Source organism: Myotis nattereri, assembly GCF_964212035.1.
Source record: "Myotis nattereri genome assembly, chromosome: 7".
NCBI classification, from domain to species: Eukaryota; Metazoa; Chordata; class Mammalia; order Chiroptera; family Vespertilionidae; genus Myotis; species Myotis nattereri.
In genome coordinates this window covers 11,493,102-11,565,190 of record NC_138082.1, presented here as the reverse complement: position 1 = coordinate 11,565,190, position 72,089 = coordinate 11,493,102, and the positions used below count along the sequence as shown (strand labels likewise).

Below are 72,089 nucleotides of genomic sequence, written 5' to 3'. Positions count from 1 at the left end.
GGAATGTCTCCTAAGATGTAAAAAGGCAGTAGGCAAAGGATTCCCGGGATGAGGCCTCCTCAGGACTGACCGGGCGGCAACAACTGAAATTGTGCCTCCTCAAGTGTGGGAAGAACTGTTAACCACTTAGTTCACGCTCTTATCGTGTCTAACTGGTCTCTGTTCCTGCACCCCCTTTCCAACTTCTCTTTTTACTGCAACTGGAGCGATCTAAGCTGCAATTCTGTCACTTGAAATACTCCCATGGTTCCCCATTGTTAGTAAGACGATGCCCAACCTCCTTCAAATAGTGATCTGGATCTGGCTCCCACTCTCACCTTTTCTCTCAATGTTCACACACCTCCCCACCCCTGGCGTGCGTACACACACACACACACACACACACACACACTCTCTTCTTCACCCAGACACACCAAACTCCCTGTAGTTCCCAGTCTAATGCACCGTTTCCCATGCCACCAGCCTTTGCACATGAGGTTCTGCCAGCCGAGAACCTCCTCTCTTCCTTGTCCCCCACCCCCGCCCAATGGTATTCACTTACAACAATATCGTTTCAAAGCTGATCTTTCATCCTGGAGGAGCGCACATAGCGCCCTGTCTCATACCTTCTGCTGTCTCTGATCTTTGTAGCCGAGTTTATTTATAACTGTGAATTGGAATGCTCTACGGTTGTGGTTTCCTGATGTCAGATGCCAGCAGGAGACCGAACACTGAAATCAGTGATCCACATGTTTGGAAATATGTGGATGCGTATCACTGCATCGCTCTAGCTCAAGAAGAAATTAGTAATTAGTGGGTGTTTGGTTCACCACTTTGAAATCTCCAAGGGCTTTCCTTGGCCCTCTCTCAGTGGCCACAGTAGCACTGCTCACATTCTGATGCTCTACACAGAATGCTTTTGATGTGCAATAGCAGCGCACATTCTGATTGCCCAAGCTGTGGGCAGGTGTGCGGTGGCTTTAATGTTCTTTGATATGTGGACCACGGCCTCCCCGAGCAGTGACTGCAGGGCTGCTCTAACCCCAAATATGAGAAAAACTATGATATAGTGGAAAGAGCACAAGACTGCAGGTGACAAGTCCTGAATTTAGATTCTTGCTCTACACCTCTGCCTCTATCGTGTGACCTTCAATAAGTCATGGGTCTTGCTGGGGTCCAACCCCAGCAGGTCCGGGGGTTCCCCAAAGGTGTGGACGGAGTCAGCGAAGAAGGAATGACACAGAGACAGTGTTCAGTTGATCAGCAGCCTAGCCAGGATCTCTAGCCAAGTTCTGGTCAGGATCTCCAGCGAAGTTCTGGTTAGGATCTCCAGCCAGGTTCTGTGTCCATGTTCTCTTGCTAGGTTCTCCAGCCAAGTTCTCCAGGTTCTCCAGCCAGGTTCTGTAGCCATGTTCCCTCACTAGGTTCTCCAGCCAGGTTCTGTCCAGGTTCTCCAGCCAGGTTCAGTCACCAGGTTCTAGTCAGGTTTTCTTGCCATGTTCTATCCAGGTTCTTCAGCCAGGTTCTGTCTCTAGGTTCTGTCTCTAGGTTCTGTGGCCAGTTTCTGTCCAGGATCTTTGCCGGGGTCCAACCCCAGTGGGTCCAGGGGTCCCCAAAGGCGTAGACGGAGTCGGCGAAGAAGGAAGGACACGGAGACAGTGTTCAGTTGATCAGCAGCCTAGCCAGGATCTCCAGCCAGGATCTCCAGCCAAGTTCTGGTCTCGATCTCCAGAGAGGTTCTGCTGTTTATTGTCTTGTTACATCCGTATTTATCCCAGTTGATTTTAATCCTGTCAATTTCTATTACAAAGGTTAGGGCGTTTCTTATCTCCATTCCAGGGAGTAAAGATTATGTAGCTTAAGCATGATTGTTTGTAGTGATTAACTACCCGCCTGGCACTTAGTTAAGGAGTTTCATCCCCTCCCTGACTTCAGGGAAAAATTCCTACCTGGGGAAACAACCTTTCTCGGAGAGGTGACCTTGGTTAAAACACACAGAGTTAAGGGGAGCAAACATTTTAAGAACAGTATGCTATATACGCCAGGTCCCTTGAAACATATGCTGTGCAGATGTTTCTTTCCTGCAGCGACTGTGTCAAGCAGCAAGGATGGACCGGCTTCCGGCAGATCTTTTGCCATGTTCTCTCACTAGGTTCTGTGTCTAGGTTCTGTGTCTAGGTTCTGTCGTCTTGTTACATCTGTATTTATACCAGTTGATTCCAATCCTATCAATCTCTATTCCAAAGGTTAGGGCGTTTCTTATCTCCATTCCAGGGAGTAAAGATTATGTAGCTTAAGCATGGTTGTTCGTAGTTAAAGTGATTCATTACCCGCCTGGCACTTAGTTAAGGGGTTTTATTCCCTCCCTAACTTCAGGGGAAAATCCCTACCTGGGGAAACAACCTTTCTCAGAAAGGTTACCTTGGTTAAAACACATAGTGCCAAGAAGGTGAGCAAATATATTAAGAACAGTATGCCATATATGCCAGGTCCCTTGAAACAGCAAGGACGGACCGGCTTCCGGCAGGGTCTCAATTATTTCATCTGTAAAAACTAGTGAGTTGGACAAGATCAGTGTATCTCCAACTGGAATCCACAGACTGCCTATATCAGAATCACCAGGGATGTTTTTGGCAATGCGGACACCTGGGCCCCTCTCCAACTGAATCATATTCTTTATCTTGGGTGGAAAGAGTCGACGTGGGAGGTGGCATTTAGAAAGGAGGAGAGACCCCAAATCAGCATTTTTTAATATTGAGTAACTCCTGTGCTTACTAAGTAACTCTTGTGCTTACTAAGATTTGGGATCCACTGAAATAGATGATTTCATAAGCAGTGGCTCTCTATCATGTTCTCACCACATAAGTTCTAGATTACTGTCTGCTGTGAGATGTGTAGGGATGTGTTTAATTATTAAACTTTAGAATTATGTTTAGAAAATAAAATTTAGGATTGTATTTATGAATCAATTATAGGGAATTCCAAGTAATCACTATAAATTGCATCATTTCCATTTCTTTGTTGCCCCTTTTATTTGCTTGAGTAGGATAGCAAAGAACAAATTCACCCCTCGAACTCTAGGAATAGCACATACGTGCCATGTATTTTATCTATTAACAGTCTATTGTAGTGGATTTCTTTGATGCTGGACATCATATCCCCGCACCCACCTCTGATTTCCACATGGCGGCCAGTTGTAGGTAGTGCACGTGAGCTCAAACTCATCTTCAGCCGGCAATGTCCGACTTCAACATTCACTAACTGGTTTGCTTGGTTTTTAAGAACAGATTTATTGAGATAAAACTCACATTCCCTATAGAGTTGCCTATTCTGGATATTTCACATTAATCATACAACAGGTGACCTTTTGTGACTGGCTTCTTTCACTTAGCACAATGTTTCTAAGGCTCATCCATGTTGTAATATGTATCAAAACTTCATTCTTCTTTAAGGCCAAATAATATTCTTTTCTATGGACAGGCTACATTTAGTTTATTCATTCATTGATGGACATTTGTTTCCACTTTTTTACTACTATGAATAATGCTCTTAGGAACATACCTGGTGCATAAGGAGTTGCTTTTATGTTGCTGCTTTCAATATCTCTCTTTGTCTTTCAAAAGTTTGACAATGATGTGTGTGTCTAGATGTGGGTATTTTTTAATTTATCCTGCTTGAAATTTGTTGAGTTTCTGGATGTACAGATTAATGTTTTTCATCAGATTGGGGAAATGTTAAGCCATTATTTTATAGATATTATTTCTATCTCTTTCTTTCTCTCTAGGACTTCCATTATGTGTATGTCAGTATGTTTGATTGTGTTCCATGCTTCGCTAAGGCTCTATTAATTTTCTTTAATCTTTTTTCTTTTTGTCCTACAAAATGGATAATCTCAGTTGACTTGCTTTCGAGCTCACTGATTCTTTCTTCTGCCAGTTCTAAGCTACTGTTGATCCCATCTAGTGAATTTTTCATTTCAATTATTGTACTTCTTAACTCCAGAACTTCTATTTGATTCTTTTTTATCATTCCTAACTCTTTATTGATATTCTTTATATGGTGAAACATTATCTGTATACTTTCCTTTAACTCTTTAGACATGGCTCCCATTATATCTTTAAATATATTTATGATTGCTAAGTTAAAGTCTTTGTATAATACATACAATATCTGGGCTTCCTCAGAGACAATTTCTATTGGCTGCTTTATTCCTATGTATGGGCCATACTTTCCTATATCTTTGCACGTCTCACAATTTTTTGTTGAAAACTGGACATTTACAATAACATAATGTGTCAACTCTGGAAACAAGATTCCCCTCTTTTCTCAGGATTTGTCATTGTTGTTTTTGTTCCTGTTGTTTGTTTGGTGGCTTGCCTGGACTGATCCTGTGAAGTCTACATTCTTTGTCCTCTGTAGTCACTGAAGTCTCTGCTCTGTTAGCTTAGTGATCAGTTAATAATTGGACAGAGATGTACTTAAATGCCTTAAACCAATGAGCCTCTCAGCCCTAGCCCACAGGTCCTGTGTGTGTGTGTTGGGGCACACTTTCAACCTTCCAGTAGGCCATTTCCAACTCTGCCTTTGCTTTCACTTCCAGCATGCACCGAGCTTTAAGGTCAGCCAAAGGTGAGAGCTTAGGGCCTTCCAGGCCTTTCCTGAGTAAGTGTGTAGCACTAAGCATCCTTCTAGATTGGCAGGAATACGTCAGAGCTTTTAAAACCCCCTTGAGACATCTAATTCACCAGTTTTTCCTCTTAAAATTTGTTGTCACCCTTGGAATGCTAGCCTTCCTGTTCTTAATGAGATTCAGCTATTTTTCTTCAATAAACACTCCTCAGATTATTGCAAGCCTTTAATTAATTTCCAGAGTTCTGAACAGTTGCTTTTGACAGCTCTTGCTGCTTGTATAGAAGAGCAGCTTTTTGGAGGTCTTTAATCCCTGGTTTGTTTGTATTTGTTTCTCTTACACCTCATGGCCTTCTCTGAATTCCACCCCAGCTATGTGTAAACATAATTCCAGAATTTCAGGACAGTTAAGCTCCCAGGAAATCCTCAAATACGGGTGACAGAAGCCAGTCCTTCAGATGGGTGCTGCTGAGAGGTATTCTGTATAGCTTCTCCAAGGTTCTGGGAGAATCTAGCCCCCATGGCTTAATCTGACAACCTCAGTGATGTACCCTTATGTCAGCTTCTCCTCCTTCCCTGCTTCACACTCTCTATTTCTTCACCCTGGTTCAGAGGATCGCCTCCCAAATAAACTACCCACACTCTAGTCCTGTCTCAGGCTCTGCCTCATGGAAGGCCAAACTAAAACAGCCATCAGCTCTGGCGAACTGTACATGGTGTGGCACGCATGAATTAGTGTGCTTTGCTTCACCTCAATTTTCTGAGTTTTAATCAAATCTGAATACATTTAAAGAGGTACATCACAACCAGCATAAGAGCTGTTCTAAAGCATTATGATTTCTAGGACAGATAAAAAGCTGCCCACTTAACGATCTGGGAGTAAAAAGAAGGCTGTCTCCATATGTTCACCATCCCTTTGCTACCTAAACCAGATTTTATAACCAGAACACAGTCCCCGTGATCCACTTTTATCCTGCAATTAACTAGAATGAGGTCTGAGCGAATTCTTTCTTGGTTGAGCTTTCATATCACCACAGGGCCGTGATAATGATGATTATGATACTGACAACACAGAAATAACAGTTACCATTGTTGACAGCTGACAATGCTAGGCACTCACTACAACCACTTAAAGCTTAAGCTATTCCAGCTCATGAGAGTTACCCCCTGATGGGAACAAGCATCTGAGTTGCCTTCCCTTATTGGGTGCCAGAAGGCCAGGTTGTTTGCCTAAATTGCATTGAGATGTACATAGAGTACTTGTGTATCCCCAAACTTCCAAATGTTCTTTTGTTTTTTATTTTTTTAAAAATCTTTATTGTTGAAAGTATTACATATGTCCCCTTTTTCCCCCATTGACCTCTCCCACCCCACCCCTGCTCCCCACCCCAGGCCTTCACCACCCTATTGTCTGTGTCCATGGGTTATGCATATATGCATAGGAGCTCATTGGTTGATCTCTTCCCCCTTCCCACCCTCCCCTGCCTTCCAACTGAGGTTTGACATCACATGTGGGTAAGGGGTGATTCACCTACCAGCAAGAAGCCTTTCAGCTACCACTGGTCAAGGGGTCTGGGTTGTCTTAGTGGAGAATTTGTGAAAAGATGGGTCAGGCTGCCCTGTGTTAGAGGCCAGAGGCATCTTTCAAATAAGGATGACACAGACAACAAAAATTAGTCTAAAAATTTTATAGAGAGATTCTGAATCTATGTGGAGGGATAGAACACACAAAGTTTGGTACACTGTTGATTATGAGGAGCATCTAACACACAGTGTTGCCATTTCCTCTTCAGTAGAAGAGTTGTGAATGCCTTTGCCAAGAGTGGTTGGCACTGAACTAATAAGAATAGTAACAACAATGGGTTCTATTTTGGGGTTACCTGTTCTGTACCAGGAACGTCACATTCATTATCCTTCAGAAATACCCTGGAAGGAAGGTTAAGTAGTACTCCATATGATTCCCATTTGAGACATGAAGAAACAGCCATCCAGAGAGTTTAACTTGCCTAACTTAGTATGAACGAATGAGGATTTGTCCCAATAAATAAATGAGAATGAATGAATGAAATTACTTAACTAATTAAATAAAAGGAAAGTGAATTGTTCTAGAGCTTCTCTAGTGATGCTTGTACTTTTGTCATATTGGTTCATTTCTATCGTATGTAAATGAAGTCTGGAGATAAGATGTCTGAGGCAGGTATAACCACCGCTGGTAAGAAGCCCAGGTCCCTCTATGTTTGCTCTGTGTCACTAGAGTCTGATCCTTGTCTGCATTTTCCAAGATGATTTGCCTCCATCCCCATTCCAGGTATCACAAAGGAGGAAGGGGAGAAGGAAGGTATATCCTTTCCCTTTGAGAATATTTTCACAAGTTTATAAATTACTTCTGCTCACATCCTATTGGCCATAATTTTATCCCATGCCTATATCTCATTGCCTCTATTCTAGATATCCTTAGATCCAGCTAAAAATTCTGTTGCTATAAAAGAAGGGGTAAGTACCAGACTGTTATACTGGTACAACAGTCTTGCACAGTTAGATAAGTAAAACTTCCTATGTAAACATAGTTTTCTACTTTAACAACTTTCTTTATCAAAGATTCTCTACATATAATCTTATTTCAATCACTCAAACCCTTAAAACTATAAATCAACAATCTTTGAAACTGCTAAAACTATTAAAATTTCAATATTTTAGGAAAATTCTTTTTTTCTTAAATAGCAATAGGTAGGCACTCAACATGATGCTAAAAGAGAATAGGGATTAAACTAACCCAAATATTTGGTGCCTTGTGTGCAAGTATTTTCTGACATATTTTCTTATCTTTCAAAACAAGATGTAAGAAGCCAGCTCAGTGTTTGGCATTCTGAAAGCACATGTGTTAACAGTTCTTCATTATTTCAAAGGTCCTGTTATTAAATATTTCCAGTTTCTGATGTCAGCTTAATTTTAATGAAGGCTGAATTAATGAATTTGGGGTTTGCGTCTTTCTTTTAGTTCTACAGTTATCCATTCTTCTGTGTGCTGGAGTTGCACACAAATTGTTTTATAAAAGAAATCACTTAAACTAAAAAAAAAAAAAAAATCTAGAGGCTCTCTCTGCAGACCAGAATTCTCCCCTCTCACCTGATTGAAGAAGGGGGATGGCTTTATTTAGATCCTCAGAGAGTTTCTCAGGTTCCTAATTGCCTTATTGGCAACCTATATATATAAAAGCCTAAGTGACCGTCTGACCATTCGACTGTCCAACCACTAGCTATGATGCACACTGACTACCAGGGGGCAGAGGCTCAAAGCAGGAGCTGCTGAGCTCCGGTGACTTGGCAGCTGTAGTTCTTGGGTGATGCACCCGGAACCAGAGAGGAGGGAACCCAATTCCAGGGTGTGTCACCCGAGAACCACCCTCTCGCAATCGGGGACCCCTCAGGGGATGTCAGAGAGCCAGTTTCAGCCTGATCCCCATAGGCCAGGCCAAGGGAGCCCACTGGTGCATGAATCTGTGCACCAGGACTCTAGTAATCAATATAAAATATCTTCACTTCTCTGAGGGTGTAACCTAGAATTCATCACAGCTAAAGAAGTAATATTTGTGAAGGACTTCTTCACTACACTAGATACACTAAAAATTTATCCTAAAATTAAACCAAAGTATCAGAAACTTGCACATTATGTTTGTCCCCTCACAGAATTAATTTTACTGATGCAATCTGTGGCATTATGCCATAGTCAGATATTGAAATATATTGTCAAAAACCGCCCTATGAGCACACTGTGCAATATACAGATCTTGTATCATAGAAATCCACACATGAAACCTATATGTTCATGTTGACCAATGTCACCCCAATCAATTTAATAAATACAATTAAATAAATAAATATTTGTTGAATGAAAAAAAAAAGAATTGCCCTATGAAACTTGTTATTATATTTACAGTAAAGACGTTAAGGATGCTATCAAAACGTTATTCACTAACTTACCCTCTGATTCATAAAATATCATTATGGCCCCCTCCTGGGGCTCCCTAAACAAACTTTTGAAATTACCTCTATGGACAGAGCTCCTGTGTGTTTTGGAGACAGGAGAGAGAAGCAGGTCAGGACCCAGAGTGAACGACAGGGCAAGTGAAGCAGTAGGAGAGCAGCTCAGCCAGAAGGAAATGTACCAAAGACCTCCATTCCAACCAGAGCCCTTGCTCCGGCGATCATGGGAGACCCCACCTGCCTTCCTGCTTCTGCCAGGCAACCCAGGGGAAAAGCTGCTTTTGACAGCAATTGTCAGCCTGAAAATGTTTTCGCCAGCCCTTGTTGGCAGCTTGGGACAGAAATAGGAGCTGGATTGATTTTTGCTTTCAACAACTGCTAAATCTGCAGGCTGAAGGTCAACCTGTATAATGAAGGGAAGAGAACCTGGATTCAGACTGACATATAAAAGGAGAAAAAGCATCATCATCATCATCATCATCGTCATCATCATCATCATCATCATAGTAATTGCTGCCTCATACAATTATGAGGCCTAAATGAGGGAACACACTGCCTAACACATTGTAAACCTTGTGTAAATGATATTACTATTAATTTAAAGTTCAAGCCTGCCTTTGGTATTAGCCAAAATGAACCAGACTTAATACATTGTTTAAAGGGTCGAGAGATCCAGTTTTGCAAATAAGAGAAAGAATGAAAGAGGGGGGAGGAGGGGAAAGAGGGATGGAGAAATAAAAGAAACAAAATCCAGAGCCTAGATTTAAAGTTCAAAGACTATCTTAGAAAGTCTGCATTTATCTTGTTATGAATTTGTCTAAATTCAGTCAAACAGTTGATATTTTAAACCAGTGTTTCCCCATCAGGAGCCAAAAAACTGTAGAGCTTAAGGAATTATGTCAATAGGTGCACAAATCCATAGATCCAGGGATGGTCACTTTTATCTTTATTCTGCGATCAATAAAAGATGTTGATAGTTATATTCATATTCATATATACATACACATCAACAAGAAACAAGTTTGCTTAAAAGTATTCCTAAGCTCTTAGAGGCTTCTTGTCATTATTTCCTCCAGCTAAAGATACTATTATGCAGGAAAGTTGATAAGAAGATCAAGGTACACGATATTCTAAAAGAGATTTGTCCTTCTATTTCCAATAATGACAGGCTCAGATTTCAGATCAATCCATTCACTGAAAATAAATAAAGGTATACAGTTATCATTTTTATGGAGTTTTTCATGGGCTTTCTTTTGGCACCAAGGGCACAAAACTGAATAGATTTTGGTCCACCTCTTGAAAGAAAGTGCTGGATAAAATATGTGTTATACAGGAGTCAGGTAGAATCAATCATTTAACAAGAACTTATTCATTACCTGCTCGGAAAATGTGCTGCTAAGCCCTAGGTCGGGATCACATGGAAGTGCAATGATTCTTTCCAATAAGGAACCCAGATTTTTACATTCTGCATTTGTGTTCTGCTCGCCAAGTCAATTCACTTGCTGTCCACAATACAGGACTTCAATTCCTCCCTCTGCAAAGTTGTCTGTGTTTTCCACCTGAAATGCCTTCTCCACATCATTCTCATAGTTCACATCCTTCAAGATCTGCTCAAAATTTAGTTAATTCAAAAAGCCTTTGCAGGTGAAACTCACCCCACTTTGATTTTTCTGTGTCACCCCTGCAACTATGTACGATAGCTTTCACATTGTATGTTCTTTAATGGATGGATTTGTGCACCTGTTGACATAATTCCCTAAGCTCTATCATTTCCTGCCCTGTGACTGGGAAGCACTGGTTTAAAATATCAACTGTTTGACTGAATTTGGTGGAGCCTTATGGCACAATTTTAGACTAATCCATCACAAGACAAAAGCAGACCTTTTAAGGTCATAAGAAATGCAGCTAAAGAGACCTGAGGGGGTTGGAGGGGTAAATTGTCATGTGAGGGAAATATTGTTGGCCATCAATTCTGAACACTGGGAAACCAAAGCTAAACTAAAATATCTGAGCAAATTCGTTGGGGGTATTCCTGTTTATTTTGGTCTGTCAAGTAAAGGCCAGGAGATACACAGAGAAATTCCCCCAAGATTCTGAATCAGAAAGATACAAGAGATTTTGATTGAGATAACTTTCTCCTTTTCCACTTTTTTCGTCCCTGGACCTGCTTAAACATTTGTATGTCTCTCCTTTCCACAAGCTACTCTCCTACAGGATTGGGAAGGGTGACCAGTGGCATATTATAATTTGAACTACCTGATGTAGAACCTCCTCTTTTCCTTTATTAAATCTGAGGATTATGTCTTGAGCAATTGATTTATGGCCATAAAACAACCAACGTTTACCACTAATCTTTAGATCAAATATGAAAATATTTACATTTTTGTCATCTGTCTCTGGATTTTTGAAGGAAGTGTCAACCTAATAAACTAATATCCTAATGAAGGATGACATTGCCTTATGCTTAGAAGCCCATTCTTGCTTTCTAAACAAATTCACCATTCCTGAGGATATGAGCTTGAATACTCGCACTGAAGAACTGAAACCACACAGCCTGACCAGTGCCCTGGCTTTAGCAAGCCTTTTCCTAGGTCTTCCCTGTCCACACAAAGGCAGAACTTCTGTGCTGTAATATAACATGGAAACATCCCAGAAAAACCAGCCTCTGAAGCAATCCTAATTGCCAGTATAGCTTTAAGATTCAACTGTTTCCCCTCAGCTACACTCTAGGGTACAATGAATTGTTATGGGGTTTTCCGTGCTAAGGAAGATTTCCAAGTTGCAGATTGGAAACCTCCATTGAAACAAATGCGTTGTGTCACTTGAAATAAGAGCATCTGTAAATACTTTACAAAATAATTGTCTTTGTTCAGCAGAGGAAGGCCAGATGATGCAATCTCTAGCCTCCAGCTGCTCCTTCCTCCTCGGGTAATTCAGCTTCTTTTAGTGCCATTTGAAAGACTCCTGGCCACTTACTGTGCAATTTTGATGATGTGCTTAAACTCAGTTCTTCATCTCATCACTCAGGAGGGAGACGGAATAGAAATTGTATGAGAACGCATATGTTTCCACAAAGCAGCAGCGAGATAGTTATCTTTCTCCTGGGCATCATTTCTTAATTTAAACACAAACAGCCCCAGAGGAAGAGGGAAATCAGCCAGAGACCTTGGGGATTCAGAGCGAAGGAAATCCTTCCACAGGATGAACTATGCCGCCCATAGGAAGTACATAAACAGCATTATAAGCTGGATAGTCTTGTGAGTTCTCTACAGTTTTACATTTTCCAAGCTTTTAAAACCATTCATCATTTCCTTGTGCCAAAATAGATGAACTAATACGTTGGCTGCCTGCTTTTAGGAGGTTAAAAGACAAGCAGAGAGAAAAAATCCCCTATATAAAAAATAGCAAAAATATTTTAGTTGACTTAAAAATATTCTTAGCACTTAGGATTGATAATATTATCGGGGCCAAATGTTAAACACTAAACGATGAAGATCAGAGTATCGAGCTGAAACAACTGTTTAATCAGCCATTTAGTAGAAGGGGGAAGCTGGTCCAATTAATTGTTTTATCTTGTGAAGACAAAATAAGTGTCTGATAAGATTTTTAACTTTCATTTTGGTATAAGGGTAGTACTGTGTATACATTGCCGTTGTCTAGTGTTTGGTCTGAATCCAAAAGACTGGACTTTTCCTTATTTTCCACTGCCCCTAGATCCATGTCCTGTGTTCTGATGTGATGATTTTAAAAAATAATAATAATAGCCGAAACCGGTTTGGCTCAGTGGATAGAACGTCGGCCTGCGGACTGAAGGGTCCCAGGTTCGATTCCGGTCAAGGGCATGTACCTGGGTTGCGGGCATATCCCCAGTAGGAGATGTGCAGGAGGCAGCTGATTGATGTTTCTCTCTCATCGATGTTTCTAACTCTCTATCTCTCTCCCTTCCTCTCTGTAAAAAATCAATAAAATATATTTAAAAAAAAAATAATAATAATAATAATAAGATTTCATGACTTAGAAATCTCTTATGCAGACCTTCAAAGGTTTCATGTTATACCACCACTGCTGGGGCGTGGATTTGACTCCCAGAAGCCATCATGGATGGCTCCCTTTCCCACACATGCTCTCTGACCATCATGAATAGGAATGTGCGTCAACACCAGGCCCAGAAAGCTGTGGTGGCAGCATTGGGAAAAGTTGAAGGAACCCTCTGACCTTGCCCCCAGCTTCCCTGCCCATCACCCATGTGCCCCTCCACTCCCACAGGGTTAGTTCATGATGACCACGGGCATGTTTAGGTTTTTCAGATGTAGAAAGAAACTTCAAAGCATGAATTCTTTTCATGGGGACACAGCCTATAAATGACTGTGTTTCGTAACTGTGAGCAATAAAAAAAATGGAACCACTTAAGGATACACTTAACATTCTTGGTTCTCTGGACATAGCACCAAGCTCACGTAATTCTGTAGCTAGAATGATAGAGTAGGCTTTTTGCTCTAAGCATTTCATGACAGCTACTTTAAAGAGACATGTAAGCTAATGAGTTGTGAAGAGAAATGATGCCTGCAGCTCCTTGGTTCGTTAAGAGAGTCAGATGAACTTCAACTCCATGGAGGCTGCGAAATGACTCCAGTTCATTTCCCACCCATGGTAAACAGATATTGTTCCAGCACCTGCCCCAAATCCACGAAAGTCTTCCCATCTTTGTTTCTTCAAACTGGATCCGTAGACAATCATGATCTCAATACAGATTTCTGGGTCCTGTCACAGCCCTAGTGAGCTTAATCTCTGGGAAAAGGGCCTAAGAATCCACCTTTTTATCAAACTCCCAAGGTGATTCACTAACGCTGGAAAAAGTCCCTGATAGAGAGCTTCACCTTTCTATCCCTCTGTTAACATCGACCCTGGAAAAAGAATGTTTGCTCCGTATCAACAGTCTGTTGCAAAAATGACTTCATTGTTACTTCCTAAAGTCATGCCCTCTGTCTTTATGGATGGCTGATTCAAGAGCCAGCTGAGGTTTCTTCCAGTATCTTTTATACTACTGAAGCCAAGAGTCTGTTCACTCCATACATCTCTGTGCTTCATTGAAGGACCCCATGCCATTCACTTGTGATTTTATTTAGCTGCAGGGTGATGGCATGGGGAGTTGCGAGGGGGGGGGGGGGTAGTATATAGCTGTTATAGATTTATTTGCTTCCTGTTGTCAGAAAACAAAAAATATATAACTCCCTGTTTTTCTTGTAGCTTTAGCCACTAGAAATCTTGCAGCAAATTTCTTGCTCAAATGTGGCAATCTGTTCTGCTCTGTGGTCTAAATATATTTACCCTTTCACCTCCTTGTAGGTGAACTGTGTTTTGTTTTACATTTAAATGACATATTGTACTGTTGCGGTCTGTGGTGACCTCTGAACCAGGTTAGGCAGGCTATAATTTTTTACAAAGCAGGGAGTGTGCATGTATTGGCCGTGTTTAATACTTGACATGCAGCAATTCCTGAAAGGCCACTTGAATCAAGATGTAAAACTTGTTTGTTATAAAGTGCAGGACTAGTAGTACTACACTCGGTCCAGTTGAGTCTCTTAGTTGGATTGGACACTTGGGTCCAGCTGTATTTGTTTTACACATCTATTTTTATGAATACAAGCCAGAGACGAGGCATTATGATGCATTTCCAATGCTTTCAGAATCCATCTCCCTTTGTAGGCTATGAATTTCTGAAACAACACAGCGTCTCCATGGCTACCTGACAAAAGTACTAAGACTGCCAGAGCCTGCTTCTATGTGGCTGAGTGTGAACTAAACAAATGGCTACAGCCAACACAAGACAGAGCATCTGCGCCGCCAAGCCCTGTAGAGGGAGATATTGAGCATCCAAAGGAAGCCCAGCGACATTTCTGTAAGTGGCTATCTATCAAGGTTTGCTTGGGTGCCGGCTAAACCCTCATGCATAGGAAACAACACCATGGGTCACTTTCAACCCCCAAATCTCCTCGTGCTATTATTCATCACTTACGGCAACCACACACTTATGGCAAAGTTTGGGCTGGTCCAGCAATGGATTTTGTTTTACTGGATTTTGTTTAACTCTTCTTCCATGTGGGGTTCCTAGGCCTTCTCTGCACCCCGTAACACAAAGGCACAAATTACTTACTAGGGGCTCTCAGTGTCCCCAGAATTGGTCTTACACATTCTTAACATGAACCTTCCATGTCTGTCCAGTTCAGACACAACAAAAAATCCTGTTGGAAGTATCCCTTCTGAACTGCTATCACACTACCTGATAACAAACTTCCGTAGGGCAGATGGCGTGGGGTTTAAATGAATGGGCTTTAGGTTCAAGAAGACCAAGATTCACATCCTGGCACTGCCCTGTATATACCATCTGTGTTCAGAGGTCACCACAGACCGCAAGTTACTTAATCTCTTTGAGATTTGGTTTCCTCATCGGCAAAGTAAAGATATTTCTAACAGTACTATCTCAAGAGTGGTTGTTACGATTAAATTACTTAAGAATTTGGCACATTGGGGAGATGTTGGTCGAAGAATACAAACATCTGGTTAGACAAAATAAGTTCTGGGGAGCTAATATACAGCGTGGTGATTATAGTTAATAATTCTGTATTACACACTTGTAAGTTGCTATGAGAGTAGATCTTAAATTTCCTCACCACAATAAAGAAATGGTAATTATATGACATGATGGTGGTGTTAGCTAATGCTATGGCAGTAATCGTTTTTGCAAGATGTAAGTGTATCAAATCCACATTTTGTATAGTGTAAACTTACACAATATTGTATATCAATTAGATCTCAATAACTTAGCACATAGTGGGCACTTAACAAATTATTATTATTAACACTCACAAAGTATCTGTTCTGGGATGATCAGGTCTATTGATGGCAGTGTTTCGCCTGGACCTAATAAGAGCAGGGGGGGCAAATATCCCCTAAGCCTGAACGAGTAGGTGGAGGGAGCTGTTGCTAGGGTCCATAGAGGTGATAGTGTATAGGATAGCCCCAACAGAAGCTGTGTGACCTTTGATAGAGGCCTGCTGCCCACAGCCCACAGCCAACCCAGCTTACTATTCTTACTATTATTATTTTAATTCTCAGCTTCAAACTGGTTAAGACAGGTATTAGCAACCTTCTTTAGAGGCCAAGGGTAGAACCAAGAAGCGTCCTAGACCAGCATCACAAAATGTGGTACAGAACACTCGTTCCATGCGTTATTAATAGATACTGTATGCTTTAAAAAAAAATGAAAGATAAAAATTACTTGAGAAACATATGTTTTAAAAGGTAAATTATTTTTTATCACAGGACTTCTCAGAACCATTAATAAGCTAATATACACTGTGACTCTATGAAAGGGATATCATCTGTGGTGCCCCCCAATTGTTTGACCCCCATCTGTCTTCTTTTTACAAAGTACAACTTTATCTTTTGCCCACTCCTTTTTATTTCTGCACTCCTATATTTGTTACCTAATTTTTATCGCACCCTCTCTAATTTTTGTTATATTGGATCTCTGTTAACAGAGAATAACAGATTTTCCAAAACAATGCTTTATTAGAGAAAAAAAACCACATGGCTAAGTCCACTCTATATAACAAAATATAGTATATAGGAACTCAAGGGAACAAAATATTAACAGGAATCCAAAACAACAAATTCTACTGCAGCAAAACTTACCCCTTCCTGGCCTACAAGGTAGATTTTCATAAAGGTAGTTAGTTATTCATCAGCATTTATATTTAACTATTCTTTCTTATGAAATAATACTATAATATGAAGTCTTAACCACAGATCCCTTAACTATAGATTTCCAAGACCCAACACTTCAGTTTTCTGACTTACATGGAAGTTTCAAGTTACATGGTAGTTTTGGGTGCCTGTACTCTCACATGGGTTCAACAGGCATAGGTATGCATGCTAAGATAGAACAGAATGCAAAGGAAGCTTTCCACTTAGCACATTTTAGGCCTTAGCGTCACCGGGTGGCACTCACTTCCTCATTGGGGCTATGAAAAAGTTCCAGCACCCTCTCAAAATCACAAGTTTGATGTCTTGTTTATGTGCACTCATATCTGCCTAAAGTACACACCTTTTCCCCTTTCTCTCAAATGTTTTTATGATTCTATGAGTCAGATCATAAGATCTAGGACCAAACCTAACTCCCCTGCCCTTCTTTTTTTCCCTTTTGTATTATATTTAGTACTTATAATTCTTCCCAAACACTCAGGCCACACAGGTATAAGATATGGCTGATTGTGGTACTTGTCTCTCTAAACCTCCCCTACACCTCCCCCGGTAGGGCCCCCACACTCCCACAGACATCCACAGCTCATTCTCTCCACTCTAGTTGGCACAGCCAGGCAGGCACAAGCTTCACCTAATTTATAAATGACTAGATTCTGCAAAGGCCCATCTGGAGTCAGAAAACAACCTCAGGTTTGATTTGAGTGTGAAAACCACTGTACTCACTTGTTTTCTTGAAGTGTTACAAAGATGTGTTAATCATTTCAATTTCTTCCTGCTCCCCCCTTTAAAAAAATGAGGAAGAAAAAACAAGTGAGAAGGAAACTTCATACAGTATTATTTCATCTCCTTTTGCTACTATACCTTGAAACAAATGTTCATAAGCTTGTAGAATCTCTCACTTAGAAGGGATCTTAAGGTCAAGATGGTTTAAGCGCCTAGACCAGAATGAAATTGGCATGCAAACGAGTGAAAAGAGAGTGGGCTTTGAAGTTAGAAAAAATGTTTGGCTTTACTACTTCCAGGTCACATGGCCTTAAACAAGTTACTTAACCTGTGTCTCCATTCCCTGAACTGAAAAATGAAGAAAAATGGACAATGTGCAGGGTTATTATGAAAATATGAGGTTATGTATTTGAGATGCTTAAGATTGTGCCTAGTGCCAAACAGATGGCATCTGTGATCTTAATGATTTACTTACTTAATTCCTATATACCTAACAAGTGATCATCCAGCTAACTCCTCTTCAGAAATGAGAAACTCATTGTTTCTCTTGTCAGGCCATTTTGTCTTTGAAACGTCCTCTGAGAGTTACCAAGTGTGCCCTTATTTTTGGAATTGCCAACTGCCCAAGGAGGAAGAAGCCAGAAGTAGATGGTGGCACGGGCTATTTTAATGATTAACAGAGGAGGCTGTGGAATCAGATAGATAGGAAGAGAAAAATAAAAGTTCAAGCTCGATCGAGTCAACATGTGCTCACTAGCCCTCACACACACACACCCTACCCTCAAGCCCCCTAAGCTTACTCAAAGAAGGTTGAAAGAATTTGACCATCTAGTTGCTAGCAAAAGTGTGACAGGGTAGGGGGTGGTGAGCACTTTGGAACTTCAGATCCCCTGTAGTTCATTCCTTTCCATTGTGCACAGTGCAGTAAAAAGCTCAGGAGTAGAAAATCAAAATAGCCTTTCCCCACACTCTACAAATAAGAGGTACTCAGTGCACTCTGCACACATGTGTATGTGTGAGAAGGAAACCAGCATCCCTCTCCAAACCAAGATTTCCTGCTCCCCCCAACCCTGGATCCCCCTCCTCAACCCTCCACCCTCTCACCTTCCCCAACCCTACCACTCCATCTCATTGCTCAAGGATCTTTCACCGTCAGTTATTTCCTCTTATTCCTTCAGCTTTCATTTCTCCCTTCCTGCTATATGTCCTCTTTCCTTAAACAGCTTAAATCTTTGTCTTCTAACAACAACAAAACTTTCCTCTACCTGGCTGTCTTCCTCTTGCTCTCTAGTCAACAGACATTTGAGAGGCTACCATGGCTCAGTTGCTTCATAGTTTGCTAGACTTTGGAGATGCTATCAAGGAACTCCGGTCCAAAAGAGGAACATATGCCAAGAAGCTCCTCTTCACAAGGAAACTTCTTGCCCCAAAGTTCTGCGTTCTTGACCTCCTGTTCTTCACTCTGATCACAATTTTCCCTGCTATGACCTCACTTCCAGCCCCACCATTCCACTGCAACTAGTCTTGCCAAGGCCCTAGTTGCTAAATCCAACAGCTGATCTCATCCCTCATCTTACTTATCTAATGAAACACTGTTGACCACACTCGCACTCAAACTTTTCTTCTCCTTTAGAGTAAATGTAATCCTTTCTCTTCTTTGCATTGAACCATATGAATGAAGTAGCAGTTTTTATAAATCAAATAATAAACTAGCCAGGAATTTGGGTGGGGAGGGATGAGTAGGTGGAACATAAGGAATTCTTAGGGCACTAAAACTTCTGTATGGTATTTTAATGATGCATACATGTCACTATGCATTTGTCAAAACCCATGGAATGTACACCAAGAGTGAACCACAGTGTGACCTATGGATTTGGCTTACAATGATGTGTCAGTGGAGGATCATTGATTGTATAAATATACCACTCTGGTAGGATGTCTTGATAAAGGGGGAGGCTATTTGAGGCAGGGGGAAGTGGGAGAGTGTATGGGAATCCTCTGTACTTCCCACTCAATTTTGCAATGAACCTAAAGCTGCCATCTAAAAATTGTCCATTAATCTTTGTTTTTTTAAAGGTCAAATCCCAGCAATTGCACATAGTTCAACATAACAGTTCTACTCTCTTCCTCCCTGGCAGCTCCTTCTAGGCCTCCCCACGTTGACCTCCCTCAGTCCCTTTCTTAACTGTGGTGTTCTCCAGGGTCCTATGCTTTCTTATTACCCTTAAACCCCAGAGGGAAAAGGCTGCTGTCCTGAGGATCCTGCATATCAGGCTTCAGGAAATTCTCTTCCACATCTCTTGTCCTATGACCCTGAAACCCTGGGCGACTGTCTCCACATGTCATAGAGGTTGTAGGTTGCACCTCCTCCAACCTCAGCTGCAGAGCTGCTTCCAAGTTTGGGGAGGACTGAGTGCCAGGAACTTTTCATCAAAGGAAAGAAAAAATTAACCTTTTAAATTCTTCCTTTCAGATAGTATGAATGCTTTAGATTCTTAGGCAACAAGATATCATTTCCCACAACTGCTAAACATCCTGTTCCTTGCTTCTATTTGAGTTCCAATTTGTGTTTCCAGAAGTGCTCACAAATTAGCACAGTATTTATAAGAGTTCCACATATTTTGGAACATTTTACAATATTAAACAATTTAAATGACTCCAAAATGTATCTGTAAGCCTAGACAGCAAGCATGAGGATTGATGTTGGTTCTTTACTATCATAGGTTTGGTTTCATAAGACCAAATTCTGAGACTCTAAATTTATTTGAGTCTTTACAAGAAAAAAAGTCATTCAGTGGGGAGGGGCAGTGAGAGAAGCAGAACTGGTCACAGGAAGAAATTGAACAGAGATGTAGCTACTGTTGAAATAGAAACTTCAGACAATACCACTAGAAGCTCTGGAGCAGAGATTTGACCCTTCAGAATTGTCCCAATGGTGGTACCTCTAGATTGACCCACTGTTGAACAAAGGCTCTTGCCAGAGAGAGGGCTTAACTGTGGGTCAGTAGACAGCAGTTCCTGGGGAGGGGCCCTCAGAAGCAAGCACTCCAGCAGCTGTGGAAATGAAGACTTGGACCTGCTGGGGATTCGGATGGCACACCTTAGTGTTTATCACATTTGCGTGGGCAAATAAGTGGACCAAGCATGGTGGATTGACAAATTCTGTAATATTTATAGATATTAATATCATTAATATTAATCCTATGTAATAAAAGGCTAATAAGCAAATCGACCAAATAGCAGAACGACCGGTTGCTATGATGCGCACTGACTGCCAAGGGGCAGACACTCAACACAGGAGCTGCCCCCTGGAGGTCAGTGTGCTCCCACAGGGGGAGCACCGCTCAGCCAGAAGCCAGGCTCACGGCTAGTGAGCACAGCAGCGGTAGCGGGAGCCTCTCCCCCCCTCCACGACAGCACTAAAGATGTCCGACTGTGAGGGCTCCAAGACTGTGAGAGGGTACAGGCCGGGCTCAGGGACCCCACCCCACCCCACCCCTGAGTGCACGAATTTCGTGCACTGGGCCTCTAGTCATTAATAAATATCTAAGTCTTCAAAAGTAAAGGAAACAATTTTAGTTTTATTTTAATGTGGCTTTTTTTTTTTTTTTTTTTGCAATTGTCAAAGGGCAGTCTATGAGAATGGCACTGGAAAGACAAATGCAGACAAGCCAGAACACCAGTCAAAAATACAGAAGTCACATATGACTCATTATTTGTATTTGGCACCAGGAGACTATGACTTCACGTAGTGCTGAGAGTAATGACATTCTTTGGAAAAATTCAAAGATTATACACAATATTTTATGGATCTGCCAAGAGATAAAAATCTTAATGAAACACATACATAGCAAATTTGACCTTACAACAGCTTGGAATACATTATAGGGAAGCCAACTAAATATTATTGAAGCAATTAGACTTGACATAGACAAGATAGAGAACACATTAGAAGAATTAAGTGAAACAACAGAAGATTCTGAAAAAAAAAAAAAGAGCAAATTGTGGTCTTTGTTAGAAAATTAAATTTCTTCTGTATTTGTTCTGGCTACAATTATTTGGTGTGAACTATTACTTGTCATCTATTATAAAAAGAAATAGATCTAAATGTAGGTGTTTTTTTAAAAAAGAAATTTAAAGTATTTTATGTATTTATTTATTTTTTTTTAATCCTTACCCGAGTATATTTTTCCATTGAGTTTTAGAGAGAGTGGAAGAGAGAGGGGGAAAGACAGAGAAATATCAATGTGAGAGAAACACATCAATGGGTTGCCTCCTGCACGCACCCTGACCAGAACCTGGGTGGGCAGGGAGGAGCCTGCAACTGAGGCATCAGTCTTGGACTGGAATCGAACCCAGGAACCTTACCCACTGAGCAGAACCAGCTAGGGCAAAGCACTTTCTATTTTAGAGTAAATTATTTTTCCAAATGATACTACATGCAAAAATGCAACAAAAATAGAATTTTAATAAAGCAATTAGAACAAAAATATTTGTTTGCATGGATGTGAATAACATTTTCCTATAAGTAATACTAAAACCAATTTCTCTCGAGACTATTTTCTGGCCATTTGAGATGCAGGCACAATCTCAATCTCTAATATTACAGTCAACAATACACAAATTATGTAAAAAATCTTGATAATAGCAGGATTTGTGCTGAAATAAAAGGAAGAAAAACATTTTATGGCATAAGTATACGGTAAATTGTTAAAACTCTTTGCTAAAGTATAACAATACACGAAAGAGCACAAATCATACTTGTCCAGCTCAGTGAATTCTCAGAGTGAATAGTAGCCAGTGCCCAGTTCAAGAAACAGAACATTAGATCCATCTTAATTTTATTGTTCATCCAATCATCTCAACTCATTAACAGAGGACCTTTGAGCTCCAACAAGTCCCTAGGCATAGCTCTATAATAGACCCCCCCAAAAAAACCATGGGAAAAGTACCATATCTCCCATAGCCTGGGAGCGTCCTGAGGACAGAGGTTATATCTAACACCAAGGCCAAGTTCAGTGTCTGGTACAGAGTGGGTACTTAGTAAATGCTGATTGCATAAACAATGAAGCAATAAGCTTACATCTACTTGTCTCTAAAATAAAATTGTTGAGAGCAAAGGGCTAGTTTCCTTAAAGAGGTCCTGTGATAAAAAGCCAATAGTACAACTGAATAAAGAAATGGTTGAAAAATATGAATAGACAGTTCACAGAAAAAGAGATACAAATGGCTAGTCACCATATTAAAAGGTAGTATCATTCATTAAAAATTAAATGCAAATTAACTCAATGTTGAGGTACCATTTTAAATGATCAAATTGTCAAAGACCAAGTGCTGATAATACTGTGTTATCGAGACTAAATAGGGTAACAGGCTCTCTTGTACATGACTGATGGGAGTATACATCAGCATAACCTCTCTGAAAAGCAAATTTATAATATTGGTTAAAATTTAAAATGCAAATACTGCTCCTCAGGGCAGTTCTAGTTTATACACTTTTTAAGAAGTGTATATGCAATATCTTTCATATCTGGAATTCCAGTCCACAATAATCTTTCACCACTGAACTTAAATTGGAATTCAGTATGTACTGCCTTGCTACCAGTTTTTTTCCCCAACCAGATTGTAAATTTTTAAGTCAGGACTATATTTAAATCTCTTTCTGTCTTTCTAAGCATCCATAGCTATACTGAATTAACCCCAAATCCAATATTCTCCAGGTCACAAAAACTTACTTGTTTTTCCTCTAAGATCCAAACCAGAATGTTTCTTCTCACATTACTCCTAAAAGACAAACCCACCAGATGTATGCCAGGAAAATCTGACAAACTGAATTAAAGTTTAAAGAATTGGGGTGGGGGTGGGGGGGGGAGAAAAAGAATTAAGGGGGAAAAAATGGCTAAAGAAAGGACCCAGGAAAGACATTTTATGATAGTAAGAACCATTCCTTTTTTTTTTTTTTTTTTTTTTTTACTTTTGTTCTTCCTAGATAATTCCTGTGTTGAGAATTGTGATCTAATCCTATATAATAAAAGGCTAATATGCAAATTGTTTCCTTGGGAGTTCAACTGCTTGCTATGACAGGCGCTGACCACCAGGGGGCAGTGTGGAAAGAAAGGAAGGCCCCGGCTGGCGGCTGGCAGCTGGGGAAGGAAGGCCCCGATCGGCCCTGATCTCCGGCCAGGCCTAGGGACCCTACCTATTCATGAATTTTGTGTTACTGGGCCTCTAGTTTATTCTATAAAGAGTCCAGTAACCAAGTGGCAAAAAGGCAAACATCCTGACAGGGCCTCAATAGCGGACATATGGGACATTAAGGAAAGGTGCCCTCTTCAGGTGGGCATCGCTCTTGCAGATGCATATCTTAGTAAGGGGATCCTGACTGGATTTCGGCCCCTTCTGTCCCTTTGCCTAGGAATCTGTGTGCAGGGCATAGCATGCATAACTGTACACAGTGAGCGTGCCCGCTGAGAAAGGAAAATCTTGGAATTCCTGAGACTGTTTGCCCAGACCCAGAACTTGAATGCCATGTACAAAGTCAGGATAAATCCATTCTGCCAGAATCTTTTTTCATCGCTGACACCCGAGACGCTGGCACAATAATATTAATCATCTGACCTTTCAGAGGCAATTTCCTGATCTTAGCTGAGCAGCTCAGGCTAAATGCTACACCCAGCCCTATTTTTATATTGCCCAGATGGTGTGAATGGGTGTGTAGCTCAGGGTGCCCAATACACTGGGCTGCTTCCAGGAACTATTTGTACCTTGAGTGTGACCAGCAGCTGTGGACAGGAGTGGAGGATGGAGGTGAAAGAATGGCAAGTGCCGAGTCAGTGCCTTTCCTAACTGAATAAAACGTATTTCACCAGTCACCGGTGAAATGCTGAGCCTTAGTTTAAATTGGGGGTTAGAGGAGTTCACGCTGGGTCACCCATAGAACAGCAGCCAAGGGCAGACTGAAAGGGTGTGACAGACGGAAAAAGGGAGGCCAGTTCTGAGAGAGCTCCTGATCCTGCTGCACCAGCCCCAAGGTGGATCTGAGCATGCCGTGTGGGGAAGACTTTGCAGAGAGAGACAGGCCATTTTTAGTCCTCTGCCTGCTGTGACTTGAAATTTATTTTGTTTCCTTAGAGATGAAAAGCCTTTGCCCTGGCTGGTGTGGCTTAGTTGGTTGGGTGTCGTCCTGTGCACCAAATGATTGCCAGCTTGACTCCGAGTCAAGGCACAGGCCCGGGCTGAGGGTTCCTTCCCCAGGGGGGGATGTGCGGGATCGATTGATGTTTCTCTGTCACATTGATGTTTCCCTCTCTCTCCCTCTACCTTCCTCTCTCTCTTAAAAAAATCATTTAAAAAACAAAAACAAAAAACACTTGATGGTTAGCAAAGAGGATAAAGGACAAACGGGACTTAAGAGAAGAGTAACCATAATTCCCAAGATCTGTAGGCTTTCCGCAACTATGTACACTGGGCTCTATCACCTTGAATCAGCTTCTCCTCTTATGATTTCCTGTTTCTCCTGCCTAACATGACTTTCCTTCAGGTAAAGTTTCTTCTTCCTTCCTCTTCATTGGTCCATGTCTTTCTTTCAAACAGTTAGTTAACATTTACCACCACCACCACCCCCAAAAGCCTCTACACACATCCAAACTGCTTCCTTCTAGCCTTACAAATGTAGGTGGTGGCTGGAACCCAAAGACAAACTTGCAGCTAAAACTGTGGCCTTGGGTCTAAGTTAGGAGTCAGCACTCTGCAGGCCAAACCCAGCCCATCACCTGCCTTTGAACAGCTCATGAGCTAAGAATGTTGTGTGATGTGAAAACTGTATGAAATTAAAATATCAATACCCACTGGTGGAGGTTTATTGGAACACACACAAGCTCATTTGTTTGGTAATCTTGTCTGGCTCCTTTTACAGTACAATGGCAGAGTTGCGTAACTACAAGACTGTATGGTCACAAAGCCTAAAATATTTACTATCTGGCCCTTTCCAGAAAAACAAACAAATAAACAAACAAAAACTTGTCAGTTCCTAACCTAAGGCATTAAGCAAGTTAGAGATGTTAAATAAGAACATCTCAATGTAAAAATAATTTCAGGCAAACCAAGGCAAAGGCTATCAAATAGCCACGTGAAGGTCTAAACCCATAATTAAGACTAAGTGGTTACCCTGAGAAACAGGATATTAAATAAAAGGGGGGATATACAAAGTCTACACTCGGTAAGTGTGGAGATAATAATGTCTTCAGGACCTAGCCTAGTTCTTAGAACTGGGCAGGTGCTCATTAGTTATTAAATAAATGAGCAGGAAGGGCGGAGGAAGAAATATAAAACAACTAAAATAAAGGATGCACAGGGTTGAGAGTGAAAGAGGGTCCCCAATTACTGCCTCAAGTTTGTCTACCCTTGTGTTAATGTCACGAATTCCCAAGTTAGCAAACATTCACACTCTGGAAGCTAACATAGTGTATGCTAAGCGTGCACCCAAGAGACTAAAGAAATGACTAAATAACTATAGTAACTGCCATAACGCCCATTCAAGACCATCGTTTCCACCCCCTTTCTCAGCCACCAAACACTTATATATTTAGTCCAGAGAGTAAATTCAGACTTGGAGATTAGCGAGAGGAAGGAAATCAAATATAGAGCTCATGAAATAAACAGCACCATTTGTCACTGTTGATCTTTGATTAACTAGCTCTTCTTTCCGAAACAGGGCCTCTTCTCTCTCTCTCTCTCTCTCTCTCTCTCTCTCTCTCTCTCTCTCTCTCTCTCTCTCTCTCTCTCTCTCTCTCTCTCTCTCTCTCTCTCTCTCTCTCCCCTTGCAGGTGACACCCACACATATCCTTCAGTGTTGGCAGAGATGCTCACTCAGATAACAATTGGAGTTCATGCTGCACATTTTCATCTTCGTGTGTCATCATCAACATGCAAAACCACAACTATAGGAAAACAGAGCTGTTTGCTGCTCTTCTGTCTCAACTGACATTTCCACCCAGCTCTCACAATCTGTTCTTTGGAGCCAGAGGAGTGTTTAAGTCTGCCGTTGAGACAGCTCTGCCAGATGAAATATATATAGAATCCAATCCACCCCTATTTTAAAGTAAATTCACCTTGCTGTGACTTTTTGTCCCCTCAAATTCCCAGCACCCCAAAACCTTTCACAGAGTTGAAACAGGTGACTCTGATAGGGAATAGGGCTCGAGAAGCACACATTCTAGCCTTAGAGTGGCCTCAATAGTAGGTCAGCTTGGAAAAGGTGATAGATCCTTGGGTCACTCATATTTCATCCCAAGAGCCTTTCAAGTGTAGAGCCCAGTGTCCACACCCTCAAATGAACAGAGGGCACACTGAGAAAGTGGGCCACATTCTGCTCTGGACAGTGGCAAGTGCTGAGAGCCCATGAATGTTTGAAGGGAAAGCACCAACCAGGTCCTTGGAGGTTATCAAATCAGAGAAAGTTGAGAGATCCACCCCCTCAGACTCATTCCTAAAGAACTAAACTTCCTCTGAGCACCACTCTTAAAAAGTCAGGAGTTACCCAGTGCCTCTCCATTTTGGAGACACAAATAAGTTACCAAACAAGGTTTGGTATGGTTGCAAGATCGTCTCATTTGTTGTTGCTGAATGTGGTGGTCAGGCACCATTATGATGGATCCAGAAGTTCTTGGATTTTTCTCACTCATGCATTATCTGTTCCACACCAGATGAGAGAGGAGAGAAGGTACTGCTTTAAAAGCAATCAATGTTTTCTCAGACTGGAGGGGGGGAAAGTAGATTCAGAGCTGCAGGCAATTACATATTTACATAGTTGTGTAGCTAGAAGATAGTAGGAGGTCTGTTAGGTAAATTCATGAAGTTTGCATTTTATTTCATTTTGAACTCGAGTTTCAAGGTACTGGAACCTTTTTACAGAAGCAGTTTGTATTATTTTTATTATTCCAATAAAGGAGAGCTTATTGAACAGATTCGTTTAGTAGCTGATTTTTACCACGGTTGTCCCTTTTCAATTGATTAGATCTGTCCTATTGAACTCATGAGTAGCTGAGTTCAGTCTTTCTTGGATAAGGAAACATATAGGCTCACCTTTTTTAAAGTTTAATGAGCTCCATTTGAACAAAGAAAAAAGCAAGTATGGAGATGAGCTCATTGTACACGCATTTGACTTCAGGCCATCCTCAAAACACAATGTGTATGAAATAAATGGGAGCTCCTACATGAATTATCAGACCAGCCCTTATGTCTCTTGAGGGCCTTCTCCTATCCATAAGATTATATCAGTGTGTGTGTGTGTGTGTGTGTGTGTGTAATGATTAACATGTCTGATTTGAATGTTCAACTTGTTCCAAGAGCCACAATTTTGTTTGTTGTTTTTCTTTTATTTTTAAACTATTGCAAGCCATTAGAGTGTTCCGTTATGACATGAGCATGACAGATGAAGCAGCTGAAATTGTCTGTCCCCAGCTTTCCCATCTTTGAGCTCTTTTTGAATCACAGCCAGGCAAGGCATTTATAGAATTTGTTGAGACAAAAATCACTCCATAGAAAAGAGCAGCAGTTCAGTAGTAGTACAGGATTTTAACTACAAAGGCAACATTTTTAGAAGTCTTAGGCGAAAGACATGTTTAAAACGTTGTCAACACTCCATGAAGAGGAGATTTGGGGACTTCAATGGGAAATCAACTTAACTCTTGACTGTGGCTTATTTAGCGTGGCTTTTTAAGATGATTCTAACAGTCTTGTTTTTAGTCACTGCACATAAATTTCTAAAATATAAATTAACCTTATATCCATCAAGTTTTCTTTTGCCATGTTTAATTGTATATATTTTACCTCCTATTTCACTAAAACAAATGCATCTTTGAACTTATTAATAGGAAAGTGGAAAACAGAACCACTTCTCTCCATCTCAGAGTGTGATTGGTACATTTGGATTACCCATTAAATTCATTAGGGGATGTGAGAGTCATTCAGTCAGTCAATAAATGCTTATTGCATGCCAGGCACTGGGGACATGGCAACAAACAAAGCAAAGTTCTATCCCTCATGGAATTTGCATTCTAGTTTGGAGAAACAAACAATAAATAAATAAGTAAAAAATCTAGTGTAAGAGATGGTGGGGGTGAAAAAACAAGCAAGGAAAGCAGGTAGAGTTTGGGGAAAATTAACTAGGATAGAAGGTGATGCCTGAGCAGGGACCTGAAAGAAATGGGGGAACAAGCCAGGTAGATAACTAGAGAAGAACATTCTAGAAGGAAAAAAAAATATGGGTAAAGGCTCTGAAGAGGGAACTACATGTCTGCTATTGAGGAGCAATCTGTCAGAAAGTATTCATTTACCTATAGGAGAGAGATTCACATCACAGAGATGTAAACTATTGTTTTGATGAGAAACTGTAACTAAAGCCAAGGTAGAAGTATACCTGGCTTGAAGTGAAAATATTTGAAAGTCTGGATTTTTTAAAAAAGGCTAAAATTAAAGATTTATGAAAAGAATTTAGCCCACATTTTAAAAACATAGAAAGTTTTCTCTAGTTTTGTTGCCAAAAGTGAAGCATCTCTGCTCTGAACATCAACACTAAAGCACAAATTAAAAAGCAGACACATGATAGTTCAGTAATTTTATCACTGAATACACAGAACATAATGTACACTTGGCCTCTTTAATTTGGCATGCTCAGCCCAAAATAAGGAAGCTCACAATTAAAAAAAAAAAAAACTTATAGAAATACCAAGTATAAAACTTTTAGAATAAAAGCAGCAAAGGACATTGTTTTCTTCATGAGTACCATATCTGAAACTGTAAATGCATGGCTCCAACCACTGTTTTTCAACCATTTCTTGGTTCACACTAATAGTGAAAAAGGACTTCCCTGTTAACACTTCTACTTTGGTTCTGTTCAAAGTGAGTAAGAAAAATCTAAAGTGTGATTCATCTTTAGTAAACCTGTTTTTCCCATCAGAAAATAAAACTGGGTATTGCCAAAGATCAAATCTTTCCATTTTTATTTTTTATTTATTTATGTTTTGCCATTGCCCTTTTGACAAATTCTACAGCTCTGTCATTTTCAAATCCAATCTGATAACTTAGATTACAGATTTCTGTGTGCCAAGAGACTGGCCATGGGAGATAGTTGCCAACTTAAATTCAACTGTTCTTTGTCACTTAAATACTGCTGGGTTTGGCCTTCTTTAGATCAATTAAATTAATGGAAAAGGAGTCCACTTAAAAATCAACTAAAATACAATATTTTCTGTCTGGAATCATAATATTCTTATCTCTCCCCAAAACACAAAAAACTAAAGAAGCCTCTTTCTATACATAAAAGTGAGAGGTGAAACTCTGTACATTTTTTTCATTACAAGCCAAAATAATCTGAAACAGGATAATTGTGGGAGTTAAGAGGCTCTCAAATTTTATAGCACCTCATTCCTGGATAATGGGTTTAAATTTGTGTTATAATATTCTCTCCCTTCTTAGGTCATTGCCCAATTTAATTTTTACACATAAGTTATCTCTATGGCAATAATAATAATGGCTAGAATTATATGCCAGGCATGGTACTAAGTGCCAGGAACAAGGAGAGAAAAAGACAAACTAGGCCAGTGATGGCGAACCTTTTGAGCTTGGCGTGTCAGCATTTTGAAAATCCCTCACTTAACTCTGGTGCCGTGTCACATATAGAAATTTTTTGATATTTGCAACCATAGTAAAACAAAGACTTATATTTTTGATATTTATTTTATGTATTTAAATGCCATTTAACAAAGAAAAATCAACCAAAAAAATGAGTTCACGTGTCACCTCTGACACGCGTGTCATAGGTTCGCCATCACTGAACTAGGGCCATGTCCTCAAGGAAATTACAGTATAGCGACTGACATTTGTGATCATTATCTCCATCTTATAGTTGAAGAACCAGAGTCTTAGAAAGACAGCAACATGCCTGAGGCCAACTAGCAATGACTTGAACCAGGTCTCTCTGCCTCTAAAACCTAGACTCCTCTAACATCTGAATCAATTGAAGCACTGAACAACCATAAAGGCAGCAGTAGAGCCATTCTCTAATGTCCCCAGGCATACTCCAGGTGACCCAAACTGGAGGTAGAAAAATGTCCATGGTCATTCCAGGGTCAGACCTTACAGGGTATCTTGAGAACTTTGATGCTGTCTCAAAAGACATCCTCCAAAATACTTCTCTACATCGATGGACCTCCAGGGTAAACTGGCCCCTGAACCCACACTGTTATGGAGCGCTGAGCCCTAAAGCACTGAAGATCCTGTAAAGAGGCTTTCATGAGGGCTCCTTCTGCCTGCCCTCATCTGGAAAATTGCCACCGGCCAGTCCCTCAGCACAGGACAAGAATCAAGTCATTTCTTTCTATTCTCCTTCCTTCAGAAGAAGTTTCCTGGGGCTCATCCCCCACACCCCAGTGAAAGCTAACATCCCTTTTTCACAGTATCATCACGTCCCTATGGATGTGCATTCAGCATTCCACTTCAGATCTCCATGCAGACAATAAAGAGACCAGCTATGCAAACCTGGAATATATGGAACAGAGAAGCCCCTATAGAAGTTGACTGGAATGTTCATAGTATTTAAATAATTTTGACATCAAGTGGCCTTATTTCCAAATATTTTCTTCCTTGGTGTAGAAAGACTACTTTATTTTTTTTTAATCATATTGTGAAAATTACATTGAATTTCCATCACAGGGAATAAGGAAAGCAAGTTAGTTTAACTTGCATTGCTTTGAAGGTATTCCATTGGTCAAAATGACTAAATATGACCAGAAATCATCAAAGATAATGTCTACATATTTCTAAACTAAAAGGAAAACAACATTAAATAAGAACTCAGTGGTTCATTTCATGAGTGAAAGACAGTGTTTTTGTGTTTTAAAAATGTTTAAATCTCTATCCTCCCCTCCCACTCTAACCTATCCCCACCCTAAACCCCCATTTAACCAAAAAGAATGATTTTCCAACCTTTCTTCTCCATCTAAAAAGTTTTAGGCTCAGACAGTGTAGCTCAGTGATTGATCCTCGACCTATAAACCAGAGGTCACAGTTCGATTCCCAGTCAGGGCATGCTCAGGTTGTGGGCTTAATCCCCAGTTAGAGGGTATGCAGGAGGCAGCCAATCAATGATTCTCTCTTATCACTGATGTTTTTATCTCTCTCTCCCTCTCCCTTCCTCTCTCTAAAATCAATAAAAACACATTGAAAAATAAAGTAAAAAGTCCTTCAATTTCACACTTTACTTGACCACCACGTGCAGAGGGGTAAGAAAGGAGTAAAACTGTAAGCAGACGTTAAGGCTAACAGAATTCACTCACTTTTTATGTTCTACCCTAGCCTCTCAATCAAGTCAATAAATATATAGCAAGTTTGAATTTTGGTTGTGACACTACAAGACTTAGTCTGCCATGGTAATATTTTTACACTTCATTTCAGCTTCTCAAAGTGATGTCATTTGGTCAAGTCGGTCAAGAAAAATTGTCATTTGTGGCCCAACAGGGGCCGGAGGTGGCCGGCTGAAGACGAGGCGGTCCTTTCCTATCCAGAGCAGTGGTGTTGAGCAGGTGAAGAGGTGTCAGCCGGCTGGCTTCTGGATAGGGGTCCATGTCAGGAGCGGTAGGCCGCAAAGTCCCTTGATGGAGCATAGGGATGGTAGTGCCTGCGGGTGGGCCCCAGCCTCCGCGGGGTCATGTTCAAGTAGTCGCTCTGAAGGACCCTGTTCCTCTTACTCTTCATCTGCAGAAAAGAGAAATGTCATTGTGAAGGGCCAGAGACACGGAGGGAGATGTCAGTTCTAAGACTTGGGAGGCAACTATTCAGACCATAGACTGTCACATGAAGCTGAACACCAGAATTCATTAAGCACCTTGGACTTGAATCATGACGAATCAAGCCTAACTACTTTGGACTCTTCTAAATTAACTTGAAAAATCTGAATCGGAGAAGGTATCTTAGAGAAATGCACCCCTGTTATTCTCAAAGAAGTCATTTAACCTGAATTTCAAAAGCATATCTCATTTACATATCTGCTGTTGATACATAAATACTCTTGAAGGTCCTTCCTCTTTTGCAAAGGTTAAGCATCCCTACTGCATTCTTCTTACTTTAATCATTTGCTTAACAAGCTGTTTTTCCATAATTAACCAGAGAGGGCCTTCAGCCTTCAGAGATTGGAGTAATCATAAATTTATAACAGTGGATTCCAAATGGGAAGATATTTCTAGGCAACTAGTTGTATTTCTATCCCTTTATATGTATTTACATTTCCTGGTCCTCAGGCTCAGCTCCCTCTGGAAGAATTTCTACGAGGGGTGAGAAAAGTAAGATGATACTTAACCTGGAGCAAGAGATATTCTTCCATAAATCTTAGCAAAGTTTGGATTAAGGAGCATCTTCTCTGGATCAATAGGATGGTAAAATTTACGTATTTGAAAAAAAAAGACCCTCAAAATTCTAAAATTAGAAAGTCATCCAGATTTCTGGATTCAGAATTCTCTATTATGGAGAAAAAAAAAAAAGCCTATTTCCTGGCACGTAGGCCTGATGCATAAGTAGAAATGTTGGACATGAATGATATGAACTCCTACTTAAATAAGTAAGCAAATGACTTCAGCTCTGGCCTTATTTCCTTGCACTTCTACCTGAGCATTTCACACCTGCCTTGTCAAAGGGGCATGAGTAAGTATTAAAGAAAGGTTGGAAAAACACTGACCTCCACATTACTATATATGAGTAACATGTTTTCAGACCTCATTTTCTTGAACTCTCAGCAGCATTCTTTATTATTGATTATTCTCTCCCTTTTGAACCACTCTTCCACTTTGCCTTCCATGAGGTGGTACCATGGTCAGAGAGGCAGGTTTTCATCCTGCCTCTCTGACCATGCTTTCTGGCCTCCTCTGCAAGCTCATCCTTTTCTAACTAGCCATTCAGTGTTAGAGTTTCTCACAGCTTTGTTCTAGGCCTTCTCCTCTACTCACTCCATTCTCACTCTCCCTAGGCAATCTCATCAACATTCACAGCTTCAATTATCACCTAGTCACCCAAATTTATATCTCTAGACTAGAGTTCAAAGTCATTTTGAATTCAGCACATCTAAAACAAGAGCCCTAGCCAGTTTGACTCAGTGGATAGAGCATTGGCCTGCAGACTGAAGGGTCCCAGGTTTGATTCCAGTCAAGGGCATGTACCTCAGTTGCACGTTCCCCAGCCCTGATCAGGGTGCTTGCAGGAGGCAACCAATCAATGTGTTTCTCTCACATAGATTGTTCTCTCTGTCTCTCCATCTCCCTTTCACTCTCTCTAAAAGTCAATTGAAAAATAGCCTCGGTTGAGGATTAAACAAACAACAACAACAAAAGACCCTCAAGATCTTCCCCTAAACTCAGGTCCTCTCCGAGGATTTCTCATCTTAGTGAGTGACACTACATATACAGAGTTGCCCAAGCCAAACTCCTAAGCCTCATTCTTGCCTTGCTACCTCCAGCTCCTTATCCCCTGTCCTAGAGGACATTTGACAATGTCTGATGACATTTCGGTTGTCACACCTGGGAGGAATGCTACTGGCATCTAGTAGGTAAAGGCCAAAGATGCTGCTAAATATTCTACATTGCACAGGGCAGCCCCCAATGACAAAGAATCTTTCAGCCAAAAATGTTAATAGCTCCAAGACTGAGATGTTCTAATCTAGAATCTGGTCATGAAAAGAAACTGGAATGAAAAGGGAGCAATAGATATAAAACATATCATCAAATTAGCATGAATATTGTGAGACTGCTTGACTCCTCCTTCTTGTTCATACCCAAGCTGACTGAGGACTTGAGCCTGGGTGACTTAGAAGGATGGTGTTCCATCCATAGACAGTAGGCAAGGCAGTAAGAAAAGTATATTTGAAAAAGGTTATAAATTCTGCTTTAGTCATTTGGGACTTGAGATGATGGATGGGTTATCTAGCTGGAACTAAGAAGAGGATAGTATTAAACACACATAATTGGAGGATTCGTTCAGAGAGAGGTAGTCATGGAAACCAAGTGCAGGAGGGAAGCTGCTCTTCAAACGTCTTGATTCTATATCCTTTCTATAAAAGAAAGGCAGGAGTTTTCTTGGGCACAGGGTTACAGCAGGACAGGAATAAGGACATGAAAATGTCTGCTCCCAAATCAATGTGGAAGTGTAGAAGGCTCTGATGATGCCCTGGGAAGCATTTTAGTACTTATTCCAACCTTGAAGACTCCCCTTACCAGATTCCCAAATGACAGTCTTTGTCTCCAGACACCCCAAAAACTATAGCTGGTAGAGAAGGCCCAACAATGAAGATGTCTTGGTTTTGGGTTCTCCAGGTTCACACAAAGACTATGAAAGATCTGCTGCAATACTTCCCATGCTTACTCTCACACTGTTATCAGATGGTAGGTTTAGTCATTATCACCCTAATTTTAAACAACAGTAGGATGGAAATGACACATGCATGACTGAAAACACTATACAGAACCCACAGTGTCCATGTGCATCTAGCATTTGCATATATGTTTGCAGAGTACTCACCTGATGTATCTGTGTGACTAGGTCACCTCTCTGACCCTTCACCATCAAATGTCTGCTAAAGACATATGATTTCAGGACCCATCTACCTTGCCCTTCCCTTCCCTGCAGCCCTTACCCACTTGTTTCTTAGGAGCAGCAGCATGACACAAGGTAATTCAGTAAATAGAGGATTGAGTGAGAGTAACAGGTGCTGGTCTGTGGCAGTCTGGCCAAGGGGAACTCTTTATTTATTCAAATGTCAGCAATAGGTCAAGAACTGAGATAGAATCTGCAGCTGCTCCCAAAAACCCACTCAGCCTAGAACTGCCTACAGTAGCACGTCAAGCCCTCAGGAAGTTCCGGAAAACAGCAATTTATACCAAGGTACAGTGCAGACCAGCCAAAAATAGGATCCCAAAAAAGTACCCAGGAAATGGCTAAACTCTAAGGATCCCTAATGGCCTGGCTGCATAGCTCAGCAAGGTGCTAGTTGCTTAAACAGTAACAGTTGCAAGAAAATATGAGCCCAGCGTGAAAATGCTGTATTATTCTATGAAATATAGATATATGTTATGGGGTAACCAAATTGACTATAAGAGGCCACAGATGATAAGATATACAAAACACTTTAATTTCCCAGTTTATAGGGATCCTGTAAGACAGAATAAGACAAAAATAAATTTTTTAAGACAAAGCAAGATGAATCCCACTGGGAATTAGTGGTACTGCCAAAGAAAAACCCATAGTGTCTATGTTGTTTCCAAGTTGAAAGTAAACTGTAAAAACTCCTTAAAAATGAGAAGTTAATTTTGTTCCTTCGGTTAATAATCAGTACCCTTCTGGCCACAGAAAGTTAAAGCAGTTCCCAAAACTACTTCCTGCAAAGCTAGTAAATTACATTGACGTAGGTCAGCATATTATAGGGGAGCACCTGTCCTGGAAAGGTACCCAAAAAGCCACTATACCTTGCTTTTAAATTAAGACATTGAGATTCCCGATGGGATCAGAAAAAAAAAAAGCACACCAAGAATTAAGAGTCTAAATTCTTAAATCATTAGCAAACACCACAGTGGTTCAAAGCTGGAAGGGACCTTAGATGAAGACACAAGGATCCAGAAAGATAAGGGACTCGGCTAACATCTGAGGAAGAACTTAGGCAATATTCCACTGCATAAAAGGCCCCCATCAGGCTCAAGCAACTTGAAGAAGGCAAGGCTGACAGGCACATTCTCAAGATGATATCTAGGAACAAGCAGCCACTTTGTTCCCTCCCCTGAAGAAGGTAGAGATTGGGCAACAGGCAGCATGACCAATGTTCAGAATACCCCGAGAATCTTCTAAAATGGGAGAAATATGTGAAGAATAATCGAGAGGTAAACTTTGGAAACAGACCAACAAGAGATTGACAGCAGCCCAAGTTGTATCTATCATTGGTATGATTTGTGAATCCATGGCTGCCCAACTTGGCCCAACACCAAGACTGTATGTAGTAAGTACAATGGCTACACATGGCATGGCTCCCAGAAATCTCTGACCCATCTATGGTTTAGTTAAATGAATGGAGCATGCCTTGAAGATGGGTGTTATACTTCAGACATATTTATTTAAGTCCTCAATTTGGCTTCCATGGAGGTTATGAGGTTAAGCATCACTAAGTATTAAATGTACTTAATCCTAGATAGATGGCAAATATAAAGAGAAATAGTCCTTTATCCTTGAGGAGCATGCATTTCTTGTTGAAGGAGCGAACGACTCATACATGCATATGACTTTTAGAAAACATTTCAAAGACAAAATGAAATCATTACATGATTATTCTATATAAGAATAATGTGTATATAAGAGCAGGAAGTCCCCCGAGTAAGGGACAGATCCTTGATAAGGAGATTCCCTTCTTAACAGTAGATATGATCATCATGATATCCTCAGACCTCAGCAAAAAATTCAATTCTGAAGTAGGTAAAAAAAAAAAATACACCAAGTTTAGGCATGAAATTTGCAAAAACTGGTAAACTCCAAGTCAGTGATGAGAGCTCAGAAAAGTCTAATTCTCATTATAGTTTCATAATGACAGTACCATAGTTGGTCTCACAAAATTCAACTGTTTCTGAGGAGATAAAAATATGACTCAGAAAAACAGACCTAGTTTCTTTGCTAGGTTTGAATGCATAATTTCAATGGCCAAATTTCTCATGATTTTTTCACCCTGAGCCAAAGTTCTTCATTAACTTCAATTGTCTAGATTCCCAAGTTGCTTAGATTTTTATACATATGTACACATTAAACCTATTTTACATGTCATAATAAAACTGCAAATGGGGAGAAAAAAAAGTAACTGCCCTTGGTACCCCACCCTTATTTAACATTTAGCTTTTTATTCTGTTTGGCCACCTAACCAGTGCCTTCTGGAAAATAGAATGCCCATCAGATTTGTATCCCAGAATAAGTTGGACAGGCTAAAAGAGAACCTACTTCAATCTCGCAAGGGAAAAGGAACTAATAAATATCATGTTAAACAGAAAATAAACTACATAGGCAACATTCTTGAATATGATCAGATCGTATGTGGCAGAAAAGTTTACATAAAAGCAGTGCTGCTTCTCTTACCCAGTAAGTAAAAAGAGCCGCTGTTACTAGCAAGCTATACAAAGCCACGACTCCAACAACCACCACCAGTGCCCAAAATGGCTTAGAAGACTCAGGAGTTCGGTGAGCTGGACAATGATGATTCTCTGAAAAATAGAATAGAGTGCATTAAATGACATGGGAGTGGCACTTGAGTACATTTCCTTCCTTCTGAACATTATGGAAGAATGTGAGAGGGACCAAAATATGCAAAATATCACAAGCTTAGAATGTGTAGGCTTCCTCTTTGGTCTATTCTCTTTGGGATTTATCCAATCCCACTACTCATCAAGACCTAGTTTTCAAGGCTACAGTTGAAAACCATTGCTTTAAAGTGGTACATTCGTAGAGTTGCATGTTACCTTTCACATGGATAATGGTTCCATTGCTCTTCTCATTGTCTATGTAAGGAGGAGGATACATGACTTCTATTTTGCAGAAGTAAATATCCGTTTGGTTAACAAACAAGTTCCAGAGGTAGAATGTCACTGTTTCGTTGCCCAATTTCCCATCACAGTGGAATCCTGTTTTTGAGCGAAACTGAAGCTGATGGGAGTAGTTGCCATTCACAACACAGACTTCCACAGCACTATCTGCTCCCTTATAAAGGGATGCCCGGAACTCCTTTGAAAAGAGATTGAAGGTATACTTGCAGCTAAGGTTGACAGCATTGTTGTACACCACAAGCATGGGTGATTGCTTCACCAAAATCTTGTTTTCTGGAGGAGGAAAAATCATTTGTTTAGAACAGGGTATACAGACTTTTTTCTGAAATCAAAGTAAAGCAATTAACAAAATAAACAGATCTCCTACATGTATCTTGGGAAGGTGTCATGCCCTGAACTAGACAAGACATATTAAGCAAACTACTAGAGTAGATAGATGCTACAGAGTATAGTAACATTGTTTGTCTTCCCTTCCTCTCCCTTCAATTCCTCCTTCTCTCTGTGGGTGCCAGGAGCAGGAAATCAAACTGGGTAACCATCTAGGGTTTCTCTCCAGCCTTACTCAGTTTCCCCGACCAAGTCCTCCTTTTTAAAAAGTTCTGCAAAGGAATCCTAGTCTCATCTTTTTTCTTATATCAGCTCTCAGAGTCAGATCAGGAAGAATCTGAATGCCCATTACAACAGAATCCAAATAATTAGTAACAGAAACACAGTTCCTGGAGGGCTCAGTAAACAGAAATGCGAATACCTAACCCAAACTTCCTGTAAAGAGGGAGATACTGGCATTTCTTGTTGGGGTTGATTCTTCCAATCAGAACCTGCCCAATGATTTCATCTAAGTACACAAAAGAGGCCAAGCAAAACAAAGCCACACAAAAAACAAGTTGGATTTTCCTATCGAGACAGCTTGAACTTTTTTTATTCTTTACATGTGTACTTTTTAGTGCTCTTAGGGAGTATTTGTGGAATGAATAATAAATGAAGCTAAACTTATTGTTGAGGCACACATTTTGGATAAGGATTTAATGAGATGGCTGTTAGGCTTAGTTGCGGATGATACAGCCAGATCACCATCTTTCACTTATTGGTTATTTAATGAGATCCTATTATTTTCACAGTAGTCTACAAAGAAATGTAACATGTGGTCCTTGCTTTCAAGGGGCTTGAAAACTAGGGATCTCAAGGAAATACAAATCAAAAGCTGAATGAATTGAAGCATATAAAACGAGGTGTTCAAAATGTAGAACCTGCTGTATTTTGAAAGTCTAAAATAAACATAAATGAAAAGATTGAAGACTGATGGTTCATTGAGCACATTCATTTACCCTAAAAGATATTATTATCTGTAATTTAAAAACTAGCAAACACATAAGCTGGAATTAAATAATTTTGTGGCACTATCATGAGTGAGTACTTAGAATTCAAGTGGTCTCATTGTCATTATATTAATGGCCATTATCTTAGCATAGCTTGTTGAAATATAGTTAATTTACAAAAAAAAAATCTTTGAAAGCAATTAATTCCTGCAACTTTTCAGTTCAATTTTACAGACATAATACTTTCAACTAAGCAAGATTTTCAGGGAGTTGTAGATTAACTGATCTTGGTAATACATAAAGTGGAAAATAACATCTAGTATTTTCAAAATGGTGTTTTAAAAGATACAGTTGACCCTGGAACAATATGGGTTTGAACTATGCAGGTCCACTTATATGCTGTTTATATGCTGAGTTTTTAGATAAATACTGTAAATGTATTTTCCCTTCTTTATGGAATCTATAGGGTTCTCCATATACAATATCATGTCATCTGAAAATAATAACAGTTTTACTTCTTCCTTTCCAATTTGGATACCTTTTATTCTTTTTGTCTGATTGCTGGCCTCATAACATAAACTTGGGAGTTTTCCCTCCTCTTGAATTGTTTGGAATAGTTTGAGAAGGATAGGTGTTAGTTCTTCAAATGTTTGGTAAAATTCATCTGTGAAACCATCCAGTCCAGGACTTATGTGTGTTGGGAGATTTTTGATGACTACTTCAATTTCATTAGTTGTAATCTTTCTATTCAGATTTTCTGATTCCTTCTGATTCAGTTTTAGATTGGTTTTTTTGTGTGTGGTTGTGTGTGTGTTTGTGTGTGTGTGTGTGTGTGTGTGTGTGTGTGTGTTTGAGGAATTTACTCATTTCATCCAGATTGTCCAATTTGTTGACATGTACTAGTAGCTGTTTGTAATCTTTTCTTAGCGTTCTTTGTATTACTTTGATGTCAGTTGTTACTTCTCTATCATTTCTTATTTTATTTATTTGGGTCCTCTGTCTTTTTTTCTTGATGAGTCATGTTAGACTTTTATCAATCTTTTTTATCTTTTCAAAGAACCAGCTCTTGATTCCATTGATTCTTTCTTTCTTTCTTTCTTTCTTTCTTTCTTTCTTTCTTTCTTTCCTCTATTTCATTTATTTCTGCTCTGATCTCTATTATTCCCTTTCTTCTACTCACTTTGGGCTTTGTTTATTGCTCTTTTTTAAAATTCCTTTAAATTAAAGTTAAATTGTTTATTTGAGATTTTTCTTGTTTCTTGAGGTAGGCCTGCAATGCTATGAATTTCCCTCTTAGGACTGCTTTTGATGTGTCCCAATGATTTTGGAATTCTTGTATTCTCATTTGTTTCAAGGTATCTTTTGGTATCTTCCTTGATATCATTATTCATCCATTCATTGTTTAGTGACATGTTATTTAGCCTCCATTTTTTGTTGCTCTGATTGTGTATTTTCAGCTAGCTGTCTTCCATATTACTGATTCTATCTCCAGCTTCATCCAACCTACTGTTTATTCTGTCTAGTGTGTTCTTCATTTCAGATCTTACATTCTTCATTTCTGGCTGGTTCTCTTTTTATGGTTTATCTGTCCTTTTTATGCTTTCTATCTCTTTTTGAAGTTATCAGCAAGTCTCTTGAGCATCCTCATAACCATTTTTTTGAACTCTATAGCTGATAAATTGCTTGTTCATTTCATTTAGCTCTTTTTCTGAAGATTCCTACTATTCTTTTAGTTGGGGCGCATTTCTTTGTCTCCCCATTTTGATTTTCCCTCTTGTGAGTCTACCTAGGTCAGACCTACTAGGTTAAAATAGAAACATTGTCAACCCATCTATTGTATTTGCTTATGGTGTCAAAAAAATTGCCTTGACTGACATTTCTATAACTGAATTGACAAGTTGTTTTGATGATGAATTTAGTGCTTTGCTTTTCAAAGTCTTTCCTTCAGCTAAACCAGCTAAAGGTGTGGAGGCAGGAAGCAGTAACCTCAAACCTCTTTCCCTCACAACTCCTCCTTGACAACAGACAACATGAGAGTAGATTGGAGGTAAGAAGGTACTTATCTGCTGCTTATGAGCAAGGCATTGAGAGCTAAAAGATTTCTCACAGATAATCTGTGAATCTTGTGCTATAATTGACTTCTGGAAAATTGAAAGTTGCTTGTGCTTCCATGAGAATGGAGTGGAAGAGAAAGCTTGATTACAATAAAATCTTCCCCTTTATGCCTAGTGTAAGTAGGTCAATTACTATATTAATAACCAAATCAGCCCTCTGCACAGGTCGAGTGGATAACCATCTGTAAGGTGTTGCTCCAAGTACCAGAGAAAGAACCTTGACCCTGAAAGGATCTGCATGTTGATTTGTTAGTAATTATAGCCCTAGGCAGTTTTGCTCAATGGATAGAGCATCGGCCTTCAGACTGAAGAATCCTGGGATCAGTTCCAGGCAAGGGCACATACCTCAATTACAGGTTCAATTCCTGGCCCTGGTCAGGATGTGTGCAGGAGACAACCAATTGATGTGTCTCTCTCACATCAATGTCTCTCTCTCTCTCTCTCTCTCTCTCTCTCTCTCTCTCTCTCCCCCCCCCCCTCCCTTCCACTCTCTCTAAAAGTCAATGGGAAAGATATCCTGGGGATTACAAAACAACTAGTAATTAAATGGTGCTACAAAGCATTTTCTCCTATTTTTATCTCATATGAACTCCATATTAACATGTGAAGTAAATAGGCAAGGTATTCATCTTTATGACCGTTTTATATGTGGAAAAACTGAACTCAGTGAAGTCAATGACTTGCCCAATGTTATAGGACAAGTAAGTGACCCTTAAGACTTGGCTCATACCTCATGACTCCTAATCTACTGTTATTTTCTCTCTGCCAGGTTGCATCAAAACTTCAACACAATTTCAGTGATTGATTTTAGATCCTCTAAAAGTTGGGCTTGATATAATTGGAAGGTACAGCATATCTAAATTGAGAGCTAGGAAGAAGAATATCATTGACCGGGGGAGTAAATGGAGTGGGAAAAGACAGGACCAAGATAAATTCCATTTTCTCCACCATTTTGCTAGAGCCCCATCCTACAAAAAGTACTAAGCTGTAGGAAAGCTGGAGATGATCTATGTCAGTGGTCGGCAAACTCATTAGTCAAAAGAGCCAAATATCAACAATACAATGATTGAAATTTCTTTTGAGAGCCAAATTTTTTAAACTTAAACTATATAGGTAGGTACATTGTTATTAACTTAATTAGGGCACTCCTAAGGCTTAGGAAGAGCCACACTCAAGGGGCCAAAGAGCCGCATGTGGCTCACGAGCTGCAGTTTGCCGACCATGGATCTATGCCAATCCCTTGTTTTCTGGGAAAGGTAGCAGAAAACAAATTAAGTAAATAACTCTCTAAGCAAGGTCACACAAATGGTGGAAGAGCTAAGGTTTTGTTTATTTGTTTGTTTGTTTATACATGATTCTAGGGGCAATGTTTTGAAACATGAATGAATAGAAAACCAGCTTTGTGAATTCAGCAAAATTGACTTAATTTCTTGGTCATCTTTAGAAAAAGTATGTCTCCAAACAGTCTGTGCCTCTAATGCACATACAGAAAACATTTTGCTTACCATTCATTTGCAAAGACTTTCTGAAGGGCATAGATGGATCCCAGATAAGGTCTACAGCTAATTTGGTCACATGAAGTGCCTCATAAATTATTTCAGATCCACAAGCAATAATTATACCATGGCAGCTCTTTCATTTCAGCTTGCCCAAGTGTGCAAAAGGCTCTGAACATGAACATCTGTCAATAATAAAGTCCCTTTTCAGTCTAAACCTCATTTGGGGAAATCCTTAACTTCAGTCTGTGAATTGCATTTATTTGTCATGTTTAAGTTCCATATTTCATATTTCCTTTTCTTTATTATAGCACCGTAGAGAAATAAAATACCACATGGAAACTGATGAACCAGAGAGTAGAGTAAGCAGCACTCAGTACCTAAATCTGTATTGGGAAATTAAAGACACAGTAGAATATACACAGTAGATATTTAGTTAGCAATCTGACTTCCCTTCAGAACCTCTTAAGAACTTTTTTGGGTTCCATTTCAGCACATCCCAATCAGTTTCTTTTGCAGTTTAAAAATTAGGTTGGAAAATCCTAATCACTTCTATTCCATTTTTAAGTTCTGATTGTACAGAATTCAACGTGTTAGGCAGGAAACAAAGAAAATGAAAGCTTTCTGTTTTCAACCATTTTGCCCTATGATATTTGTGATTATTTTGTGAAGGTAACACTGGTTTCCCTAGCACAGAAGGACACCTCCCTCCCCACCACAGAGCTGGTGAAGTTACCATAACTTCCCTCAGAGTGTATTTCCTGCACAGGCCCAGGATACCCTTCAACATGTGACCATCTGACCACTTTCTCCTTCTCAGTCCTATCTAAGCCATTAATTCTTAAGAGAGAAAAAAAATTATCAAAACGATCAATAGGTACTTTCTGAAAATAAATTTTGATGTGTCAGAAAATTGTTCTTTGGCATTCGAACTCCTACCGTGACAAAGTCCTGCATTCATTCAGCAAATAAATAATGGGAACTAATGTACTAGGTTCTTGGGAGACAGGAAGATGTAAGAAATGCAGCCTTTTCCTGCTAGGAGAAATTCTAAGGCAGGTGCACAATTAGCTACACTCCAAAGCCATGTATGGTGCATGAGCCAGATGACATGATTCTGGAGGCTTTGAGTAGGCTGGGCTTTAGCTGGATATGAAGTCTGGGGCAAATCTACACAGGCTAAAATGAAGGAAAGAACTTTTAGTGTAAGGGTTTACTGGAGACTAGCAGAACATCCCATTTACTTAACAAGGAAGGAAGTGAGGATGGATGAGCCTTTAATGTCAAGAAAAGGCATGTGGATTTTACTAGAAAGGCAATAGGAGACATTAAAAACATCTGAGTTTAGAACGAAGTGGTAAATGCTACTTTGGGACGTTAGCACATTAGTGCAGGATGTAATGATTTGGAGCAAGGCTAGAGTGGAGGCAGAGACCCATGGGGGGCTGCTGCAATAGTGTTGATGTGAGCTCACGGGGTCTGAACTGGGGGTGGCAGCTGGGATAGAAAGGATGGACAAGTCATTGGTGCTTGGTTATGCTTGGTGATGGTGGACAGGAATCAAAAATGATTTTATAGCTTTCTACATAAATGTCCTGATAGTTATTCAGCTAACAGATAAAAAGAAATCCCACAGGTATCAAAGGACTTCCTATATTAATATATTATTTTCTAAATGTATATTTTAATCCAGTAACCATATTTGGGAAATATATTTTTCTCTTGAGTCACATCATTCTGAGCCTTCATTTAAAATAACTCTAAAAAAGATGAGAGTACATATATCCTATCTGTCTCATTCTCCTTAAATCTTCTATTTCCAGACAACCTGCTCAGGACCACCTTGGCACATACAGAATCTTCTAGAAGTTTGAAAACAATGGATGTGTTGAAAATCAACATTACATAACAAAATGGGGGAGAGAGAGCAAAGACAATATGTCCCTTAAGCTCTTGCAGTCATTTCAGAGCATATTAGTATCTCAGATCCTGGTTTGCAATCTCTCCAGGAGATTTCAGAAATGGCTGGCTTTCAATTCTTCGTATTTCTCTATCAGATCATAAGAGCATCTACAAAGTGGGAGGGTGGTTGAGTTACCTTGATAGAGCTGATAAAAGCCAGAGTTTTTATTCCACTAAAGCAGCATTTTTAAGCCAGAAATATACCTGTGATGTCTTCAAGTCCAACCCCTTCAGATATCAGATGAGAAAAAAAAGGCCTAGAAAAGCTGTGCCTCAGGGTGACAGGCTTACAACTCCCAGTCACAGCCTCCCACCTTGAAAGATCAGTAGCTTTGACTTTTGAGCTTGAAAAAAAAAAACAAAAGAAGGTGAAAAGAAGAAAAGACATGGCCGTTCCAAAGCCAAGGGCAAGCAGCCACATCTTTGTTTCAAAAAAACACACATAGAGATGCTGAGAGTAACTTTCCTGACTAGAAAGGAGAGCCCTGCCCCTGATGGTGGGCAGGGTTGGGCTGAACCTTGTGTGTTATCTCATCCATGAGCCAAGGCCACGCCCAGCTACAATGAGCATTTTTGAAGGCTCAAGCAAATTCAAGTATCTCACTAGTCCCCCATGCTCCAAATCATCCCCCTCTTCATCTTCTGGAGAAAACTGCTTCCATCCTCCTTTTTTCTTCTACCTCCTCCTTTCTTCCCTAACAGCTCCCTTTCCCCTCTAACTTGCAACAGTACACACACACACACACACACACACACACACACTCACACTCAAGACCAACATTTAGTTCCTTCCACATGTCAAACATAACAGTCACTTCATTTGCAGATATTTATTAAATACCCGCTATGTACAAAATACAGTGGTAAACATTATAGCTGACAAACCTTCCTAATTGTTTTCACTTTAGTAATTTCCTGCCCTTTTTCTTAACCCTTTAAAAGTCTTATCTCCCTTCCCCACCACTCTGCCTAAACTCAAAAGTCCCAACTCCCCTCCTTTGAGCCAAACCAGTGGCCTTCCCAAGTTATTATTTACTTCTCCTTTCCTTAACCAATTAATGCTATTAACTACTGTGGGGTTTTTTTTTAACTCTTTCCTCCTTTGACTTTAATACTTCACTAGCCTTATTCCCCTGGCCTCTTCAAACACATTCTTGGTCTCCTTCACTAGCCCACCATTCTCTTCAGCCAACTCCTAACCAGACTATTTTTCTTCTTACCCAGTTCCCATATCTTCAGCTTTGTACTGGACATTTTTCTGACACCTCAAGCTTTTACTTCAAACTGAATTTGTCTAAAGTTAAACACTATTTTTCTCCAAAACTCAGTTTCACAACCCCTTGGTTTTAGGTGGAGATACCACCATTCCTGGGTTAAGCCAAAAACCCTGGCATTACTCTTGACCCTCCCTCTCTTTTGCCTTCATCCCAAACTAGGCTCTAAGTCCTGAAACTTCTACTTTCAGAACATCTCTCATAAAAAATCACTTCTTTCTAGTCCCACCTTCGGCACCCAAATTCTAACCTACTACCCTCTTCTTGGTAAAATGACAGTGTTATGATATAATCTCCTGGACGTTTGTCTCTACAACCATACCTATTCTAGACCATCCTACTTCCAAAACCTTTCAGCTTCTTCACAATGCCTTGAAAACTGTAAACTTCTATTATCAATATTCAATCCTTTGTTTGACCTGATTCTACCCTACCTTTCCAAGTCTTCCAACATTCAGACTGTCCATTGGTTCCAAAACATAAAACAATATTCCTTGTTTAATGTCTTTATTTGTATTGTGTCTCCTTCCTGAAGCAACAGAGCATTGGTGAGACATGAACCCTGGAGAAAGAGTGTCTGGATTTATTCATTAGCTGTGTGACCATAGGCAAGTTGCTGTACTACTCTGTGCCTCAGTTTCCCCATCTATAAGATGGAGATAATTACAGAAACTGCCTTATAGGATTTAGGAGAAAGTAAACGATTTTATACAGAAAAAGTCAGGTAGAACAGTACCTGGCACATTATGAGTGCAAAATAAATGTTAACAGCATCCATTTACATCCTATCTTTCTCTAAAATCCAGCTCAATTCCCAACCCTTCATAATGGCTTACTATTCTATGTTAATCTTACTGAAGTGTTTCTATTCCTGGTCAGAGCACACGCCTGGGTCACAGGCTCAATCCCCAGTAGGAGGCTTATAGGAGGCAGCTGATCAATGATTCTCTCTCATTATTGATGTTTCTATCTCTCTCTCCCTCTCCCTTCCTCTCTCTGATATCAATTTTTTAAAAGAAAGAAAGAAAGAGAGAGAGAGAGAGAGAGAGAGAGAGAGAGAGAGAGAGAGAAAGAAGAAGAAGAAGAAGAAGAAGAAGAAGAAGAAGAAGAAGAAGAAGAAGAAGAAGGAGGAGGAGGAGGAGGAGGAGGAGGAGGAGGAGGAGGAGGAGGAGGAGGAGGGAAGGGAGGGAGGGAGGGAGGGAGGGAGGGAGGGAGGGAGGAAGGAAGGAAGGAAGGAAGGAAGGAAGGAAGGAAGGAAGGAAGGAAAGAAGGAAAGGAAAGGAAAAAGATTGGATAAGTAAGACGGGTCCACCCTAAAAGCAATCAAAAATTCCAGGAAACATTGCAATGTCATCTTTCTATAAGCATCTTCTAGGAACCATCAGCACAATTTCCTTTCCTATACATTGAGAGCTGTCTGCGTTCCCTCCCATCTCTAAATATCTGTGGTTAAACTCTAGCAATTCAATGGATTCTTCCGCTTATAACCATTTCCCACAAAATAAATAATGTAAACAGAGTATCATGATGGTAGTCCTTAATGGGGGGAAAATTTTAGAAAGATTTCACAGTTCTCATTTTTGCTTCCTTGAAGCTGAAAGTGGGTGTGTTTTTTTTTTATCTGTCACAGAACCTAGAATAGCCCATAGAAGATGTTAATAAATACCTGAATGAGCACATGAATAAAGGCCTGTGTTACCAAAGCATCAGAAGAAGCAAGCACTTTAGAAAACAGGAATCCAGTACTTTCAAGACCTGCCATTTACAAACACCCTATTTAGTCCCCCAAGGAGCCTCATAGTTGAAAGAAACAGTCTCCTCAAGTGTGCCTACTCTCAACCACACTTCATGCAATAGAGTCTGTGGCTCAGAAATGGAACCCTCCTGGACCCACCTTCCTAAAGCTGATCTTAAACTATGGATCCTGAATATTAGTAGTTCTCAATGTCAAGGAAAATCCTCAGGTCACGTGGAAGTTGCAAACACAGCCACAGTGACATTCTGACACTTCACCACGTGCCAAGTATCCCTCAGCAATGAAAAGCACAGCCTATTATCTTCTCGACAAGAAAAAAAAAAGAAGTCAAAGTCAAACACCCACCTAAGTTCATAGCAAGGAAATCTATGTCATTGTTAAAATGTAAGACATTTCAATAATTCAGATTCTTATGTGAATGAGTGGGTGATGAATAGAAGTTACTGCAGTGATCAATACATTACACTGCGGATGGTGAGCCAACAAAGTGACCCCAACACTGTAGAAAGGGGCTCAGCATTAGATCAGAGGTCAAGTGAGCAGTGAATGAGTAACTCTGATGACACCATCAGGAACCATTAACCTGGTTTCCCTGGCAGCCAGAGTCCCCAAGATAAGGAAGATGATGACGAATGAAAAGGATGAGAGTCATGATGATGCAGAGATAAAGTTGCAGCTCGAAGTTATGTAAGAAATTCTCCACCATGGTACAGGCTCTCTTCCAGCAATGAAAACATAAACACAGCTAAGATACATGGTAACACACACAGACTAAATTAAAATGCCTGTGAAATTAGGATTGAAATACTAAGGCCAAAGAAGTCTCGAGTCTCTTTTTCACATCCTGTAAAGGAGTGACTGAGTAGCAGTTGATCCCATTCAGCACATCTTCTATAGTCATCAAAATGAGAGTAACAGGCAAGAAGTTAGATACCTACTTCCCACTTCTCAGTTGGGCCTGGGCTACCTTCCCTCCAGCTTCAGAAACCAATGCTCATGCAATGATTCTCAGACTGAAAGCTCTGGATACATTTTTTTATGACAATGCCATGTCATTGGCCAAAGGAGTCAAAGAAATCAGCATAAAAGTGACATACACTGGCAGGTGCGAACAGGAATGCCGCCTGGGCCAGGGCAAGCCAAGTGGTGGGGACGACAGATGGCACTAATGGCCACAGCAGCAGGTGCAGCAGGCCAGGGGACAGCGGTGGGCCTGGACATTTATCAATGGAAGCATGGGGACCCAGCTAGCAAGTTTGGGGAGATCCCAGAGACAGTATGAATTGGATGTGCTGGGTGCAGGTCTGGCTGGGCAAGCACTACAAGAAAGTATGTTCATGCGGATGCACCTACTAATAAAATGCTGGCTAGGCTGCGGTGCAGCTTCTTCACTTCAAGGAAGATGCCTTTAGGAAGTGTGTCACCAACCCGGCCTTTACCAAACTCCTGGCAAAATGTTGTATGGATTTCAAAGCTGGAGGCACCTTGTGTCACATTCTTGTGACTGCTTACACATATAAAAATGAACAGGGATAGTGGAGGCTTGATCAACAGAATCCATCCCAAATTGATCATAACCTTGAGATGTTTATGAACACTGAAAAGACATTGGTGCAGCCCTAGCCGGTTTGGCTCAATGGATAAAGCATTGGCCTGCAGACTAAAGGAGCCCAGGTTCGATTCCGGCCTAGGGCACATGCCAGGGTTGCAGGCTCAATCCCCTTCAGGAGGCAGCCAATCAATGATTCTCTCTCATAATTGATGTTTCTATCTCTCTCTCTCTCCCTTCCTCTCTGAAATCAATAAAAAAAAATATACATATAAAAAAAAGACATTGGTGCTAAGCAATTGTCTGACCAGACCCAACATCTGCATAATTCTAGAAATTGATCTGAAGTTGGCTAACAAATTGAAAGATATCATCAAATGACATCAGGGGACATTTACTGATGAGAAGTCAAAGCTTCCCACCACATTTATCCATATCCTTCCTCACAAGAAGATGAAGAGTGGTTGAGACCCATGATGAGAAAAGACAAGCAGGTGTTAGTACATTAGGAGTTTTATCTGGACAGCTACAATACTTGGGTCCATAGTAATTATGTTAATATAGAAAATGAAGATCTACCAATTCCAGAAGATCCATGGAAGGTTCATGCAAAATGGATTTGAGACACTAATGTTTTCAATGAATGGATGAAAGAGAAGGACTATGAGGTGGGCAGAATACAAAGCCCATGAGTTTTTGACAGCAAATTTCAATGAAGAGTGAAGCGCCAGTCAGAAGTCCAGAGAGAAGGGATAGAAAGGCCTTAGCTAATGCTCTGAAGAGGCAACATTCACCTTCCTCTCCACCTCCCACACCCACGGACTCACGGAAGAAAAGTGGAAAGAAAGGCCAAGCTAATCTTGATGGGAAATGCAGATATCAAAAAAAGGACGATAACCAAGAAAATCTTACCAAGGATATGGAAGACCCAATACTTGTACCCAACATAGAGGAAGTGGTACTTCCAAAAAAAAATGAAGTTCAAAGAAAGTTAGTGAAAATACACCTGTGAATGAGGCACTTAGCTGATCTAGATAAGAATGAAAAAAACAGTCACAACGGGAGGAAAGGAAGATGAAGATCCCTTAAAGGTGATCAGAGTCATGCAATTAACTTTGGTAAAGGTAATGAGACACAGAAGACCAATCACATTACTATTCCTAGCTATGGTCATGGTTTGGTTATAACTGCATTCACCTTGAACAACATGCTCTTCCTGAGTTTTTCATTGGAAAAAACAAATCCAAGACTCCAGAGATATATTTGGCATATCAAAATTTTATGATTGACACATATTGCCTAAACCCCCAAGAATATTTGACCATGTTGGAGGAACTTGACTGGAGATGTGTGTGCTGTGATGAGGCTTCATGTCTTTCTAGAGCAGTGAGGGGTTTGTTAATCACCCAGTGGATCCAGAAAGTCAACCCATGGCAATGGGACGTCCTTCCTACTCCTCATTTCAGTGTATTGACTGATACACCCTCTGGGCTTGTGCCTCTACATCTTCAATCACCTCCGGTCCTGAGAAGAATAAGGAAAAACCAGTTGATTTGCAGAACTGTGGTCTCCATACTGACATTTACTCACACCGGAAGAGCGTGGACTTGAACAGGAGACCGGCTACTCCTGAAGGCCCTGGAGATGTATAAGGACGGTTCGAACAGTGTCAGAACATGTTGGAAGTCATACTCAGGGTGAATGCATCCTCCACTTTTTGAGGCTTTCCACTGAGGACCCATCTCTTGAGGATTCAGATGCTTCCCTTGAGCCCCTGGCCTGCCAGCCTGTCCCCTTTCATCAGTCAGGAAACCCAGTTATGAGCACTGCTGCCTTTTTGGTATCTGGGGTGGACCCTCCCTGTGGCATCTGCTGCAACAAAAACATCTTCACAGGAGTTTTCGTGGATCAGGGACAAGGTACCCCAGGAATTGGCTGAAGTTCCTATCAAGAAAGTACAAGCAGTAGCTGGATCCCACCTACGGCCCGGAGAGCAGCTGCATCTCAGGCACGGGCCTGAGGAGCCAGCAGAACTTGAAGGAGCTCAAGAGGGGAAAGTGGGAACAGATCCTGATGGTCAGCAGCCTGAAAAGGCAGAAACAAAGGGGGACATGAAAAGGATGACGGTGAGAAAGCACCAGAGCTAGACAACGAAAAATACCAAGAAGGAAGAGGCTAGGGAAGTTGGCGAGGAAACCAAATCCCAGGAAAAGGAGGCCGAGAACAAGGAACTCAGTGCCACTTGTCAAGAAAGGAAAAGTGACATTGGGAGCAACAGAGCAGCGCGTAACATTTCTGAAGGAAACGTAGCCACAGCCACCGCAGCTGCGCTCGCCTCGGCTGCCACCAAAGCCAAGCACCTGGCTGCCCTGGAAGAGAAAGGTCAAGGTCGCTCTCCTGGTTGAGACACGCGTGACGAAACTGGCGATCACACTTGGGCCTGGTGAGGGGCCGGAAACGATTGTGGACAGGAGGCCTAGAACAGCGGCAGCACCGGCTTACCGAACGCCAGGACGTCCACGTGGAGCAGTTGAAAGCAGCATGGGCAGAACCCTTCACGTGCACACTAGCACTCCAGGGGGCCTGGCCCAGCCCCGCGGGGAGCAGCAGGGCACCCCGGCATGATGCCGCGCCAGCAGTGCCCCCCCACCCTCTGATGCAGCAGCGATGCTGCCGCCCCACCCACCCCAGCCACGTCACACCAGGCCCAGGTTCCATGATGCCTGGGCAGCCCGTGCCAAGCCGCATGATTCCCGTCATTGCAGCCAACATGCACCCCCGCCCTCGGGGAGTGGCCCTATTCATCCCCAGCTGGGGTGGGGATGGCAAAGACTTAAGTCCCTCAGCTTCCTGGGTTCTCTTTGAGGATTTTCTTCTCACAGCCCCAAGCAGGAGTCGCGTCTCCCATCTCTCCCCATTCCTCATGCCACCGTTCTCCATGCTCTGACACCCCTGCGTTAGGTCCTCAGCCAACACTCAGGGGAAGCCGGGTGACAGGGGGCCCTGGTCATCCTAAAAGTAACCCTTTTCCCTGCCCTGGTGTGGGCATTCTGTCTTTACTGTTCTTGCTCTCCTGCAGTGTTTTGCTTTGTCTTATGCCTCTGTAAATAATGTTTTATAATCATTATCTCTTTTTTTTTTTTTGTCATTGCTTTAATGGAGAGCATCCAAAATGAATAGGAACCAAAACATGGTGATGGGCAGGGAGGGTAGCCAGCAGGGACAAACCTTAAGGCATTGTAAGTGACCTTATGTCTGCTTATCTGAGTCAAGAATGGTGCTGATGGTGAAATTTCGTGAGGCTTTTGCCACACGGAGATGCGCCAAAATTCAAAAGGATGGGGGAGAGGGACTCCATTGATTTTTCTCCCTCGTGAGGACTGTGAGGGCCTCTGCCCAGCCTGGCAGGTCGCACCACTTTAATGCCTGGGAGGGGGAAGCACAGGCGTAGCACAGATGGCTCCCTCCCAGGCCCACAGGTTCTGCTTTCTCTGCAGATGGTTTGTTGGATGAGGGTGGGTGTTTCTGTTTTTCTGAAGGCAAGCTTTGTGGTGAGCTTTGAGGGCTGGCATGTGGGGAGGCATTCCTTGGTTCCTGGGACTAGCCAGGAACGATTTAGGGGCCACAGGCCATGGCCACCCAACGAATCTACTCCAGTATTCACTGCCTGTATGCATTCTTTTTCTCCCTCTTAAAGGAAAAAAATAGTGAGTAGGTAGTGCTGAACATTTTAGCTCATAGAACTTGGTTAGGATGGCTGGGGTGCTCCCCACGCTACCTCTTGCAGTAGCCAGGTGAGTGGAACTTAGTGTGCACTGCATGCAGGAAATACTGGGAGGAGGACAGTCACACATGATAAAAGCTGAAAAATAGTCATATGGAACTTATACTCTCATGATCATAGAGTAAAGACCTGAAGAAGGAGGACAGTCTACGTCTAAAGAAAGAGAGACAGTGAGATCTCCTACCTACCCTTAGTACAGGTTTGAATGTGAGGGCTTCAAAGTTAGGATCACAGATTCATTTCTATTTCTAGTCTGTCTGTGAAAATGACTCATTCTATTTCCTGACATTGATATATTGATATTAATTTTACAGTCCTTGCCGTAAAGGCCCTTTCTGGGTGGTTGCCTTTGAAAAACATAAAAAGTAGTACCTTATTGTAGGGAATGGTGGTAGAGTAAAAGACAGTTCTTAAGCAAGGTCTATACTTTGGAAATGTCCATCAAATTTACTTGAAATGACAAAAACACCTAATCAATTTCTGAACAGTCGGGAAAACTGGCTACAGTGTATTCAATGTCATGTAGATTCAGCAATTTGCTGGTTACATCGCATTTTTGATGTTCCTTTTTTTACCTTACTTTCCCACGTCCAGCCGCAGAGCAGCCTTTTTTTTGTGAGAGGTGGGTTACTCCCTTTCGTGTACAGCTATCTCAGAGGGGTCATTTGCTGAACTAAAAAATGAAGTTTTTAATTACCTTGCTTGTCTGATCATTGCGATGATTAAATACCATCGTTCTGCCTTCCTGGCTCGCTCAGAAAAAGACATGCTGCTGGAAATGCAGCAGCACTGGAGGAACCAATCCTGTTCAAATTGGCCATTTTGACGGTTTATTTGCTAAGATTTAATGACAATACATGCTCTCATGGAGAAAATAAGTGGTGTCGTCCTGATTTTGTCTTCAGAGTGAATAACTAGCTTGCTGAAAGATAGCCAATATTGGCTGCACATCTACAAACAATATGCACACTCCTTCCATCGTCAGTCCCAAGTCAGGCTCCTTTCCAGGGCCTGCTGTTCTGAGCTGGACTCCTATTCCAAAGCCCAGAGAAATCCTGTTATGGATCTCAATGGCACAATTACTCAAATCTGGTAGAAAACATGTAACTTGAGCAAAGGAATTGTCTAAGTTAAGGCTTCCTCACACTTTCTAGGTCATATTTCTTTAATTTGGCCATAAAGATCTTTCTAGAGCAGCGGTTCTCAACCTGTGGGTCGCGATCCCTTTGGCCGTCGAACGACCCTTTCACAGGGGTCGCCTAAGACCATCCTGCATATCAGATATTTACATTACGATTCATAACAGTAGCAACATGACAATTATGAAGTAGCAACGAAAATAATTTTATGGTTGGGTCACAACATGAGGAACTGTATTTAAAGGGCCAGAAGGTTGAGAACCACTGTTCAAGAGTGTCATTAAAATCATGAAGAATTAGGGTAGGTTTAACCTTCCTAGAATAAGTATTTTAAACTACACTGTGAGCCAATGCATTAGGATTATTTAAATTCATGGGGGGAGAGGGGGGCGGGGGACTGTTCTTCTGTATTTTAAACACACACATACCTTCAACACAGACATACCAGTAGCCTCTCACAATCCTAAGGGGGACGATTACACTCTGACCAGAGAATGATCTTGCTCTTTCCTCTTACAGGGTAAATACAGAGAAACAGAGAGCGCATGGAAGGGTTGGCACCACTGATTAGAACGGACTATACACTTGTGCATGCTGTCATTGCGTTTTCTCAAGCGTTTTTTCATTGGAAGAAGCATTTCAGAAGTGCCCTCTCTACCCCAAACCCTTTCCTACTTCACTGGCTGACCACTCAGCATCAAACCCGAAAAGTTATTAGGAGGGTGATTTGGTGTTTGAAAAGCAGATGTATTTTAAAGTCGAAAAAAACAAAAGTTTTTTGTGTGTGAACACTCTGACTGCTTTTTTAGCTACCCCCTTTTAGCAGATGTTCTAAAGGAAAAATATAAAGCTTTGAGTCGTGCAGAAAAATACCTTCAAAGGACAGTGAATGAACTGATGGCAGATGGCTGTCCACAAGGCACTTCAGCAAAGTGCTTTGTGTACAATCACCCATTTTAGTTTTCCGCCAGAGTGAGGCTTCTTCTTTTCTGCCAGTTCTTTGCTGTCTAATAGACTAAGGCATTTTAAATATTATTGTAAAATAAATTTTAAAGATCCTTAAAAATAGAGTTTAAAGACCTTTGTAAAAATAAATGTAAAAGTACTTTTTAAGTGAATTTAGTAGCTCTAAATGCTTGGTCTTAGACATTGGGGCAAAGCCTGTCTCATCACCAACTTGTGTTTCGTTATATGAACACCTTTTATAAATACACACAATTTGTAAGTGTCCTCGCTGGCACATCAAACAATGAAACAGATGGGCATATATGTAACTATCGTACTTATGCAGGTTGGGAAATTATACCCTTTGGAGCATGTGCACGTGATATTTAAGGACAACAAATAATGCGGTCTTCTCACACCAAAATAAATGAAATAGAAAATTGAAAGTACTGGTTTTTCAACGTATCTTCAAGGGAAAGAAATAACTCTATTTAAACATCCCATCAACCCTATCAGTCCAATTTTTGAGCCACACAAGACCCTTTTCCAATTTTAAGACCAAGCTGAACAAACACCTCACCCTAGCCCACCAAAGCAACAAGTTCCTTCTGTTTGGAATTGTGATTTTTCTAAAGATGATTGAACCTTGGGTGTGTCTGCAGCTATAAAATTATAACCCACATCATGTTAGGTGGGATAGCGTAATGGTCAAGAGCATACATAGACTCTAGCATCAAACCCTGGTTCCAACAACTAGTACCTACATACCCTTGGGCAGATTGGCATTCCTACCCCTCCATCCCTTCATCTGAAATGGGATTTGTAATAGTGTTAGGTGTATCATCCTCCTCGTCCTCATCATTGGGACCCTAAGGGATTTTAATCTAAGAGAATGGATTTCACCCCATCATAAAAACAAAACCAAAAAACCTAATTTATTAGCATCTGTATTGTGCCCGTTTATGTAATGACTCCAAATTCATTTTGGCACTCATGCAATTCTGGTAGACATGGTAATCACAAGTAACACTTACCGTGCCAGCCAAGCACTAACTACACTGAGCATTTTACATGGATCATTTCATTTTATCCTCACAATGACCTTGAGATGAGGTTATTATCATCGCCATTCCACGCATAAGGAAACTGAGGCTTAGAGAGTTTAAACACTAGCCTCAGCTTTCTTAGCTAGTGAGAACTGGGTCTGTGACATGAATGCAGGCAGTCTAATTCCAGAGCATTCAGAACAAAACTGCTATTAGTAGTTTTCTTAAATTAAAAAAATATATATATATATATATGACATTTTCAACTAATAGCTAAATAAATTTTATTTCATTCCAAAAAGATGTTCATTAAAATATCATAATACAGCCTGAGAACCAGTGGGCTTCTAAATAGCAGACTGCCATTTTATAGCAAAACTACACTTCAAATACCCAAAATTCACGGGTAAAACTCAGAGAAGGAAAGAAATCAAAATCATTTACCTGCTACTTGAATTGATGGGAAGAAGTTGAGAGCCAGGAGCAGCCTGAGGATCATTGTGCTAATGGTGGGTCCGAGCTGCAGCCCCTCCTCCTGGAGGAGCCCTAAGTGTGAGGTGGGTTGAGGACGCACTCGCCAAGGCCTGCGAGTCTCCGTCATCTGTGGCCACCCCCAACTTAACTTCGCTCGGGCACCTGATCAAACCACATGTCCTCAAACTTCAAGGCATTGTTTCACACAGGATATACCATTGTTTTGATGACTTTAGACTTTTCTTTTAAAGGCATCCTTTTCTTGTTACTGAAAAAGATTGCCAGTCACTCTATGATGGGCTCATGAGAATTATTCTCCATTGTCTGTGGCCACAGCTGGGGAAAATCGGTGCGTGGAATACAGCAGGAAGGTAAGGGTAGACAAACAAGGTATTCTAAAGGACGGATAAAGCCTCTCACAGAGGAGAGATGGGGATAGACGTATTGTTAGAGTTAAATGACAACAATAAGAATTACATTGAGGATTTGGAAAAATTCAGACCAGTGTTGAAAGGAGTCATAAATATTAGGACTTGAACTTGTGTGTTAGACATAGGTAGCCCTTTGAGAATTTAACACAAGCACCGTTTGTTTACACCAAGCTCACTTCTAGGAACTTTGAGAGGCACACCCTCCTTGCAAGCTCACAGCCCACTGAGAAGGGGAGGTTCCCCAAGCAAAGGGAGAGCCAAATAACATCACATGTCCTGAGGGGGACAGTAAAGTGGTCAAAAGCCCTTTGGTATCAAATGCTCTCTATGTCCCTCAAAGAATCACTCAATATTAAGTGAGAAGCAGGAAGGGAGGCTCCAGAGCAGGCTCCCCAAGGCCGGCCCCTGGCCTCCAGCCCTCTCCCTCCGGCCATGCCTTCTGCATTTGAATCTTTCTACTGGTGTGGCTGACTCTGCTTCCTCATCTGGCTCCTGACTCAGGATTCTTGTACTTGCCGGCTTTCTCAAAACCCTCGCAGTCATGCCCTAACCGGTTTAGCTCAGTGGATAGAGCGTTGGTCTGTGGACTGAAGGGTCCCAGGTTCGATTCCCGTCAAAGGCATGTACCTTGGTTGCGGGCACATCCCCAGTAGGCGGTGTGCAAGAGGCAGCTAATCAATGTTTCTAACTCTCTATCCCTCTCCCTTCTTCTCTGTAAAAAATAAATAAAATATATTAAAAAAAAAAAAAGACACCAACCTTCCCAGTCATTTTTTTCTGTTTTCCTGGACATCTAAGTTTGATATGATTACCCTAGGTTTTGGGTTGTATATGGGAGGGTTTTGTTGTTGTTGTTGCTGTTGTTGTTGTTTTAAGATAATTTGTATTGCTTTCTATTCTGACTAAAAGTAAGACATATTTCATATAGACAGTTTAGAAAAAGATACATTTACCTTTTGAAATGTAAAAAATAATCACTAAACCTAAAATCTCCCATAATCTTACCACCCTGATATACTTTTAATTTTCTGGTCCATTGTCTTCCATGTGTTTTTCTATTAAGATTTTTACATATTTGAAGTCATGTTGTATTTAGAGTTTTCAACAGATATATGCTCTTATCTGTTATATCTGGAACATTTTTCCCATGACATATAAGATCACGCAGGCAGGTGAGCAGTTAAGGGTGATCAGGCAGGCAGGCAGAGTGGTTAGGGGTGATCAGGCAGGCAGGTGAGTGGTTACTGGCAATGAGGCAGGCAGGTAGGCCAGCTGTTAGGAGCCAGCAGTCCCGAATTGTGAGAGGGATATCTGACTGCTGGTTTAGGAGAGATCCCAGATTGCCAGAGGGTGCAGGCCAGGCTGAGGGACATCCCCCCCCCCCCCCTCCCCGCACTAATTTCGTGCACGGGGCCTCTAGTTGAATATATGTTTGATATGTTTACATAGACTGATTTTACTTCAGAACATGAGTGCCACCATAACTCTGTTTTACAAATTAGCATAGTACCTCCTTGGTGCATAGTTCTTTTCACTACAACCCACACCAGTATTAACTACAAAATATCATTGAAGAGACTTCAAGAATTATAGTTGTCAAGCCAGTCAGTGATGGGAAACCCTTTGGCTATCTCTAATTAATACTGAGCAAGCCTACCAGGATAATATTTTCTTTTATCTAAATTTCAGCTAGAAACTTGTGTCTAATTTTCCATAAAGGTCTGTCATACAGAGGTTCAAATGCTCACGTGGTGACTGTGGGAAAGTAACGAAGCTTGAGATTCTTTCTTTGAGTTCTGCAGTTGGTATAAAAAAGTTATTCCAAAAACAGACAAAGACTGTTAAAAAGAAATTCATGCATATTATCACAAACCAGCAGGACCAAAGCCTGAAAAAAAATTATGTTGTGCCTAAAAGAAATGAAAAGGCAAGAAATAACTGCCATATTGATCAACTAATCCCACTGAGTAAACAAATATTACAGAAAAATATATTTGCAGGAACAATCTCAGAGGTTTTATCAAGGATTACATGAAAAATATGGTGAAAAATAGCTTAAAACAATGACCTAAAAACCTTTTGACCACTTACCAAGAGAGGCAGGTCTAAGGCTCCAAGTGGTAAAAGCAGTCACTAACACTTCCTGGAGGCTTCGTGCTGGCAGGTGTTGTGCTCAGCATTATGCCTGCATCACCTCATTTAATTTCCACAACAACCTTAAGAGGTCGGTGATATTAACATCTGTATTTTATAGATAAGAAAACAGGAGCTTAGCCAGGTTAAGTAATCTACCCGCAATCACACAGTAAGAAGTAAAGCAAGGATTTAAACTTGATTCTGTCTGACTCAAAAAGTGAACTCTAGATTAAAGCATCATGGTGGAAGTTGATACAGTCCTGATCAACCAACAGCTGGAATATGTGATTGATAGTGCAGTGCTTAGGAACAGGGTTTGTAAAGAGGAATGTATCTTCTTGGTAGGCACGCCTGACCTTTCGCGCCATCTTCATACGAATTCAGCAAGAAGTCTATGTGACTTACAGCGTCTTCCTTCAATCGGGAGGCTGCAGTTCTCATTGCTTCCCTGCTGACCCTATACTCATGCAGACCCCATCAAGAGGAAGAAGCAAAATTCGTGTCTTTTTGACATCATCCTAGAGGAATTAATGCTGACGAGATCCTAGAGGAATGTGTGTACCGTCAGCAAGATCCATCATGTGCCCAGGCAATGCTGATGGGAGCTTTGCACAGTTCCTTGACAATGGGTTTATTCACTTGGTAATCTGACAGAAAGCAGAAAGAGAGTGGCAGATACAGAAAACATCAATCCCCATCATTAAAGGCTGAGAAAGACGACTGCCAAGCAGACTCTGGCTAAACCACTATGACAGTGTAGACTTAGAGGTCTTAGGACCCAAAGACATTGTTATCAGGAAAGTTTACGGTGGTGTTCTCAAATCCTATTATTCTGTGATGTTCTCAAATCCTATTATTCTGAAAAACGAATGGTCTCACGGAGCCATGTTCTTTTGGCTCACGGAAGACCAGTTGCCTGCTTTATTGCTGGCATTATACAAATATACCAAGGGCCCTGTGCCAGGCTGAATTTTTACTTTTTTGAAGCCACTGACACAGTTGGATATTTTCTAGAAATAGGAATGTTAATTAAATATGACTGGGGTTGGAAGGGCTCGGGAAGGAATGCGTTTCACTCCACATCTTGTACTGAACCTGATTTGACTCTCTTCTATTCCCAACTGTGCAATCAGTGGGATGGTAAACGGGCAACCTCTGACCTCTTCAGGAAGGGCAATCTTGTCCCAGCCTTGGGAAAACCGTCATGCCTGGTTTTCATCCTTTCAGAAAAATTTTAAGGGCCCTCTTCCCCTAACGTGTGTTTAGTACAGAAACTCCAGGAAATAAAACTGTTAGCTTCAACGTTGCTTTCAATGGTTGCTCATGTTACTGAGCCCCCATGGGAGCCTTCTCACCCTCCCCACTGCTGTATCTCCCTCCCCCCTCCCCACCTCTTCCACCAGTTCCCACACTCACTGAATAAGGAAGGTCATCTGACTACATCTGTCCACATCTCCGGAATGCCACAGAGGAGTAACAGCTGTTGACCTCTGTTCCAAACACATGATCCTGTTTGTCCCAAAAGTAGTTTGGGTGAACTCCAGCTAATATATACAATCTCTACTTCTTATGGAGAATGTAGAGCTAGGAGAGTATATTCCCCACACTTGCTTTGGTAGAAAACAACCTGCTTTCAAGTACTGGATCTTATTACTGCTAATAATAATATGAGTAATTTAAATAATAATTGTAGTTAAAATTCATTAAAGCATTTGCTATGTACCAGATTTAGTACAAACCTAAAACATGCCAAGTTTTTAAGCCTTCACTTTTTCTTTAAGTGCTGGAAAATACTGTACTTTTCATTCTCTCTAAGTCACTATACTTCCACATCGTAATACACACACACACACACACACACACACGTGAAATATTGGAGAGAGAGAAAAAGCTGTACCAGATGTTACAAGAAGCCCAATAGTAACAATAAGGGGCAAGATTAAAGAGGCTATGTCCTGAGGCAAGGTTCAGGCAAATCTAGTATTCGTCTAAGAATCCATCCAGAAATAGTCATTTACACCACAGTGCACATGATGTCTTTTATGCATGGTCTTGAGGAAAATTCCAGACTAAACTTGTCCTCATGCATTTAGCTCCCTTTATATTACAGGCTTCTCAGTTTTGGAATGACTGCACCCTAAATCATAATTTTCCTCATTGAAACACAAGGAAATCTCATCCACATCAGGAATCTAATCTACACTGACCTCTCATGCTATTGGTCACTGGATGTAATTTGCCCAGCTTTGCTGTGCCAAATTGTCATAGGACTCTTCTAGAAAATTTGGAATCATTTAGCAGGCATCAAAGTGTAACAAACAAGTGTAGCAGAATCACAGAGGGTGACCTCGAAAACGCACTCATTCACTCAGCAAACACCCGTTCAGTGGCCATGTTGGAGAAGGCCTGTTCTATATCCCAAGGGTCTAGGACAGCCGTGGGAAAACTACGGCCCGCAGGCCGGATCCGGCCCGTTTGAAATGAATAAAACTATTGGAAAAAAAAGACCGTACCCTTTTATGTAATGATGTTTACTTTGAATTTATATTAGTTCACACAAACACTCCATCCATGCTTTTGTTCCGGCCCTCCGGACCAGTTTAAGAACCCATTGTGGCCCTCGAGTCAAAAAGTTTGCCCACCCCTGGTCTAGGAAAATGAAGGCAGTCCCCTTGTCCCCCAAGAATTTAAGTCTGGAAGAAACACTGAAGAAGAAACCCCTAACTTGCCTGAAGAGGCTCTCCGGGCAGGGAGGCAGAGATTTGAAGAAGCAAAACTGACCAGACTAAAAGCAGGGACTTTTCTTCCAGGCAAAGTATGTACTATTTGCAAAAATCTAAAAGTCCTGAGAGAGCCGCAAGGAGCTCGGAGTGGCTGAAGCAGAAGGAACTGAGCAAAGGCAAGGGAGGTGACAGGCAGTCGGGGGCAATCAGGCCATGGTAAGAAGTTACTTTTTTGTGCTGAGGACAATGAGAAACCCTCATGAGATGGGTCAGCACGCAGATCAGGGCTGCTGTGACAGATTCAGGAGGCATCAGCATGTGAGGCCCAGGCTTTCAAAAAGTTTCATCCCTGACATAAACTCCAATTGATTGATATCAGCTGCCTGAATCACAATGTTGAATGGGATTTCTGAGGCCTCCTACTGGTGCAATGGGAACATGGAAAGGGCAAGGGGGAGACTAGTCATGGCTCTCTGTGGCTCCCTGGTCAGGATTATAAAAAAGCCGTGAACACAGGTCAGATTTCAGCCCGCTTTTCCCCCACCTGTCCCTTAAATCGTGGCATTTTTCCACAGTTGGGATTTGAGGAGGCCAACAGATTACTTCCTTCTCCTTGCTAATTCAGTTCTAAATCTAAGAAGGGAGACTAAGAAAGAAAAATGAGTTTCATTTCGATGTCTCTCTCTCTCTCTCTCTGTCTCTATCTATCTATCTATCTATCTATCTATCTATCTATCTTCCACCCCCTTTCTCTCGCTCTAAAATTAATAAAAACATATCTTTGCTCAAGGATTTAAAGAAGGAGAAAGAGGAGGAGAAAGAGGGTGAGAAGGGGATGGAGGAGGAGGAGGAGGGAACCTTTTTGAGACTATCACACTTGTCTAGAAAAAAAGAAGTTACAGCAGTTAGAGATCAGTGAGCATTGAAGAGGCACTTTTCCATTCACACACATACACTCCTAAAAACCCTGTGTATGAGCCCTTCTCATTGGTCCGTTTCATAGATGAGAAGACCTACGAAGCAGCAGGCAAGGACTGAAACACAGTTCCTCCAGCTCTGAGACTGTGATCTTGGGAAAGTTGATTTCTCTGACTCCTTGCTCTTTGCCATTAAAGCATCGTTTCATTAAACCATTGTTTCAGAAGGAGCTTCCACTAGACCGAGTGATACGATGGGAGAGGCATCTTCAGCAACTATTATTAATTCCGTTTGTGTGGTGGAGACTGGAGGATGGTGGGGAGTGGACGGCCTCTTGAGCTTTAAATTCTATTTCTAGAATCTCTTTAAAAGTGAACAAACACCTCTTTCCGCATTTCTTCTCCAGGGGTGCCACCTCAGACCTTTGGGGAACCAGGCTGACTTCTCAGGGTGACTTCTGTGGCTGCTATGTCTCTGCCAGAAATTAGACTTTCTAAAAACAGCATCCATCAGGCGGCTCAGCCATGGGAGGTGGCAGACTGGCTAATGATTTGCCTTGTGCTTACAGATGTTCTCTCTGAGGACCCCAAGGCTATAGCCCTAGGGAATGGGGAAGGCTCAGGCTGGCTGGATGGACTTCCTGTAGGCCCCAGAGGTTAGAGTTGGGAGAAAATTATGTCTTCTTTTCCCAGATCTCTACTTAGCAAAGGCTTGTGGTAATGCATTCTTTGTATCCAAGATTGTGGGCACGTTCTCTCAGACCTCTCACTCTTGGCTCTCTTGATTTATGACTCTCTTTTTACTTCTCAGAAATTCAGGCTCTGAATTGGTTTACAAACTGGATAAAAATATGTATGCTTGGGCACAAACATGGGGTTGACAAGGACTATTGCCTCTTGCCTTTTTCTACTCAGTCAGAATGCAAAATGCCTCCCAGGAAAGTGGACATGTGGAAGTCTGTCCCCAATATTCCTATTACATGAAATTGGCAAGATGACCCATTAAGTCTAGCGGTTCTTAACTTTTTTTATGTCAAGGAACTGTTTGGTCATCTGGGAACCTGCAAACCCCTTCTCACAACTACACTTTGAAACGCAAAGGATAAAATGCATAAGATTGCAAACAAACCAGAGTATTGAAATGTAGTTTTCAAATCTCTTTTAAAACATGATGTAGTAATATATGTGCCTTATTAGCACATTAAATAACAAGATCTAGCTATGGGGTGATAACTACTATAATTCTGAAGTAGTGACAAGCATAAGTGATATTTTGAGATACCTGCAACAGCTATAATGTAATATGAAAATACCTGTGATTTCTACTGATGCTAAAATTACTATGGTTCATTGCCTAAATATATTGTTGAAACGCTAAATGTCAGTTAGAGAAGTTAGTGAAAATAAAGATATAATTTTTTTCCTGCCCAAGATTATGTCAGACCCCTGGTTAAAAACACCTGAATAAGCCGTAGCCAGCTGGGCTCAGTGGATAGAGTGTTGGCCTGTGGACTGGAGGGTTCCTGTTTGATTCTGGTCAAGGGCACATGCCCAGGTTGTGGGCTTGGTCCCTAGAGGGGACATGCAGGAGGCAGCCAATCAGTGATTCTCTCTCATCATTGATGTTTCTATCTCTCTCCCTCTCCCTTCCTCTCTGAAATCAATAAAATATATTATTTTAAAACCTGAATAAGCCAATACATCTGGCAGTTATCAGCATCCATCTACCTACATGTGGATTGCAAACACACACACACACACACACACACACACACACGTAGCTTCTTAATGACATCCCGAAAGGACACTTCCCAGATGTCTTCTACCCTGAAAGATCAGGAGCAGAAAGTGCAGAAAGTATTGCACACTTCAACATCAGCGTTCTCTTTAGCCTCCACTTCCATTTCCAAGTACCGGCTGGGTGTGGATGGCCACTCCCAGCCCGGGTTTTCTCATTTGGGCCTGAAACTTGGGCCAAAATCATCAGCTGTGTGGGACATGTGGTGCTGAGATGAGACACAGCATACAGTGGAAGGCCCACTCTCACGCTCAGACCCCTTGCTCTGGATAATGATGTCAAACCCCCTGGTGATTCTGCAACTACCCCCTATTCTTCATTTGCTATTCTGTCCTTGATTGTAGAGCTGAAAATCCCTGGAGGACTTCCGCCATTTAGGGCACACTCTCCCCTTCACTCATGCTACTGCAGACGCATGAGCACTGTCTTTTTTATGCTCTAAAACACCACTTTCTTTTAGGTGTCTGGTCCTTCACATGAGGACTTTCTTCTGTCTGGAATGCTCCTCCTCTTCACTCTTCCCAAAGCTTTCTCCTCCCCCTGACCATCATTTCTGGCCACCCTGTGTAATTTAGGAACTTCCTTTATTCCCTACCTCAGTATCCAGGTAATTTTTCTTAAATGATCACAATTTGTAATATATATATATATATATATATATATATATATATATATATATATACTTTCATCCGTCTCTTCCACTAGCAGCTGAAATTCTGAAAGGAAGGGACCCCTATATCTGGCTTGTTCACCTCTGTGTCTCAGCACCAATGCAATGCCTGGTATATAGAAGGCACACAATAAAAAATTTAGGAACCAAGATGGCAGCATAGGTTAACGCCGGAGTTTGCTGCCTCGAACAACCACTTCAAAAATACAACTAAAATTCGGAACAGAAATCACCCAGAACCACAGGAACGCTGGCTGAGTGGAAGTCCTACAACTAGGAGGAAAGAGAAATGCATACCAAGACTCAAAGGAGGCGCAGTGCTGAAGTCAAATACTAAGGTGCGGAGTGCATGCAGAGTGGTTGGTGGCTGAGGGCACGGTTGGCGTTTTCAATCGGGAGGGAGTCACAGACTCTGAGCTCCAGATCCGGGCGAGTCTTTAGGGACCCAGACTCAAACGGGAGAAGCGGGACTGTCTGGCTTCAGACAGAACTCGAAGGCAGCTTTCTCTCTGAGGTTTACAGTGGTTGCTGGGATTCAGAGAGGCAGAGCCTCTGGGGACGGGACTGAGAGCAGCCATAGCTGCTCGCTCCGGCCCACCCTGTTGATCCCCTTCGACCCGCCCCGCCCAAACCCTGCACAGAGCCATTTGCCGGATAGCCTCAGGCAAAGGCTAGATTAGCACCTCCCTAGAGGACAGAAGTTCTCTCACTGCAGACACAGCTGATTCTCACAACCAGTTGGCCTGGAGGTCAAATCCCCGCCAGTATTACCTACAACCATCTAGGCTTAACTACAACAAGACTGCACATAAAGACCACTAGGGGTTGCACCAAGAAAGCATAAAAAAATGCAGAGACAAAGAAACAGGCCGCAGATGTCAGAAATGGAAGATATAGAGCTCAAAACCACACTTTTAAGGTCTTTCAATAATTTTCTAAAAACTGCCGATAAATGTAGTGAGATCCTCAAGAAATCTAATGAGACCCTCGATGTTGTGATAAAGAACCAACTAGAAATTAAGCATACACTGACTGAAATAAAGAATATTATACAGACACCCAACAGCAGACCAGAGGAGCGCAAGAATCAAGTCAAAGAATTGAAATGTGAAGAAGCAAAAAACACCCAACCGGAAAAGCAAAATGAAAAAAGAATCCAAAAATACAAAGATAGTGTAAGGAGCCTCTGGGACAGCTTCAAGCGTACCAACATCCGAATTAGAGGGGTGCCAGAAGATGAGAGAGAGCAAGATATTGAAAACCTATTTGAAGAAATAATGACAGAAAACTTCCCCCACCTGGTGAAAGAAATAGACTTACAGGTCCAGGAAGCGCAGAGAACCCCAAACAAAAGGAATCCAAAGAGGACCACACCAAGACACATCATAATTAAAATGCCAAGAGCAAAAGACAAAGAGAGAATCTTAAAAGCAGCAAGAGAAAGAAACTCAGTTACCTACAAGGAAATACCCATACGACTGTCAGCTGATTTCTCAACAGAAACTTTGCAGGCCAGAAGGGAATGGCAAGAAATATTCAAAGTGATGAATGCCAAGAACCTACAACCAAGATTACTTTATCCAGCAAAGCTATCATTCAGAACTGAAGGTCACATAAAGAGCTTCACAGATAAGGAAAACCTAAAGGAGTTCATCACCACCAAACCAGTACTATATGAAATGCTGAAAGGTATCCTTTAAGAAGAGGAAGAGGAAGAAAAAGGTAAAGATACAAATTATGAACAACAAATATGCATCTATCAACAAGTGAATCTAAGAATCAAGTGAATAAATAATCTGATGAACAGAATGAACTGGTGATTATAATAGAATCAGGGACATAGAAAGGGAATGGACTGACTATTCTTGGGGGGGAATGGGGTGTGGGAGATGCGGGAAGAGACCGGACAAAAATCATGCACCTATGGATGAGGACAGTGGGTGGGGAGTGAGGGCGGAGGGTGGGGCGGGAACTGGGAGGAGGGGAGTTATGGGGGAAAAAAGAGGAACAAATGTAATAATCTGAACAATAAAGATTTAATTAAAAAAAATTAAAATTAAAATTAAAAAAATAAAATAAATTTAGTGAGTAGATTAACCAGTAAAGAACATTGTTTTTTATAATAAAAAGCTCTATATCTGTAATGTACACACTAAGCTCCTATACCAGAGTAGTAAGTAGGCAGAGTAAAGTATGAGATGATGTATATTCAAAAGCATTCCTCTGCTTGATAGACCAGAAGTGGTATTCTGTTTGGCCTAGTTTGTCACCTGTTGATCCAGCTGCCACAGCTCACTGTACTTGCTGTGCCAATCTCTAGCAACTGCTGTGGATAACTCTGTGCCTAACTTCCTCTGCCTCCAGAGACGATGACAGTAGGAAGTACAGAGTTGTTTAATCTCTGGAACCATTGGGGATCAGCACCTCAAGGATGCTCTAGTCCTGGCTGGCCAGGCCCTTTTTCTGGAAATCTCTCTCATCTTGGTGTCATTATGCCAGGGAAGTCAATTTTGGGCTATTAGTTCCCTCCCTGGACTTCATTTACTTTGCAAGCCATGCATTCATCCTCCGATGACTAATGAGCATTGTATTCAGTGATCAGCCTATCACTGTGGGCCAGGAAGACAGACAAAGGCAAATGAAGCATGCCCTCAAGTGGCTCAAGACAGACAAGCAAATTAACAATTTGTTCAGGGTAAGTTTCTGCTTTTACATTGATAGGAACAGTTCTGTAAAACTGTTTAAATGAACCAACATAATAAGGGCACACAAAGATAAGTGTATGTGTACCTTCATATTTGCTATCTCTCACAAGATCCTGAAAGTATCAATTAGAAAATGAATCTCCCTCTCAAAGACACATGAACCAGACTTTCCCATTCAACACAATTACTGTTGCTTTAATGGAAAGCCTGGAGCTGCTGCTCTGCCCAGCCCAGTAAGCACAATGGAACATTTTCCTTAGGATTACCTCACTCCCAGTGACCCACACAGGAAATAATTATTTTGGTAGAGTTGCCAGTAAACAGTGAAACACACTTACTTGAAAAATAAGCTCTTTCTGACCCTGCAAGACAGTGGCTTCACAAACATAGCTGAACCTAGTTTCTACCCAAATTCAACAATTTTGTACATAAATGGTGCCTTATTCTTGGATTGTGGGTTCCCAGACCCAGGCCACACTTCAGAGTTCTGCCAAAAACCCCACTGCAAACAGTGGTTTCCTTGTATTTCTGGCTAAAGAAGAATGTGGCATCAAAGAAAAATTATATTTCTTTCCTGGGATAGAATATGGAAATTCCATCGATGTCCTAGCAACACGTTCAAACACTGTCCTCATGTCTGAGAAAGCACTCCTGCTCCACAGACGTCAATCACAAGGAGAGCCAGAGGAACATGGCCACATTGGGAGTAAATGAGAGTTCTGGGCAGGATTTTTGAGTCCAAGTGAAAAGTTTGGGTCTCCACTCCCTATTCTAGTTGGGCCTAATTTCAGAGCCCTTTGTTTTCCTGGGTAGCCCCCAAAGGCAGCACCCTAAATGGAAGCTACAGAGCTCTGGGAGGAGTAATGTTCCCCGTTGAAGGAAAGGAGTTGATGTAATAAGGCCATGTTCTCAACTAAAATTGACTTTGTTCTACTGAAAACCAATGTCAGTGAAGAGTAACCTAGGACCAGAGGGCTACATGTTACCTTGGAACTTCTGTGTCAGTTCCTGCGGTCACTTCAAGAAATACATGGTGACCAGAGGGAGCTTGGGAGGAGCTGATCCAGCCCCCTTCTTGCGTCATTTTGGGGTGAGACTCACTGACTTCAAAGGGAACAGAGAATTCCTGAGGAGGGACTTCCCAGCGATTTTCATTTATTAAGGAGGAAAGACTGAGGGGCTCTGTGCTGAATGGATTAGAATCCCACCTGGTGTTTACACCAAACCACAGGATGTGCTCAACATCCTGGCATGAATGGGCCATCACTTGGCGACAGCAGACAGCTGTTTACAGTACCCAATCTGGTCACATAAGCTTAATGATGCCTACTGTAGTTCCAAGTAATATAAAAACCAAATGCATGGGTATTCAGTACCTCAAAGATAAGCTGCGAGAAAGGGGGTCAAATCTAAACAATTCCTACCTAGAGGAATGAACTAGAAATGTAATTGGTCGTGTGTGATTAGCAGAAATTATGACATGTTACTACTAAGTTATGATAAAGTCATAACCAAAAAAAGTCTTTGAGGTGAGAAAATGGTCTTCATTTGATATAAGACCTGCAAACTATAGGAGCATAGAAATTTAACCAATGTCACCGCTGTTTTTGGTGATGCTATATAGCATAGGTATCATGGCTGATGCAATTGACATACACACACACATGCATGGACGGTATAGGACAATCGAATCTTAACAGTGATTTTAATCACAAAATGATTCCAAATTCCAATTTAAGTCTCTCATCGGGGAACATTAGGATGTCCTCTTCCTGTTTCTGCCTTGTCCAAAAGCTAGAGCAGAACTCTTGGAGGGAGGCCAAGATGTCAGGAAGAAATTATTTTAAGTTATGTTATGCTTGGGAGGGGCAGCAGGGCAACATGAATTGAGCTCTCTATCTGAATCCATGTATAGTAATAATAAATCAAGCCCCCAGAAGACTTCAATTTGTTAATTTCTGGCAATAGACAGAGGAAATTACGCAAATGTCATACACATAGGCCTGTTTAGTCACTCCTTCCTCTGTACTCTGTGCATCCCTCTATTAGCACTTACCTCATTCATTACACTGTAATTATTTGTTCACAGGCCTGTCTCCACCACTGGCCTATGACATGGGAAGGAATTAAGAACACTAGCTCTGGAGCCAAACTGCCTCGGTTTGAGTCCTAGCTCTGCCACTCATTCCTGTGACTTTGGGCAAGTCCTTTAAACCTTGCCAAACCTCCACTTCTTCTGCTGTAAAATAAAGTTAGTATCTGTCTCTATGGTAGCTGGGAATGTTACGTGAGAAATGAATAAAAACATGTCCTGCCTTGGGGAACATCCTCAGGAGCCGTTTGCTGTTCTTGTTATTACCATCTGGGGAAAATCGCAGCCTATTCATCTTTGCATTCCCAGCATCTATAGGGTGTCTACTGCTGAAAGCATGTCAGTTGGGTGAACCAAGGAATGAGAAAGTGAGATGGCAAAAAAGAAAAAAGACAGTCCCCTCCAATGCTCTCCCTTCACTCTGCCCCAAGGCAGTGGAGAGACTTGCTCACCTGATACGTTTGGGAAGAATAAGGAGGCATGTGTGTCCCAGCCTCATCTTTCCTTTGGGCATGAGTTGCTCTCCAAGAGTATATGCTGGACTTCACACTCCCAGCTTTGCCCTGGTGGGTAGGCCTGCTCTTTTCTCCCCATCTCCCTATGAAAAGGATGGGGAGGCTAAACTGTCCAGAGGAAGCACACATTCTCTACTTTCCTCTAGAAACAGGTTCTCCCATATACAGTTTGGTGCCATCTAAGACCAGGTGGAGAAGACTGTGAATTGTGTGACTAACAAAACAAATTCAATTTTTCCCTCCAACCTAACTTGATCCAACATACTCATGGTAGTTTAGCTTCTACCTGCCATTACTTGAATTATTCCCCAGTATGTTCTATTCATTGAGCCCTCTCCAAAACCCTCACCGTGGCTCAATGTAAAACAGTAATAACTTCTCCAGATTTTTCTAATTTTTCAAATTTTAATAAAATGCTCCTCTTGGGAGAAACTGAAAGTACATGAATTTCTAAAGAACTGAAGAGTTAAATAACTAGGATGCTGGCTATTTTCCTTTGTCCTCTCTAGTCCTATTCTTGGCCTTTCTCTTCTTTGCTGTGCCTTGAGAGGTTGACTTCTTTGGCTGTATCATCAGGGCTCATTTGCCATCTGGCTTCCAGGTGGGTTCCACAAGTTAGAGAATACTGAAGGGTGAGGAGAGAGACCTGAGTATTTACTCCGCTCTCTCCCTGACTGTGGTTTCATTCCTCTGCTGATAGCCACAGCTCTTGTTAGATGCTTCCCTCTCATGGCAATAGCTGCTGCTAGGTTCTCTAACACCACTCACTCTCCATGTCCCTTGAGGACTAGGATAAGTAGCATTGCTAATCCTCTCAGTGCTTCATCATCTTTGTTAGTTCCCTTAACCCTGCACACACCCCTGTTAAGAGTCCTTTAGTTAAAGTCTCCTCAAATAACCTTTGAGTGTGCCATCTCTTTCCCATTAGGACCCTGATGGAAATGAGATTTGAAAAACTAAAGAAAGACCCTATTAGAGATGGACATTGTAAGCATACATAACTTAATATCACTAACCATTTGTCTCATCCCAAAATAATTACCCTTATTCTGATGACACTTAACCTAGAATCTGATAACTTGGCTTTCCCTGCTCTAGCTAAGAAAATAGAAGACCCTGGTCAGACTAGTTCTCATGACCATTCAATATCTCATCTCAAATCAGTCGATTGTTATTATGCTTCATGAAAATAGTGAATGGAAAGTCAAAAGGAAGTGGAAGCGGCAGAATTAACTGGGTTTGCTTTTAGTTCTATGGAAAAAAATCACAAGCTTGAAGGGTTGACATTCTAAGATAAAGAGCTCTAAGATCAGGGTTCAAAGATAAGGACTCTGAGGTTTACCAGATACAAGCTTCTGAAAACATAGTTTACTTGGAGGCAAACTCAAATTTTGTTTTCTAATTTTCTAACTGATTTTCATCTGCTCTTTTATATCTTAATATAGGCAATTGCTCACAGCCTCAAAACTTCGATGTAAGAATGAACTCTGGCTCACAGAATAACACCATTAGAGATTAGTGCTTTGAGATCATTCTAAAAGGCAGTAGCCAAACTAT

General features: G+C 41.2%; 1 protein-coding gene and 1 pseudogene across 2 annotated transcripts; one reads left to right on the top strand and one right to left on the bottom strand.

Moving 5' to 3' along the window:
* Window positions 1–30,706: 30,706 nt before the first annotated feature.
* On the bottom strand, window positions 30,707–56,672 carry CD28 (CD28 molecule; the record flags this gene model as incomplete). The annotated part of the gene is made up of 4 exons (XM_081096209.1): window positions 30,707–31,832; window positions 37,227–37,351; window positions 37,607–37,963; window positions 56,516–56,672. The coding sequence occupies 4 exons, from the start codon at window positions 56,670–56,672 to the stop codon at window positions 31,704–31,706; spliced, it is 768 nt and encodes a 255-aa protein (XP_080952335.1). The 3' UTR covers window positions 30,707–31,703.
* Window positions 48,768–52,104, top strand: LOC308522491 (SWI/SNF complex subunit SMARCC1-like; annotated as a pseudogene). Its single transcript has 2 exons — window positions 48,768–49,213; window positions 49,440–52,104. The product of its transcript is annotated as an SWI/SNF complex subunit SMARCC1-like (transcript).
* Window positions 56,673–72,089: the final 15,417 nt, after the last annotated feature.